Below are 72089 nucleotides of genomic sequence, written 5' to 3' on the forward strand. Positions count from 1 at the left end.
AGAACCAGGGACGGAGGTGCACAGTTGAAAGAATGTACATCTGCAAAGCACAAAAAAAACTGCAGGAGGAACTCAGCTTACTGCACATGTGGTTGTTGTGAAGCCTGAAAGATGAAAGGAGGAATCTTGAAAGTCTGTTCTCTGGAAAATAGTGAGTTCCCAGAGCTGGACCAAGAGAAAAAGAGAGGGCATGAAATGTGGATTTCTAAACAAAGTGGAGTTTCTCAAAAGAAAAGTTTGGAGAGTAGCAGAGTAAAGCTAAAGAAGTGAAGTCAAGAAGACATAATCCAAGGGTAAGGAATGGAAGAAGTGAAAGGAGTCATGGCAGATTGAATCCTTACAATGATTCTACAACTCATGTTCTCAGTTTTATATATGTATTATCTTTTTTGTACTTGCACACTTTGTCTTTTTTGTATGCAGTCTTTCATTGATTCTATGGTATTTCTTTGTTCTACTGTGAATGCCTGCAAGAAAATGAATCTCATTGTAGTACATGGTGACATATATGTGCTTTGATAACAAATTTACTTTGAACTTTGAATGATGTGACTGAAACAGCTTGGTCAATGAATGAGATTTTACCTATTAGAATGGGGTCCCCCACCTTAACTTGACAGAAGCAGGGAATTAGGAATCATTTTGTGAAATCTGGAATAGTGATCACACCTATTATGCTCACCCATTAGTAGATTCTGAGTTCAGCTCACATTCCAGATGCAAAGCTCCAGGATACCATTGTAGGGCAACGCAGAAGGAGCACTGATGCAATAAAGGGTAGATGAGCATGAAAGAGTCTCTGGCACTATTTCAAAGAAGTACAATAGTGTTATCATTAGTTCTTTAAGCTAATGAAAATCCTCAATCAATATTACTAAAGCTGATAATTTGACTAGCCAGCTGGTGGCGTAGTGGCATCAGTGCTGGACTTTGGAGCAAAGGCTCCTGAGTTCAAATCCAGCCGGCTCCCATGCACGCTTTCCATCCATGCTGGGTTGAGTGTTGAGCTAGCAACTTGGTCTCGTAAAAATAAGAAAACCTGCTAAAAATTACTCCACTTGGAGTTAAGGGTTTTCTTCTTCTTCTTCTTCTTCTTCTTCTTCTTCTTCTTCTTCTTCTTCTTCTTCTTCTTCTTCTTCTTCTTCTTCAGAACACTACAACAAAGACTGCACTTGAAGATTGCCAACAGAATGTTTTGAGATTTTGCAAAAGGGACAGAGAGGCCATTTCAATCATGAGACAATCTAGGACCGGAGGGCACAGCCTCAGAATAAAAGAATATCTCTTTAGAAAAGAGGTACGGGGGAATTTTTTTAGCCGGGGGTGATAAATCTGTGGAATTCATTACCAAAGACTGCTGTGAAGGCCAATTCATTGGGTATATTTATAGCAGAGGTTGATAGTTTTCTGATTAGTAAAAGTATCAATGGTTACAGAGCCGAAACTAAATTTTACAGGAACACCATTGAGAGCATCCTGACAAGTTGAATCTCCATCTGGTATGGGAACAGTCAAGCAATGGACCTGAATTCCCTACAAAGGACCGTGAGAATGGCTGAGAGGATCATAGAAGTCTCCCTACCACCCAATGGAGATATTTATCAGAAGCATTCTGTATGCAGGGTCTTTTGTATTATTAAGGGTTCCACCCAACCATCCAACATCCTCTTTGACTCCCTGCCATCAGGTATAAAAACAAGAAGTCATGATGGGAAACAGTTTCTTCCCTCAGGCCAATAGGCTTCTGAACTCCCTGCCACATTGTACTCGAAGTGTCACTAGTTAATCTGTTCTGTACCTTACAAAATTTAATTTAGGTACTTTAGTTTTTTATATGTGTAATTCAACTGTTGATTTTATCCTTACTTTCCTGAATTATAGAGTGTTATATGTGTGTTATGTGTACTATGTGCTTCATACCCTGGTCCAGGGAAATGTATCATTTGACAGTATGCATGTATATAGTTAAATAACAATAAACTTGACTTGATTCGAATGTGGTTGAGAGGGTGTTGCAATGTCTAATTTACCTGCTCATTGAAAGCGGCTTCTCTCTGGGAGACGTAGACTGGCCTGTGTATTATACCTTCAGTTTGGCTGGTGACATCATGGTGCCGGCAGTGTTTAAACCTGGAGCGCGGTAACCACGCGACCCTTTTTGGCTTTCTGGATCGCCATGGAACAGGTAGTCAAGGGTGCCATAGGAACAGTAAACAGTGGAGGAGTGCCGCAGAATAGAGGGCCCAGGTGAACACTTCAGATAAGTATTTGCCACTCTAGGCATGCTCCGTGTTTGTTTTGTCTTTTCAAATCTTTTTATTATTAGTGTTTGTTTTGTATTGCCACTTGGGGTGGTCAATTTTGATAAACATTTGTTAAAGAGCTTACTGAATGTTAGTGTCTGCCTTGTCTTGTAAATAAATACTCAACCTACTTATTGGTTGTGAATCACTTCTGTTCTCACTCACCAAATGCACAAACCTGATTTCTCACAACAGGAGGATATAAATCAGCAGTGATGGAATGGCGGAGCAGACTCGATTGCCCTAATTTTGCTCTTATCTATCAATCTCTTATGGTCTTATGGACATGAGATACACTCTAGAAACACTTTTAATGCATAGCACTGTTGATAGAGGATCAGTGAAATTTGCTACTGACTCATAAAATCCATTGCAGTTTCTGTATTGAGCATGAAGGTTTTAATCTGATGTTTGTTATTTAAATCTATGCACAGCTTGTCAGTAGTTTCAAGACAAAGTAGATCGTGATTAAAAAGTTTCTTCCTACAACTGAATACAGTACTCTTTCAAAACCATTCTCCAAAGTTCAAAGTAAATTTTTTATCAAAGTTCATATATGTCAGCATGCGGGCATAGAATAATAACCATAATGGAATCAGTGAAAGACTGCACCAACCGGACGTTCAATCAGTGTGCAAAATACAACAAAAATAAATTAATAATAATAATAATAAGAAGAAGTAAATAAGAAATAAATATTGAGAACATGAGATAAAACGTTCTTGAAAGTGAGTCCATAGGTTGTGGGAACAATTCAGTGATGAGGCCAGTGAAGCTATCCCCTCTATTTCAAGAGCCTGATTGTCAAGGGTAATAATAGTTCCTGAACCTGGTGCTGTGAGTCCTGAGGCTCCTGTACTTTCTTTCTGATGGCAGCAGTGAGAAGAGAGCATGTCCTGGGTGGTGGCATTCCTTGCTGATGAATGCTGCTTTTCTTTGACAACATTTTGTGTAGATGTGCTCAATGGTGGGGAAATGCTTTACCCGTGATGGACTGGGCTGTATCCATTACTTTTTGTAAGATTTTCTGTTCAAGGGCATTCTGAAGTGTGGTTCTGAAACATCTACTTCAAAAGGAGATTTAATTTTCATACAGATATCTCCTTTGGTTATTGTTTGCATGTAACTCTTGGGAAGGTGAAGAATCGAGGTCTCTATACACTCAGTGAAGCAAGGGAAGCACACAGGAAAAGAGTTTTACAAAGACCTGGTGAGTGTGATATTGAGTTAACTACTGAATAGTTTTATTATACAGCTCACAGTATTATTTTTTTGTAAAGCCATCTTTGGGAAAATATTCTGAAGGTAGTTTATGTAGTTACACCGCAATTTTGAGTGTACCGCGATGTTTGTTTAAGTACTTGCTGTTATTAAGGGAGTATTGAAATCTCTTCAAACATGGGATTCTGATGTGTTAAACCATTCAATCTCAATCAGGTCAATTCGTTAGATTTTTTTCTATTGCACTGGGAAGGTAACACATTGTAACAGGTAGTTGCAGACAAAAATTTCCTGCTATGGTTAGTTTCTGTATTGGGAAAGTCAAGTGAAACTGGGCAGGAAGTCCTTGCCTATTGTTCCTTTGTGACATTTGAGATAAAAAGTGAAACCGTGAATGATGGGAATCTGAAATATAAACATTAAATGCTGGAAAAGCACAGCAGGTCAACCATTGTCTGACAGAGAATGGCATTTGCATGGGACTTTGGATTGTGAAGGAAAGTAGATCCTTATTTATATTTTACCGATCTGTGTATTCAACTTCTATAGCCCTGGTTTATTTTGCAAAACATAGCAATTTCAAGCTTATTCCTTTTAAGTCAAACCCTATTGTATTTGGGTCATAGGGTGGAGATATGTCTCTACCAAAGGAGGCATAAGGCACTCTTTCCATCTGCTAGCCTGCAGGTCACCCTTGGACAAGGTGTAGCACTTGCTTAACCACCCCTCCCCCAACCTTTTCAGGGTAACATGAAGCCATGGGAGCAGGTGGTGGATGGTCGTATGAGCAGCTGGTGCACATCACAAGTTCCAATTTTGCAATGACTGACACCAGGCAGACAATCTCTGAAGAGTATTCATAATAGCTGGGGTAACCTGTCTTGTAAAGACACTAACACGAAGAAATCTGCAGATGCTGGAAATTCAAGCAACACATACAAAATGTGTGTGTTGGGTCTCGGCCCGAAACGTCCACAGTACTTCTCCCTATAGATGCTGCCTGGCCTGCTGTATTCCACCAGCATTTTGTGTGCGTTGCTTGTAAAGACACTGCCTGGAAGAAGGCAATGGCAAATCACTTCTGCAGAAAAACTTGCCAAGAACAATCATGGTCACAGAAAGACCATGATTAGCTATGTCATATGACATGGACATAACAAACAAACAAACCTCACCTCCCATTTCATCCATAACATCCTCCTCTGGCATATTAGATGTGTCCTCCACCATGGAGACTGACACAAAATAGTGGTTCAATGCCTCAGCCATTTCCTTATCACCCGGTCAATTTCCCCTTCTCGTCTTCCAAGGGACCTACATTGACTTTCGCCATCCTCTTCCGCTTTATATATTTATAAAAACTTTTGCTATCCGTTTTTATATTTTGTGCTAATTTACATTCATAATCTATCTTCCCTTTCCTTATTTCTTGTTTAGTTGCTCTCTGTTGCTTTTTAAAGCTTTCCCTATCCCCCAGTCTCCCACTACTCATAATGACTTTTAATTTGATACTATCTTTTATTTCCTTAGTTATCCAAGGCTGGCTCTCCCCACACTTACTGTCTTTACTTTGGACTGGAATATACTTCTTTTGAAAAATCTCTTTGGAAGTATTTCACTGTCCTACCAAATAGCCTGTGCTCCCAGTCCACATTAGCCAACTCCTCCCTCATCCTGTTGTAGTCTCCCTTGTTCAAGCATAATACGCTAGTTTTAGATCTAACTATTTCATCCTCCATCTGTATGCAAAATTCAATCAGACTATTATCACTCTATCCAAGAGGATCCCTGACTACAAGATTGTTAATCTTACCTGTCTCATTGCACAGGACTAGATCTAAGATCGTATTTTCCTTGTAGGTTCACTAACATGCTGCTCAAGAAAGCCATCACGGATGCATTCTATGAAGTCCTCCTCAAGACTCCATTGACCAACCTGATTCACCCAATTTATGTGGAAGTTAAAATCCCCCATGACAATTGCCGTTCTGTTCTTACAAGCCTCAGTTTTTTCTTGGTTAATTGCCTCTGCCACTGTAATATTTTTATTAGGTGGCCTATAGACAACATCCACCAGTGATTTTTTCCCTTTATTATTCTTAATCTCTACCCAGATGGATTCAACATTCTGCTCTGTAGATCTTATATCGTCTCTCACAATTGCCCTGATCTCATCTCTAATCAAGAGCACTACCCCACCTCCTCTGCTTTCCTGCCTGTCTTTCCATATTACCTGATACCCTTGGATATTTAATCCCCAGTATTTCCACCTTGCAACCAGGTTTCTGTAATGGCCACTAAACCATATACCTTGGTACTGATCTGTGCCACAAGCTCACTAACTTTGTTTCTAATACTACAAGCATTTAGGTAAAGTGCCCATATACTCATTGTCCTTTTAGAATCTAGGGACCTATGCGATTTTTGCTTTTTACTTTTATGCACTCTACTGTTAATTTTTTCTTCACTAACTCTAGCTTTGGTCTCTGCATCACTTCCCTCTTCTGTGCAGGTTCCCATCCCCTGCCATAATACAACAGCACTAGCAAACAGTCTCCCAAGGACATTGATCCCGGCCCTGCTCAGATGTAGACCATCCAGACGGTACTGGTCCCACCTCTCCCAGAAGCAGTTCCAATGCCCTATATCTAGTCCAGTATCTAAAACACTATACATTATTGATGGGAAAGACCTCAGGAGTACTCTGCACAGGCTGCCTTTTCCATTTTCCTGTTTTGACATTCAAATAGCTACCTGCCTCCTGCAACTTAGGGATGTCTACCTCACTGTAGTTCCTATCTATCACCTCCTCATTTTCCCATGTGAACCGGAGGTCATCAAGCTGCGGCTCCAATTCCTTAACATGGTCACTAAGGAGCTAGAGCTCAGTGCACAATGTGCAGATGTTGTTATCAGGAAGACTGGATGTCTCCCAGAATTCCACATCTCACACAAGGAACATATCACTAAATCTGGACCCATTCTCAGTCCACTCGCTATGTACTAACAGAAGTAAAAATACTAGAAGCTTACTTAGAGCATGCATCTGTGTTTGCCCAAGCCTGTTTAGCCTACGCTGGACCACTCTAGCGCTGCCCCTCTCCAAGAATGGTGGCTCCACTTTCACCTTCTTTTTATAGGCTCAAATAAAATTCAACCCTCATGAGATTTGTAGTTTCAAACAGCTCCTGCCCTGCAGGATGTTGCTCTCTCACTCATTATTTCAAACAGTGACACACTCCCAATGAGATCCGCGGCTTAAAGCACCTCCCACCTCCAAGATGTCGCTCTCCCACTCATTATTTTAAATGACCACTCACTCTTGATGGGACTTGCAGTTCCAAATGGCTCCCAGTCTGCAAGATATCGCACACTCACTTGCTACTTCAAAAAATGACTCACTCCCGATGAGGTATGCAGTTTCAAATGAATCCCACCGGGCAAGATGTTTCTCCTTCACTGGCTACTTGGCTTTGAATTGTAGCAGCTACCCCATTTTGCTGGCATTCCTAACCCTCTGCGAACAATGAGTTCCCTCACTGATTTAAGGGGCATTGTAAAACAGTGGTTCATCTCTGAAGTGTTAAGAACTGGACTCAGTGGCATTTGTATTGTTTAAGCAAAAAACTCTGAACATAACTGGTATTCTTCTGCTTTGGTCATTTAATTCATCTTCCCATTTGCTTTGGTGATTGATTCTTTCAAGTGATTGGACTTGTCATACGTCGAATCTACTAAAACTCCTAGATCTCATTCAGCTTCACCCTTGGCTATTTTAACACCATACATGTTGTATGCGATAATGAGGTGCCAGCCTAGTACACTCCAAACAATCAAAGAGAAAAATGAAAGCTTGTTAAATTTTGGCTGCAGTGCAAAAATTATACAATAGACTCCTGAGGATAAATTGATACTTTCAGACTGGTGTGTAAGCTGCCTGAGATGCAGGTAAATTCATGACTTTTATAAAGTAATTAGATTTATTGACTCACAATAAGGTCCTGAAAGGATATTAAATGGGATGCCATTTATTCTGAGCTCTGATATTGTGAAGTGAGTATATTAATCTGAGTCAATATAGAATGGATCAAATCAAAGGTTACACTTACAAAGAAAAGGGATGAAAAGGAAAGATTATCAAATATGGGAGGATGAACTGTCGTAATCCCCAGACCTCAAGTGCCTTATCTTTCTTACCTATCATAGAAGTTCTTATGGCCATGCAATGGATCACTGTGAACAATCATCAGTTGCCTGTGATTATAAGGATTGAACATATACTGTACATTCACTGGCTCTGTTGCTATAATAAATCTTCTTGGGCTTGTTATTAAATAATGTCACTGTCATTGAATGCAGCCCTGAATCTTTTTTGTTGCTGGCTCTGCCACCAAAGATCATGTTTGCTGCCACAAGAGATTGTAGATGCTGGAAGCTGCAGTTAAAATTAGCTGCTGAAGGAACTCAATGGGTTATTCAGCATCTGCGGAAGGAAATGGACAGCGAAATTGTGCCCAGTGATCTCCCTCATGGCACTTACCCTTGCAAGTGGAACAAATGCTACTCCTGTCCCTACACCTCCTCCCTCAATACATTTCAGGGCCTTAAGCAGTCCTTCCAGGTTAGGCAGCACTTCATCTGTGAGCCTGTTGGGATCATATACTGTGCTTGGTGCTCCCGGTGCAGCCTCCTGTATATCGGTGAGACCTGACGTAAATTGGGAGACCACTTTGCTGAAAACCCACGCTTCATCCGCTAGAAGAAGTGGGATCTCCCAGTGGCCACCCATTTTAATTCCACTTCCTGTTCCCATTCCAATATGTCCATCCATGGCCTCCTCCACTGTTGTGATGAGGCCACACTTACGTTGGAGAGATAACACTTTATATTCCATTTGAGTAGCCTCCAGTCTGATGGCATGAGCTTCGATTTCTCAGACTTCCTGTAATGCCCCCCATCCCCTCCTTCACCATTTCCCATCCCCTTTTCCCTCTCTCACCTTATCTCCTTGCCTGCTCATTGACTCCCTCTAGTGCTCTTGCACCCTTTCCTTTCCTGCATGGCCGCCTTCTGTCTATTTCATCAATCAACTTCCTAGCTCTTCACTTCATCCTTCCCACTCCAGGTTTTACCTATCTCCTTGTACTTCTCTCTCTCCTCCACCACACCTTTTAAATCTACTCCTCCACTTTTTTCTCCAGTCCTGCCGAAGGGTTTCAGCCTGAAACGTTGGCTATACTCTTTTTTCTAGATGTTGCCTGGGCTGCTGAGTTCCTTCAGCATTTTGTGTGTGTTGCTAGGACATTTGCCAAATAGATCAAGCAAAAACCTTGGCGAGACTATAGAACGGTATGTCTGTATTTCTTAATGCCTGGATCAGCAGCAAACTCTGGTGTTGCCCTTTGGCCTACTGCTGTAGACATAACAGTATGTGATATTGCCCTATGACCTACTGCTGTAGACATAACAGTATGTGATATTGCCCTCTGTCCTACTGCTGTACACCATGAGTCTACATGACTCAGGTGTTTCTTACTCCAGCTTGCTTCGAACAATACCAAATACGGAAATGTTGAACAAACCATACCTGTTAGAACCAGCTATGAAGAGAATTGTGTACTGATTGTAAGCAGAGTCATTGCCCTCTGGAGGGACTGCTCTCCGTGTCCTGCAAGTGAAGAGTCTCCGAAAGAATATCTGGGTCTGAGACTTGAGTGAAAAAGGAGATTTCCTAACAAAAACTATCAGGTCAAGACCTTTTATTGGTGCTGTGATGGTGACCAAAGTCAGTGGGAGACACTGAAGCTAGTGATACAGAATTCTTTATTCAGCACTCATGTAGGCATCATAACGGAAGAGGCTCCCTGACCTCATATTACATGACATTTTTAGATGCTAAAAATCAAAGGTAACAACAGAACAATTCAATAATTACAGTGTGTTCATACAGCTTCTTTTGACTCAGACACCTAGATCTTCACACCGACGCTCAAGACACTTTAAACTGAATGTTAAACACTGCTGTCTCTGACATCTCAGGGCTGGGAGGAGTGAATCTAGCGCAGAAATAAATGTGCGAGGTGTAGCCTTTGTAAGCATCATTGTTCCTTGCCCTTGGTGTGTTAAGCATTGTACTGCCTGCAAATTTGCAGGTTGCCTGTGAAGTAACAATTTGTTCATGCAATCTCCAGCTAGAATTCCTAAACCAGGAACCAGTACAAGAGATAGAGAGGTATAATAGGAAAAGTACTTGTGCACATAAGATATTGGGCACCCTCATTTCCTAACATCCAGCGGGATCCAGAATGGTCATGGACCATCACTTCAAATCCTCAGTAGATCAGATTCGGTAGCACAGTTTGTAGAGCTGCTGTCTCACAGCTGCAGTGTCCCAGGTTCAATCCTCACCTCCGGTGCTGTCTGTGTGTTCTCCCTGTGACGCCCTGTATATCCGCAGGGCTTTAAGGCTTTGCTCACGAATCACAAAAATGATTTGTAAGTTAATTGACCAGTACAGATTTGGTAAGAGGTAGAATCTGGAGGGAATTTGGCGGGAATGCGGATGGAATCAGAGTCAGGTTTAATATTGCTGGCATATGTTGTCATGGGGAGAAAAGGTTTGGTATAGGATTGGAGTTAAATGAGTGATTGGTGGTCAGCAAGGGATCAGAAGTTTGAAGGGCTTGCTTCTGTGCTGTATGACTTTGTGAATCACAGACTTCATGATTCTATGATTATCACCACCACCTTCTCCCTCATTTTCAAAGACCTTGAATGATTATTGGTTTATTAGAGGAGAAAGTATCAGAACCTTCCAGTGCTACTTTAAATCATTCAACAGAAGTTCCTTCCATTAAGCTTTGCTTTCCTGGTCAAGGTTACAGAGATTCATTGTCACTTATTCATGCTCTAGTGCTACAGAGCAAAGTGGTATATGCATTGGGTGATAATGGGTATTTCAGATTTGCATGCAGGAAGTAGCCTGTTGGTTTGTCACACAGGCAAAGTGCAGAATCAGTCCGTTTGTTTAAAAGTACTGATTTTTGTATACAAGTTAATTGCATTATGCATAACAAATCCATGAATGATTCCCTGCTGTCATTCAGACATAAGTGGAAATCTGTAAAAAAAAACACAAGTTACTGGAGGAATTCAGCAGATCAGGCTGCATCTATGGAGGGAAATGAATAGTTGACGTTTGAGCTGAGAAATGATAGTATTAACAACGTCTAGTAACCATTTCACTCTGCCTCTCTATTTTGCTTTTCCCTTTTCTTTTCTCCAATTCCCCCTTCTCATTCCGCTCCCTCACACATCAGTTACATCTTTCACCCACTGGTTCCCACCTTTTTCTGCTTATGCTATGGTCCACTGTCCTCTCCTGTCATATTTCTTCTTCTTCAACCCTTTGTCTCTTCCACTCATCACCTCCCAGCTTCTCACGTCATTCCTTTCTCAACTCTCACTCACCTTCCGACCCTTCCCCTTCACCTGAATTCACCTGTCACCCACCAGATTATGCTCCTCCTCTTTCTTAATCTCCTCCTTCTTCCAGGTCGCGACGAAGGCTTCTGCCCCAAAGATCTCCTCAGTAGATGCTGCCTGACCTGCAGTATTCCTCCAGCATTTCGTGAGTGCTGACCTTTGCTGTTACTTCCTACTTTTCTCTGCCAAAGGAAAAGAAGAGATTTATTTGTTTAGACATAGAGCGTGGAATAGGCTCTTCTAGTCCAACAAGTTACATCGCCCTAGCCTATTTAACTCTAGCGTAACCATAGGACAATTTATAATGACAAATTAACTTATTAATCAGTACACCTTTGGACTGTGGGAGCGCCTGGGGGGAAACCCAAATACTCTTACAGAGGACACCAGAATTGAACTCCGAACTCTCACTATATTAGTGTTGTGCTAATTGCGATGCTATTGTGGCATCCTATACTGCACTTCTCTGGGGAAATGCACCTCTATAACCTTCTGAATACTGGAGTTGCCCTTCCATAAACTTTCAGACCTTGATAGTCTCTGTAATTTTTACATTGTCTTTTTTAAATTTTTACAGCACCTGGCCCTGCTCTGTGACTGTAGTTGTAGTTCCACCATGTGGCAGCTCTACACCTGCACCTCTTTGGTAAAGAAAGGTTTCCTGAAATACCATATTAGAATCCCACTCTGGAGAAATGCTCTCCAAATACCCTGGCTGGATAAGGTCTGTTGCTGAAACCCTCTCTCCCTCCTCATCTTTTTGCATTTGTGGACAGATTGTCCTGCTCTGCAATCAAGTCCTGTGCTTCACTGCTGGAGGGTCAGTCAGTAGAGCACTCACATCTGGGAGCAATATCCCTTTTGCTGATGCGTGACATTAAATGAACGCACATTGTATCCTTCTGTGGAGTAGTCAATAGGTTTGTAGAACTTCCACCTGGTCTGGAGAAAGACTCAACTCATAACTTGCTGCAGTCAGCACCACCTAAATCAATCATCAACTAGCCTGTAAGAAATTAATTCTCCGAGCGAGTACAGCAGCTGGGAGGCCCAACCACTGCCAAATGCTAGATTCCTTTATGCACTTTTTTAAACAAAAGGCAATGCTTGTTGAATTCAGTATAGCATCAATGGCACTGATTCAGCACTGAGCACTGGTTGACATCAAGATCTGCCAGGGGTAATTGGTAATTGGTTTATTATTGACACATGTATCGAAATACACATTTGCAGCCCATCTATACAGATCATTCCAAATGAAAGTACATTGAGCTAGTGCCAAAGGAAAACAAAAGACTGACAAATATAACATTACAGATACAAAGAAAGGCCAGTGCTGGTAGCCAGATAAGATAAAAGGGGCAGGATGAGATAGACTGAGAGAACAAGAATTTATCTTTATCATCCGAGAGATTTATCAAGAGTATAATAACATAAGACCATAAGACAAAGGAGCAGAATTAAGCAATCTGGCCTATTGAGTCAGCTCCGCCATTCCAACACAGCTGATTTATCATCTTTCTCAATCCCACTCTCACGCCTTCTCCCCATAACCTTTGACACCCTTACTGGAGTGCTGTCAGAGGTTACAGCAGGACATTGATAGGATGCAAAACTGGGCTGAAAAGTGGCAGATGGAGTTCAACCCAGATAAGTGTGAAGTGGTTCATTTTGGTAGGTCAAATATGATGGCAGAATGTAGTATTAATGGTAAGACTTGGCAGCATGGAGATCAGAGGGATCTTGGGGTCCGAGTCCATAGGACGCTCAAAGCAGCTGCGCAAGTTGACTCTGTGGTTAAGAAGGCGTACGGTGTATTGGTCTTCATCAGTCGTGGAATTGAATTTAGGATCCGAGAGGTAATGTTGCAGCTATATAAGACCCTGGTCAGATCCCACTTGGAGTACTGTGCTCAGTTCTGATCGCCTCACTACAGGAAGGAAGTGGAAGCTATAGAAAGGGTGCAGAGGAGATTTACAAGGATGTTGCCTGGATTGGGGAGCATGCCTTATGAGAATAGGTTGAGTGAACTCAGGCTTTTCTCCTTGGAGCGAAGGAGGATGAGAGGTGAAATGATAGAGGTGTACAAGATAATGAGAGGCATTGATCGTGTGGATAGTCAGAGGCTTTTTCTCAGGGCTGAAATAGTTGCCGCAAGAGGACACAGGTTTAAGGTGCTGGGGAGTAGCTACAGAGGAGATGTCAGAGGTAAGTTTTTTACTCAGAGAGTGGTGAGTGTGTGGAATGGGCTGCCAGTAACAGTGGTGGATGCGGAAACAATAGGGTCTTTTAACATGCTTTTAGATAGGTACATGGAGCTTAGTAAAATAAAGAGTTATAGGTAAGCCTAGTAATTTCTAAGGTAGGGATGTGTTTGGCAAAACTTTGTGGACTGAAGGGCCTGCATTGTGCTGTAGGGTTTCTATGTTTCTATGTTTTTCTATGTAATCAAGAACCTATCAACCTCTGCTTTAAATACTCCCAGTGTCTTGACCTCCACAACCATCTTTAGCAGAGAATTCTACTGATTCACAACCCTCTGGTTAAAGAAATTCCTCCTCATCTTGGTTCTAAAGGGACGTATTCTGATCCTGAGCACCCCCACTACAGGAACCATCCTTTACATGTCCACTCTATGTAGACCTTTCAATATACAATAGGTTTTAATGAGACCCCCACTCATTTTTCTAAACTCCAATGAATATAGGCCCAAAGTCATCAAACATTAACCCCTTCATTCCTGGGCTCATTCTTGCAAACCTCCTCGGGACCCTTTCCAATTTCAACACATCCTTTTTTAAATAAATTTTTAAATTGAATTTTCAAATAGTTACAAAGGGGGGAAAAAATTACCAACCCTTCCCCACTCCCCTTAACCCCTCCCCCTAACCCCTCCCCCCTATCATACCCCTGTACAGAGAGAGAAAAAAGAGAGAAGATAAAAGAAAGAGAGAGTGCCTGGATATCGGAAGATCCCCACATGCTCCATGGTGTTCGTAATAACTTTAGTATATATATTTATTTCTTTCCCCAAATAACCAATAATTTTATCTTCGGAGCACCTATATATTTAATCCTATCTTTTGTAAATAAGGGCGCCAAATTTTCAGAAATATTTCATATTTATCTCTTAAATTATAAGTAATTTTTTCAAGTGGAATGCAGCTGAAAATTTCAACACATCCTTGCTTAGGTAAGGGCCACAAAAGTACTCACAGCAAACCAAATGTGGTTTGACCAATGCTTTTTAAAGCCTCAGTAGAAGGACAGTGGGATTGAAGTGGGATAGCAGCTCTCTTTAAGACGAGTTGTACAACTTCTCAAGTGTTTGTGGTTTCTCCCTGATGGAAGTGTGGAGAAGAGAGAATGACCAGAGTGGGTGGGGTCCTTGGTTATGCTGGGTGCTTTCCTGAAGCAGTGGGTAGTGTAGACAATGTCAGTGGAAGGGAGGCTGGTCTTCAGGATAGACAGGACTGCGTTTCCAACACTCTCCAGGTCTTCTAAGGTTGCTGACTGACAAAACCCAACATGATACATGATATAAACTGTGTAGTAGATCAATGTATTTGGCCCTCAAATAATGAGTACCAAAGAGATACATTTTGTGATCAGCTCTGTTACCAAATTAATGTTCATTTTGTCAACTGCTGCAAAGAAATTGGAAAAGAATGCTCAGTACTTTGACCCAGGACCAAATTGGTAACGTTCGTAACTAAAGGAGAATATATTCAATTTTTATAGAGATTGGTCCCTTAGCAATTTGCACTGGACACAGAGAGGCTGAGGGATTAAGGGTTCAATTCCAAACTAATCTGGAACTACAAAACAGTACCTTGCAATTCTAACTTCGGTGCTGCCAGTAAGATGTCATTTTTATCCACAACTCATCATGTTACATCAGAACCAACAAAATAAGAGCCAGACAGGAACTTTGCTTTTTATAAACGATTACTCCAATCACATCATTCACAGCCAAAAATAACTCTACATTTTAAGAAAATCTTCTAATTTCAAGATTGTGTTTCTGAAAATCAGAGCCATCCAACAATAATATTCACAGACATAAGGACAGATATCATCAGTTTCTTGTTTTACTCTAGCTTTTCTTGAAAGAGCTAAGTAAGATTTACAATGCTGAGAAAATAAATTTTATGGAACTGTTTCCATGCTACTGATTTTACTTTCTGGGAATATTGTATGATATTTGTCCCTGTGTCGGGGAATATTATTCTTGGATAGCTCTGACTTTCAGAAAGGTGGTCTTGAAATAAGAAGACTTTCTTAAATCAGAATCCTTGTCTCTGAATATTAAATATTTTTAATGATTTGCTGGAGTTTACAAAATACCCAAATGCCTTTGAAATTTTAGTATCATTTCTGAATGTTGACTTCTGATCTTTCATTTACACTGATCACTATGACAAATTTACAATAGCTAGCTGTAATATTCTAGTAAATTTATAAAAAATTTACCAATATATGAAATCCACAACCTATTGACTTATTTTCAAGGACCCTTCATCTCATGTTCTCAATCTTTATTGCTTATCTGTTTATTATTATTATTATTTCTGTCTTTTTGTATTTGTACAGTTTGTTGTCTTTTGCACACTGGTTGAACACCCAAGTTGGTGAGTACTTGAATTGATTTTACTATGGTTATTATTCTACTATGGAGTTATCGGGTATGCCCACAAGAGAATGAATCTCAGTGTAGTTTATGGTGACATCTACGTACTTTGATAATAAACTCACTTTTAACTTTGAACTTTAAATGTTAGGGTGAATAACTTCATACAACTGTACTGCACAAAAATTATAAATGTAAATTTATATAACATCTTGTACATCCCTTTGAGGGCATCATTTATGTTTGTCAGGCAATGAAGTATTGTTGTGATGGAGGAAAGGAACATTGTTTTTTTCCAAATCACAGTTGCTGTACTCAAATACTGAGTCTATCTCTTTCCACCAATTACACACACACAGTCAATATCAATGGTTACAGCAATGGTTAATGTGAAATGCAAGAGATTCAACAGATGCTGGAAATCCAGAATGACACACAAAAATTGCTGGAGGAACTCAACAGGTCAGGTAGCATCTGTGAAGAGGAATAAAAAGTCAATGTTTTGTGTTGAGATCCTATTAGCAATGTTTCCCTGCAGGTAGGCAACCATATTTGCAAGGTTCTGTGTGCCTTTGCTGCCCCGACTATAAACATGGATAATACCTACATCTAAATTCATCTAACAAGAGAATAGCAAAACTTATTCATTTTAAAATATTAGTTTAGACCCGTGTCTTTCCTTGATTAATCTCTCAGTATATTGGATATTTTTGCAAAGGATATACATCATGTAAAGTACCAGTTCATGATAATAAGTATGAAAAAACTTGGTATGCATTTTCAAACATAAGACCTGTACTATTTGAGATGATCTAAAATCTTCAAACTCCTTGTCTAAAGAATGTTAATGACCCACATTTAACTCAAGTCACTTTTTATTGTCATTTCGACCATAACTGCTGGTACAGTACATAGTAAGAACAAGACAATGTTTTTCAGGGCCATGGTGCTACATGAACAATACAAAAACTACACTGAACTATATAAACCAACACAAAAACTACACTAGACTACAGATCTACCCAGGACTGCATAAAGTACACAGAACAGTGCAGGCATTACAATAAATAATAAACAAGACAATAGGCACAGCAGAGATCAGGAGGTTGGTAGTCCAATGGCTTGGGGGAAAAATCTGTTAGGTAAACAAACAGCTGAATGGCAGCGTCTGGGATTCTGTCCGTTTCTGTACTCCTGCCGAGTATTTTGTTGCCTCAGATGGGGTCCAATTTACTGTCCATTGGAGAGTTGATTGGACGGGAGAGCCAACCGGCTAGGGTTTGCTTTTCCTGGCACAGACTCCTGCCTGCTCACTGCTTACAACGGCAATAATCCGTGGCAATAACTAATATTGAATGAGGACAATTATTTCTCCAGGAATAACATCTCTGTGGGTCTAAAGATGACCAAACAGTTTCTACTGTTCACATTCTCTCAGTTCTTGCAACTAATGTCTCAGGTCACTGCTTCAGGTTCTCTGCAAACATAGCAAGTGGAGTTGATTGCCCTGAGCAAGTGTTTGAAGTGCTTGGCACTAATTTGGAAAGCAAGCCAATGTTGAGCTTAGAGAAAAACATGATTCAATTTGTCCTCAGAAGAATGTTTATATCTGGCAACGTGGTCCTGGGCACTTTGGAAATATACAGCACTGTGCAAAAGTCTTAGGCACACATGCATAGCTAGGGTGCCTAAGAGTTTTGCACTGCACTGTATCTGTTAAACTGGAGTGGAGAGCGAGTTTGTAAATCTGGTGGGAGCAAAGGCGGGAATGGTGAGTGTGGAGAACTGCGGGAGGAGCATGGGACAGGTGGCAGAGAAGGAGAGCTGGAGGTGGGGTTTGGCGTGGTTGGAGACATGCCCAAGCTGGAGAGAGCAGGAAGGTCATTTGATTCCAACAGATTTATTGATCATTGCAGAATGTCCCTCCGGTGTTTCCCGCTTCCTCTCCTCTCCCTTCACCTTTTCCCAACCATGATTCCCTCTCCCTGCCCCTTTCCCACTCTCAGTTCACTGTAGAGACCCATATAAGAATCAGGTTTATCGTCATTCGCACATGTCATGAAATTTTGTTTTCTGACAGCGGTACAGTACAATATATAAAGTTACTATAGTACTGTGCAAAAGCCCTAGGCACCCTAGCTATATATATATATATGTTCCTAAGATTCTGAACAGTTCTGTACAATATATTGAAGTTTTGTTTACATGTGAGGGAACCTTTGAGACATCTGCAAAGAAATAATTGAATCGGATCCTTTCCACTGATTGTTGAATACTTATTCTTGTATTTATTTTTATTATGTGCACTGTTTAATCGGCAAGCTAGGAAATTCATTCCACACTGTTGTATATGTCAACACATTTGATCTGATCCGAGGGAGCCAATGAAGCTTAAAGCTGGCATTAATGAAGAAAATAGAAACAGAAGATGCAAGGAGAACTCAGTGGGTGTCAGCACCTGTGGATAGAGAAAAAAGAGTTAATATTTCAAATGAGTAACGTTTCATGAGACCTTGAAATGTTAACTGTGATTCTTTATCTTATTGCTAATGCAAATGCATTTCACTGTGAGATGTATGTGTGATAAATCCAGGCTTCAAGAGACCAGAGCTTATGAGAGTTTCAGGACTCTTACCCCAAAAACAACACAGAAAAACACACACAAAATGCTGGAGGAACTCAGCAGGTTAGGCAGCATCCACGGAAATGAACTAGCAGTCAAACTCTTGGGCCGAGACCCTTCTTTAGTGTGCAGAGTATTTTACCGCTGACTGATGTCCCCATTGTTATGTTTGTAACTTCAAAACTTTAAAGGAAAGCACAGGAGTCTGAAAGAAGGGTCCTTTGCACATCGTTTCCAGGTGGATATCTGGAGTGATGAATATATGGCAGAATAACTACTCGTGTTGCAGAGTATTTTATTGTTGACTGATATTCCCATTGTTTGTTTTTGTAACTTCAAAGCTTTAAACTAATTCACAGGAAGATACAGGAAATGTGAGCTTAACTTTGTGTTTACTTTAAGCGAAGTGCACATGTAACACGTGGCAACATGATGATGTATGCAACTCACGTACGTTTGCATGTAACCGTAATGCATGATATAAACAAAGGATGCTTAATCAAATAATATATTTACAAGATTACTCAAATATTTCTGAAATGTTAAATACACAACATCCATTGCTGCCTTCTCCTTCACCATAGTTTTGATAAGATTCATTAGCTGGATTAAAGTTAGATTTATCCTTTCACTTGCTAGTTGGACATACCTGGAATTTCTCCTAGGTTACCGTATAAGTAGCAATACTGGAACAGTTGGGCTAAGAAGGCAGTTGGTTGTATTGTAAAGAGCATCACCTCTACCTCTTTGATATCATAATAATCCTGATAAATATCCTGACAAACAAGCTCATCCCTGTCATGAATGGACTGAGCACATTTTATGTACCTGAGTAATCTACATTCAGGAACGATCACTCTTCCTCAGAAGGCGAGATAAGCCTTTTGCTCCATTTGTTTCTATTATGGAATGAAGCTGAATCTGACATCACATAGTTTAACAATGGATTATTTATGTTATGCATATTATATTATACATATTATGTTTTCTGATTTACTATGATATTTTTTTGTTTAGCAATTTATTCAACCATTCTAAGCTGGGTGACCATTACCAATACAAGTCATCTCAAAGTTCAAAGTAAATTTATTATCAAAATGCATAAATGTCCTCATATACTACCCTGAGATTCATTTTCTTATGGGCATTCATAGTAGATACAAAGAAACACAATGGAATCAGTGAAAAAAATACACATGAACAAAAATAGACAAACAACCAATGTACAAAAGACAACAAATTGTGAAAATACAAAAAGAACAACAAAATAATAATAATAGATAAATAACTAATAAATAATATTGAAACATGAACTTTAGAGTCCCTGAAAGTGAGTCTATAGGTTGTGGGATTCAGCTCAGTATTGGTGTAGGTGAGGTCATCTGTCTGTTCTTTTCCCACCAGGTATCAGTCTTCCCTTGGTCTTCTCACGAACCAATGCCACTGACCAAGTTTTGGCCTTACATAAGGAGCTGTCTCCACCTAAGACTTACTCCACCATCTTACAAGAGTACTTATCTTCAGCCATTACTGCCTGGGGGCTGTTTTTTCCCATTACTTAAATAACAGCTGTGATAAGGTGAGCATCAACATAATCATTTAAAAATATAGCACGAAGTATTTCCCTTTCTGTACTGCAGGTGGTTATCGTTTAGAAGTTTCGTTATAGAATAACGGGCGATTGGTGGCACACCACACTATAAATTCCATAAGTGACTACGGAAAGGCCAAACGGTTGAGTGGGTTCACAGCTTCCCGAATTCCTGAACTGAATTAGCTTGCGGTGTACTACCCTTACAAGTCAGTTATTCTATTTATACCCTCCTTTGGTTAAGTAAGGTCATGTTTTTCTCCATTGGCTTTTTATATTTGTGACTCCGCATAAGGTCAGTGTAACTTCTCAGTTTGCAGATCCAACCAATTTAATCTCATTACTATTTGGCAAAGTAGGAGCATAAAACTATTGCAGAAACAATGGGATTTTTAAACTCTTAAATTCATTGAGGAATCCATTATACATATCTTTCATTCATATAAATGTCTCAATCTTTTGAATTACTGACTCTGTCCCGCAACTAATCTCACCTTCAACATCTGAATCTCATCATTACAAGCCCTTCGCATCTGACCATCCTTCTCCCTTTTTCCTACTCAATACTGTGGAACTTCTTATCTTTCCCATCAGTTTATGAGTCAGAGTTTTTATTTGGATAAAGCAGGCATGATTTCAGCCAAATTGAACTAATTACAGAAGCTGAAATAATTTTGACTGAACTGCCTTTTTCTCCAGGCACTTTCTGGCAAAAGGTCCCTAACTGTGGAGCATTGATGTTGTTGAGATTTAGAAAAAGGGTCACCTGCACCCTACTGCCTTTACGTCCCTACACCCTTAAGTGCAAATAATTTACAATCTAGGAATAAGCATAATTACAACTTGCATATTGTCCAAAAAGTTATCATTATAGCTTGGAATGTTGAACTGTTAAGTATAAAGCTTTCACTCTGATTCTACATTGGAAGCCATCCCACTTTCCACATTAGTGAATAAAAAATCAGTACTGTATGTATTAATATTTAAGTAGAAAATGCAGGTTATAATTATACTGAAAAAAAACCCACTCGTTTGTTATGTGCTGTGTCGTATAATGTGGGTGATAATGGTCTTTCCACGATCACGATTGTTCTGGGCAAATTTTTCTGAAGAAGTAGTTTGCCATTGCCTTCTTCTGGGCAGTGTCTTTACCAGACGGGTGACCCCAGCCACTGTCAATACTCTTCAGAGATTGTCTGCCTGATGTCAGTGGTTGCATAACCAGGACTTCTGAAATGCACCAGCTGCTCATACAACCATATCTTGCAGTTTAGCGGAGGGAAGGACTGCCTTACGTTGCCTTTGATAGAATTTTTTATTACTAATGCAAATTTTAAGAGCATTAATTTATATTTAACATGACCAAGCTACAGTATTTATCTTCCTGGATAATCTGCACTTGGCAAATTCACCTGTGAATATTGTGTTTTCTATGAACAATGTGATATATTCAGAAACCTGAGCCAAATAATTTTCTAGTCACTATCTCAATAAAACCTGTATCAGGTTAAAGACCATTGACAATCATATTATCACAAGTCTTTTGATTGCCTATAGTGAGTTCAGTTATCCAAAATGAGGGTTCTAATGCAACTCTCAGCTACCTCCTCTCACTTACCCCCTGAATAGCACTCCACTAAGGACCGCTAAGCTATTGTCTCACACATCATCACCAACCTCATCGATTCCTGGAATTTTGCACCCACTGCCACCAATCTCAGTTTCCTTACACCGCACTTCCGTTTCTACCTCCTACCCAAGATCTACATACCTGACTGTCCAGCTAGGCCTATTGTTTCTGCATGCTTCTGTTCCACTGAACCTGTGTCTGCATACCTCAACTTTGTTTTATCCCCCGTGGTTCAGTCTGTTCATACCTACTTCCATGACTCTTCATATGCTCTTGATCTTTTCAATGACTTTAAGTTGCCCGGCCCAATCATCTCATTTTCACTATGGATGTCTAGTCCCTATACACTTATAACCCCCATCAGGAGGGCCTGAAAGCTTTCTGCTTCATTCTGGACAACAGACCCAACCATTTTCCTCTGTCTGGCGAAATGGTCTTTACCTTCAACAATTTCTCCTTCTGCTCCTCACACTTCCTTCAAACTAAAGGTGCAGCCATGGGTACTTGAATGGGTCCCAGCTATGCCTGCCTTTTCGTTGGCGATGTGGAACCACCCATGTCCCAACCCTACACTGGCATTGCTCCCCAATTCTTTCTAAGCTACACCGACAATTGCATTAGCTTCCTGCACCCATGCTGACCTCATCAATTTCATCAACTTTGCTTCTAACTTCCACTTTGCCCTCAAATTTACTTGGTCCATTTCTGACACCTCCCTCCCCTTTCTTGATCTCTCTCTCCATCTCCAGAGGTAGTCTATGTACTGATCTATTTTATAAACCCACTGACTCTCACAGCTATCTGGAGTATCACTCTTCTCAGCCCATCAATTGTAAAAATGCCATTCCCTTCTCTCAGTTCCTCTGTCTCTGCTGCATCTGCTCTCAGAATGATGCTTTTCATTCCAGAACAATGAGGTGTCCTCCTTCTTCAAAAAACAGGGCTTCCCTTCCTCTGCTATCAATGCTGCCCTCACCCACATCTCTTCCACTTCATGTACATCTGTCCTCACCCCATGCTCCTGCCACCACACAAGGGATAGAGACCCTCTTGTCTTCACCTACCACCCCACTAGCTTCTGTGTCCAGCATATAATTCTTAACTTGTGCCATCTTCAAAGGGATCTGCCTCCCCCCACTTCCACTTTCCTCAGGGATTGCTCCCTTGTCTACTTAGCCCTCCCCACCGATCTCCCTCCTGGTACTGATCCTTTCAAGCGGAGCAAGTGCCGCACCTGCCTTTACACCTCCTCGCTCATTAGCACTCACAGCCCAAAGCAGAACTTTCAGGTGAGGTGACACTTCATCAGTAAGGGTCTGTAAGGGTCACCTCCTGTATCCAGTGCTCCCATTATAGCCTCGTGTATATTGGCAGGACCTGACTTAGGGTGGGAGACCACTTTGTTGAGCACTTTCCCTCCATCTGCCACAAAATGCAGGATTTCCTGTTGTCACCCATTTCAATTCTACTTCTCATTCTAACATGTCAGTCCATGACCTCTTCCACAGCCGCGGTGAGGCCACACTCACGATGGAGGAGCAAGTGTGGAATCTGGGTAGCCTCAAACCTGATGTCATGATCATCTTTTTCTCAAACATCTGATAATTGCCTCATCTCCTTTCTTTCGCCATTCCCATCCTTGTTTCCCTCTCTCACCTTATCTCCTTAGCTGCCCATCACCTCCCTCTGGTGCTCCTCCTCCTTCCCTTTCTTCCAAGGTCTTCTATCCTCTCCTATCAGATTCCCCCTTCTCCAGCCCTTTATCTCTTTCACCAATCAACTTCCCAGCTCTTTACTTCACCCCACCCCCACAACCAGTTTTGCCTATCACCTGCCACCTTGTACTTATTACTCCCATCCTCCACCTTCTTAGTCTGACTGCAACCCTCTCCTTTCCAGTTCTGATGATGGGTCTCGGCTCCAAACCTTGACTGCTTAGTCTGCAACCATCTCACCAACTTGTACACCAACTTGGCTTGTGAGCTGACTCTGCTAACAGCCACATTACTCAATGGTGGGAAGGCCTCCTTTCATAAGCAATACATGTCTAGGGTCAGTATGATTTGGGATTCAATGAAACGGGAACATTGGGAATCTCGACTTGAGCAAATGCTATGTAAATACTGCCCATACGTAGTTATTGGTAGCCCAGAAAGGACAGAATGTATACCAGCATAAAATTATAAAGAAAGTATATTTACCATTTTTCAACTTTATCAAACAGTTAACAGAGAAAGATAAAGAAGAAAGATAAAAGTGCCCATTACAGTTAAACTGGGCTAAATGTACACGTAAACATTGGAACTCATTTCTGTAGTAGCTGGGAGTATCTTTACACACGTTGCTGAATTTTCCTTACCAACCGCAGGTACAAATTCCCTTTTTGGAATCCTGTGCCTCACAAAGTTCTCCTTGCAATAGGGTTCCTCTTCAAATGGGAACCTTCAAGTACCTTTCCTGGTGCTCTCTCTCTGTATTTACCATCAATAAAACCCCAAACCCAACAACTGTCCTTCAGAAAACCCTTCCTTCCCAGCTCTCAAAAATATTTCATGCTATCCCGCTCCTGAATGGCTGACACGCCATTCCTAAGTTGGGCAACATGGCTCCTTATCTTTAGCTGAAGCCAAAACACTTTTACCAACAGGACACACTATTACAGAAAACTGCTAAAATGAAATAACTTATAGCATAGCAGTAGACATCTTAACCAGGGCATTACACTCTCCCCCACCAAAAAATAATCATGTCCTTGTGACTTCAGAATTTATTAAATCATTATTAATAACACAATATTCAAATGAAGGACCTCCAATCCACTTGTGAATGCCAGTAACTCACTATTGGGCTGGATGCAATGCTCTGTTTTCCCAGTGCCAGCCTATCTGGGGGTTTCCTGACTCTCTGAGACCTTCTATCTCATTGTCAGCTTCTTCAGCCTCAGCCTCTTCTTGTGACTGGGCCTGTTTCCTTGGGGATGCCTCCCCGTCTATCACTTGTCCCTTCTGGCAGCTCAGCTGCCCCAACCACCTGGCTGAACTCAGCTTCACTTCCAATTATACTGGAGCCCAGTTTCCCCTCACTATCTATTATCATGTCTGCCTGTCCACCGGTAGTCCTCCCTGTTACATTGGAGTCAGAGCTAGGAGATTCAGAAATCACTTCATTAATTCTTGGGGAGTTTGCACAATTTAAACATACCATACTCCCATTTCCTCTGAGTTTGACAATATTCAGTGGCTGGTCCTCTTCAGGTCTTTCCACTGAAATCACACTATTATCAGCGGGTTGCCTTTCTGTTCTTCACCTTCTGTGCAGAGTTCTTACTCGGTGTAGGTTCCGTGTCAGACTCTGGGTCAACATGTACTTCCTACCCTAGGGGTAGAAGGTGACTCTGATAAAGACTTTGACAGGACCATACTGGCTTCACCCGGAAAACTGGCAAATTTGGCATCTGGCTCTCCACTGCATGAGGCATAGCAATCCAGCAATTGGCCAACTTATTTTTCCCTGGTAGCCCCAAATATTTTATTAAACATTTGTCTCCAGGCATCAGTTGAGAGAACCTAATCTTTTGATCATATCTCCCCTTGTCTTGTTTGTTTGGTTTTGCTTGGTAGCAGAACTTGCTGCTAGCTCAAAAGCTTTTTGCAGTTCTTTCCCTATGCCTGACACATACTTAAGATACATCTGCAGCAAGTCTCACCACCGGTTCCAAAACAGAGACTTACTGGTAATCTCACTTCACATCCAAACATAAAATACAAATAGCCAGTAGCTTCATTCTGCGTACAGCTGCAGCAGTGTATCAAATGCCCAATATGCTGACTCCACTTGTTCTGTTTGTTCCAAGCATGTCCAGCAATGTCTGGTTGAACCTTTCAAGCAGAGGATCACTCTAAGGGTGATATGGAGTGGTCCTTGACTTCTCGAATCCAAGCATGCCCCAGTAACACATGCATGAGTTGACTCTAAAAATCCCTTCCCTGATCACTACGTATCCTTCTTGGGAGGCCGTAATAAACAAAGTAAGTCACCCATAACACTTTGGCAACTGTGGATACTCTCTGATCCTTTGTGGGGAAGGCTTGGTGAGATGATCCTTGGTGACCAAGACATAAGCAACACTACTAGAGCCAGGTTCTATGGAGAGGAAATTCATACAAACTAAATCAAGTGGTCCTACTAAACCTTCAGGAATAGGGTTTTGCTCTTTAGAGATTCCCTTGATACATTGATTGGAATGTGTTCTCTGAGACGAGAAGCATTCCCTTACTGGGTCCCTCCAGTGTTCCCTGACTTCCTTTTCTGTTCAAGCAACTGATGAATTACTTTCCAAACGTTTCCCTGTCCTTCACACTTCCACTTCAAATGTCTATCCTCACCACAGATGCAACAGAAAATACTGGTTGCTTCCCTTGTCAAAAGACCCCTTTCAGCCGCATCCCTCTGCCTAGTACGTCGTCCAGGTATGTCAGGTTTCCTATTGGACTTGTTACACTTGGTGAATACACCTGCAGACGTCAGCCGAGAGACCTCAGCTTGCTGGTCTCTCAATGCATCCTGCAAAACCCCCACCTGTATGGCATCGGGGTCACTTCAGCAATGGAGGCTATTACTGAGGACCTTGCCCAACTGGTGGAGGCTTCTCGCTCCTCCATCATATTTTCCTTCTCTCTTACTTCTCTGATCATTTCCACAAACAAGGAAGAAAGATGCATTCGAATGCTTAAAGCAATCATGTGATGTAACAGCGCGCCCTTCACAACTTGCTCCATCCAGAATTGATTTATCTCAGCAAATGGAATGGCCCCTTTACGGCACAAGCTATGCAGCTCTCTCTCTAGCCTGAAAATGTAGGCAGGAAGTTTCTCCCCTTTCTCCAGGAATGTGTGCCTGAACCTCATCATAAGCTCCGCTGGGCTGTCTGTCATATTGAAAATATTTTCTTATGCTTGCACATAGTCCATGGATGTGACTAATGGGTTCTCTGCCTTTAGGGATCTCACCACCTCAGCAACGTGACCTTTTAAACTCTCTACCAGTCACTGCTTTTTCATATTATCTGGGTACTGCCAATCATCCAGTAACTAGGATGTTTGCTCCACCCAAGCCTCATAGTCCAATTCCCCATCAGGGTGGGCTTGACTCCAGAGAGTAGTCTCAGATTATGATAACTTTGACACTCCACAGGTACACTTTGGCATTTATCAACCAGTGATGTAATTGCTGAAACCAGCTCAGAACTGAAATCAACCACTGAAGGACCCATTAAACCTTTCTCAGTGAATTCCTTTCCCTCACTTCACAGAAACAAGAACAACATGTCTTTAAAGTCTTCATCCTCTGCTACATTCCCCCATGGTGCCACCTCTCCAGGCTCCCCTTTTTTAACAGACAGTGTGACTTCAGTTATGTCACTGGGAGCCTCGACTAACACAACATTCTTACCCACTGATTGGTTAAAATGCACTTCAAACAACATTACTTGCCCCAATACTTTAACAGAACTCAGCACTCTATGTAGCAGGTCACAATTCTAATATTCTAATACCCACCCATTCAGAACACAAGCATGACTTGTGGATAATGCATCGAATTGCACCAAACCTAAAACCATAATGAAGTACCTTAATTACAACACACCTCACTTTCCCCAGTCTCTAGTTTTAACAGTTCTTAAACACACAATAAACTGCTTGATCGATCCTTAAACAGAATTCACATAGCATCTGAAATCCAGGACGAGCCCCTACAAATGCAACGCTCTCACTGAGGCTTGTACACCAACCTGGCTTGTTATCTGACTCTGCCAACAACCATGTGACAGCGGTGAGAAGGCTGCCTATTATAAGCAATAAACGTCTAGATCATGTATGATTTGGGGTTCAATCAAACAGAAACGTCGGGATGTTGCAATTAAAAGAACCTAGATCTGAGCAAATGCTTTGTAAGTATTGCCCATACACAGTTATCAATAGCTCAGAAATTGCAGATCATTCACTAGCATAAAATTATAAAGAGAGTACATTACCAATTTTCAATTTTTTTTGAGCAGTTAACAGAGAAAGAAAAAAAAAGAAAGATGCAAGGGCCCATTACAGTTAAACCAGTTAACTGTGCACACAAATATTGGAGCTCATTTCTGTAGTAGCTGTGAGTGCTTTACTCACGGTGCTGAATTCTCCTCAACAACAAATGGTAGAACTTTCCTTCTTGGAATCCTCCACCTCGTGAAGCACTCTTTGCAATAGGGTCACCCCTTCAGATGGGATCCTCCAGGTGTCTTTCCTGGTGCTCTTTTCTTGACACTTCCTGCCAAAAGACCTCCAAACCTTATTATTGTTCTTCAGAAAACTCTTCCCATCCAGCTCTCAAGAATATTCCATGCCATCCCACTCTTGATTGGCTGGCACAACTTTTCTAAGTTGGACAACATGGTTACTTATCTCTGAACGAAGCAAAAATTCTTACCACTACTTTTACAGAAAACTGCTAAAATGAAATACCTCAAGGAATAGCAGTAGAAATCTTAATCAGGATATTACAACTATTTTCCACAGATGCTGCCTGACCTGATGAGTTCCTCCAGCATTTTGTGTGTGTTGCTTTGGATTTCCTGATTCTAGATATTTTCTCATGTTTGTGTCTGTGAGATTCTATCTCCAATGCTTAAGCATTCCTGTCTCGAAAATTTATTTGGGAAGACATGGGAAGGGGAGTCACAAGACTTCTCTAAGGGTAGAAATCAAAGTAACAGGCTAATGGTCACTAATATATTTTCTGGGGAGCAAACACCATTCCAGTCATTTTGGTTTTCTTTAAATCTTCATTTCATATAGAATTTGTTTCGCAAATGAACAGAACAATCAAAATTCCTTTCCAAAGTCAAAGTAAGAAGCTCTGCATCACACTCATCAGTTGTGAGGTTCTGTGTTGGTTTGAAAATGAGGAAGCAATTGGGTGAGGCCATCACCGAGAAAGCCAACATTGCTGCTTTTATCATCAAAGAATTACATATTCTGCAAGATCATATATTTTATTTCCTCCCGTGAAGATTTTTACACCCGGTATAAAACCACAGAAACTGCAATAATTTCACAGTAATTATTTTCAGAAGCTAGTTCTTGTTCATGAGGTTTTGTAAAAAAAAATTGTCCACCACAATGTCTAACCCATCATCTCAGACAATGATCTCAACTTCTGATCCTAATTAAAATGGACTAGAACTACTCATCGGTAATTCCATAAAACATATGGCACCATTGATTTCATTGTCTCTCTTCTCTATTTTTCTCTGTTTCTCTTTTGTTCTTCCTAATTTTCTTTTCCCTGTGAATAGTGACTTAATGGTTAAGATTCTGAACTGGAATCCATTGAGTTGGAAATATGACAGTTCTGCCATTGCGGTTGGGGGATTTAAATTCAAGTATTCAATGCAGTCCTGGCTCAAAAGTATAATATAAATACTGTATTAATATCAATAACTCTATAATCATCATGAGTCCATTTGATTCATTAAACTCCTTCAGGAAAGGATACCAGCCATTCTTGTCCATTCTGGCTTTAAGATAACTCTGGGTCCAACAATGACTGTTGATTAACTATTTGGAGGTTGTTAAGGATGGATAGTGATGTGTACATCACTGATTCTAATATCAGTGATCCTAACCTGGACTTCTTGCAACAGACAAATAGAAGTGTTATTTACCTTCCTTCAAGCCTTTCCAATATCTGGCCTGTAATCTTTCAAACAAGTAAACAAACAACTTTTTCCTCGGAGTTATATGTGGATATTTAGTAGGAGAATTTAAATCATTGTAGCTTCCGTTGCTTTGTACTAATGTCTAAAAGCCTTCATGGGAGGAAATACAGTATTTGATTTTGCAGAACTTAAGCATGACCTAAATGGTTTTTGATTGAAAATAAAGATTAACAAAGAACAGTTATCCCAAAGGTTTTTAAAAAAATGACAGGCCACAAGGCCCAGATGGATTTCGGAATAGTGTATAGACAGACGGATTGAGCTTACACCCAAGATGTGATGTATTTTCCACTGATTGAGAATACTATTACGAATACAAGTCTGACCTGATGATCCAGAGATACAAGTTCAAACAGCATATACCTGAAATCTGAAATAAACACAGAAAGCCTTGTAAATCTTCAACACAGGTCAGCCAGCAATTGTGGAGAAAGAGAGTTGATGTTTCAGGTCAATGATCTTTCATGTTCATGTTTAATTTCATATGTCCAACAAAGGTGTTTTTTCCAAAAAGTCTGAACGAATGTGTGTTCAAATCTGAACAATGCATCTTTGGAGTTTAAAATAATTTAATTAAATAGTATTTTGTTTTCTAAAAACTAGCTGTATGCTTTGTAACTCCAAAACATAAAAAGCAATTGAAAAGACACATGAGATCTGGGAATGCAAGTCTAACTTTATTTGTTCTTTAAATAAGGTGTGCACATACCATGTGGTGGTGTGATGACGTATGCAATTTACATACTTTTACAACTAACCTGCAATGCATTACGTAAACAAAGAATGCTTAATCAAACAATATATTTACAATGTTACTCAAATAGCACTGAAACATCAAATAAACTCTAGTCTCATGAGATTATTGTTTTGTTTTGAGAGTCAATCTAATTTGATAAGATATCTCAAGACATCTCTGTCTTCTTTGTTCATCCTTGACTTCAAAATGGTTGACTTTTAGTTGCCCTCTGTAATGGCTCAGCCAGACTTTTGTGTTTTTATGCTTGTGATAGGTTTTTTTTTTGTAGTGGCACGTGTACCAGCGCTTGTTATGGAAAAAGCGTGTGTGCACACATAAGTAATCTTATGCTTTATAGCTTTCTCTTGATCTTTAATGGGTTGGGTGTGGTGGTGGGATATGTGGATAAGTGCCCTATGCTTCATCTTGCATATGCACATGATCATAAACACTAGAAAATCTGCAGGTGCTGGAATTCCAGAGCAACACACACCAAATGCTGGAGGAACTCCAGGAGGTCAGGCAGCATCTATGGTGGGGAATAATCTGTCAATGGTGACTATTTATTCCCCTCTATAGATGCTGCCTGACTTGCTTGGTTTCTCCAGCTTTTTTTGTGAGTGGCACATGGTCATGTTTTTAGGGATGCAAAATCCTGGAAGTGACTTCTTTCAAAAAAATATCAACTTGTGATAAAATTTCTGGTCTTAAGTCACCTTTAATTTGAGAGGTCATTTTCCAAGGAATGATACAGCTGGCAGGATTTTTCATCAGACTGTTGGAGTAGTTTCCGCATTAACTCTGGCTGATTGCCTCCACTGGGTTGACTTGACGGCAAAATATCACCAGTAGATCACTGAATAAACCTTCAGATTTTCCTTGATTTCCATGGGAAACAAAGCAGTCAAAAATATTCTGTCAGACATTTTAACAAGAATTTTTTTGGCTAAGTGAATTTTTTTAAATTTCCTCTGAAAACAGAAAAGAGAACTCCACATTCAAAAACAAACATTGTTCCTCATTGGAGAACACACACAAAGTGCCAGAGAAAAAAATTATAAATATCTTAAGTTTATAATATTTTGTTGTTACCTCACTTGCTAATGAAAACAATTTGTTTTTTTTAATTGAAAACAAAAGATTCTGCAAATGCTGAAAATCCAGAGATGGAAATCTTGATGAAAGGTCTCAGCCTGAAAAGTCAACTGTTTATTCCTTTCCATAGATGCTGCTTGACCTGCTAAATTCCTCCAGCATTTGGTGTGTGTTGTAATCAAGTCTTCATTAAGATCTCCGAAAAAAATTTGAACCAGTTAAGTCTTTCTACATTATTGTACTCCATCATCCCTAATGCTATGCTTGTGTATATAAAGTACTCATCTGTTTAATTGCTTTTATTTCCTTTCTAAAAAGAGTTGTTCAAAACTGTACACACATAGTCAGAGTTACCCTGCCTTATTTTTTTTTTATCATTTTCCAGATATACTGTACAATACAAAGAACCGTTTTGAAATTTTATTTATCTAGGCAGAGTAGTATCTCAGCATGGACTAGATGGGCCAAGGGGCTTGTTACTGTGCTTTAGTGTACTATGACTTTAATAAATCATATTTATATTTCTCTCAGTTAAGAATTTTCTTCATGCTTGCTGCTAAAGTACAGTACCTTCTCAAAAGGGAGTCGATCTGTTCAATGCAAAGAACTGAGTATTCTTTATTAAGTAGCTTGAAATTTTGCTAACTCTTTACCTAAGTTTGACATTTTTCAAACTACTGAATCATCAAACAAATAACTTAGAGCAGAGGTTCCCAACCTTTTTTGATACCGTGGACCATGGACCTTAAGTGAAAGGTCTGTCGATCCTAGGTTGGGAACCCCTGACACAGAGGGTGGAAGCCAACATTAGTGTGAATGAAGATTTAAAACTACTAATCAAGAGAATGGAGAATATAATGTGTTGTTGCCAGAACCAAAATGGATTTAGTTTTTAATGTTGAACTTCATGTTGCAAATTGATTATCTGCACTTGGCAAAATAACTAGAAATGTAATGAGAATTGTTATAATTAACTAGCCTTTGACCAACTGAGGCACGTTGGTCTGAATTTTCGGCACAGTTTGCTCTGTTCATTTCAAACCTATTTAATTTCATGAACAGAGTGCATTTTTTGCAGAAAAGGTATTGAACTGCTGTAGTGCTCTAATTTCTTGAGAACCAAGCTGATGAAAATGGTTCAGGATGTAATGCAGGTGAGCAGTCATCAAATTTACATCAAGGTATTCAGGGTGGTGGGGAGGAGATATGTCTCTACCAAAGGAGGTGTAAGGCACTCCTTCCCTCCACTAGCCTGCAGGTCACCCTTGGGCAAGGTGTGGCACCTGCTTAGCCCCCTCTGATCAAGGTCACATGAAGCCATGGAACAGGTGGTGAATGGTTGTATGAGGAGCTGGTGTAGATCACAAGTCCTGGTTATGGAACCACTGACGCCAGGCAGACAAACTCTGAAGAGTATTGATAATGGCTGGGGTCACCCACCTTGTAAACACACTGCCCAGAAGTAGACAATGGTAAACCACTTCTGTAGAAGAATTTTCCTTGAACAGTCATGGTCATGGAAAGACCATTATCACCCACGTCATAAAACACGGCACATAACAAACAAACAATTCCTGAGGTTGCAGGTAAAGTGACTGTCCTATTTTAATCAAATATCTCTCCCTAGATTTAGATTCTTAGAAGCCCAAAGATCATGAAACACTGTCTTCTTTCATCAGCAGCCTGTTATCTTTTATTTAAAATGTAAAATCTCCTCATAGATCATCCCCTAGTGACACATAACACAGATTTAGCATGATCCCTTTAAGAACTACAATGGGTGACTGACTGTGAGCTGCAGAAGCTAGATACTTTAAAAGAGTTATATCAAATGAAAATTTTTTTGACTTTTGCATACCATTATTGTAGTTGTAGAGTCTATTCCACTTAAGTGAATATCTGATGAGTGACTATTTCTGTCAGGTAAATGTAACCTATTTCTGTCAATATCTGTCATCTTTATTGTTGTTGCTTTATGCAGTTCATCAGCATGAAAGTAAATCCAGCGAGTGCATTGCACGAAAGCTGGCTGAAGCTTACACATCGAAAACGGCTTTTAGTTGAGGTAGCAGCTGTCATTCATATGACTTCTGAAACTAATCAAAATCAAAACTAATTAACACCAATTCTTCCGAATAACCCAGCCTCTAATACCTTCCCTTCCTGATGGGAAAAAGTCCTAAATCTAGTCTGAAAAAAAACATGCAGAAGCTGCTGTTAAAGCACTGGCTTACGTGGGACCAGATGTTAGTAAGTTCTGAGGCAGAAAAAGAGCACATTTTTAGTTTATATTACACATTTCAGCTTGAATGTCATGTCTGAAGGAACAGAAATATTTAAACAGCAGAAAAAAATAAACCCATCTAGGTTAAATAATAGCTGCAAATGGTAAAAATATTTAGCCGGTCTAGCAGCATATGTGGAGAGAAAAGCAGAGGCAATATTTCAGGTCGCTGAGCATTGATGAAAATGCAGTTGTGTTATATAAACAATATTAATATGAAATGTTGGCTTGAACTTTGAAGAAGTGTGGGGAAGGGAGGAATTGGAAGTTTTGTTTTTTTAAGGATACGGAATGGTAGAAGGTCCTTCTGGCCCAATGAGCTCACTCTGCTCAATTACACCTGTGCCTCGATGAAGGGCCTAAAAAATTGACTTTTTATTAATAAGAACAAATGCTGCCTGGCCTGCTGAGTTCCTCCAGCATTTTGTGTGCATTGCTCTGGATATCGAGCGTCAGCAGAATCTCTTGTGTTTATAACCTACTAATCCGTAAGTCTTTGGAAAGCAGGAGGAAACCAGAGCACTTGGAGTAAACTCACATGGTCAGGGGAAGAATGTATAAATTCCTTAGACAGCTCTCCTTCTCTTTATCTTTACCATGTTCCTTCTCCATTTTCAATCCTGCTGCTGGGTTGTAACCCAAAATGCTAACGCAGATGCTGCCTTCACAGATACAGCTCAGCTTACCGAGTTCCTATGGCAGAGTGAATATTGAAAAAAGCTGATATACCTGTGATTCACAATTGGAATGAATGAATAAGGATGGCAATTTTTTTCCATCTAATGGATATTAGTAAATCAGCTTTTTCCTTTGCTATTAACCCTGATCACCTTTACTAACATCAGAACTTTGTTCCAAATTTATTCAGTTGCCTGTGCTTAAATTATGTATGTAATAGCCACAGCAAGATTTTACTTGCATCTCAGAATTTATAATCCAGACTTCTGGATTATTCATCCAGTATGGTAACCACTACACCACTGTTACAGCTCATAAATATTATTGTAAATTAATTGCAACTCATTTATGTCAGAGGATAACCCAGGGAATTCTCAGTTATGTGGTAAATTCTATTACTTGACTGTACAATATTTTGATCCCTGAATTTCTGTTAACTATGTTCTCACGCTAAAGCATCAGGACATAGTGAACAACAGTGTGAGTGACAACAGTATAACTCACAAGTGTGAGGTATTGCACTTTGGAAGGACAAACCAAGGTAGAACATACAAAGTAAATGGTAGGAAACTGAGGAGTGCAGCAGAACAAAGGGATCTGGGAATACAGATACATCATTCCCTAAAAGTGGCATCACAGGTAGATAGGGACGTAAAGACAGCTTTTGATACATTGGCCTTTATAAATCAAAGTATTGTATAAGATTTGGAATGTTATGGTGAGGTTGTATAAGGCATTCGTGAGGCCGAATTTGGAGCATTGCGTGCAGTCTTGGTCACTGAATTACTGGAAGGATATTAATAAGGTTGAAAGATTGCAGAAAAGGTTTACAAGGATGTTGCCGGGACTTGAAAAAATGAGTTACAGAGAAAGTATAGGTTACGACTTTATTCCCTGGAGCATAGAAGAATGAGGGGAGATTTGATAGAGGTATATAAAATTATGATGGGTATAGATCAGGGGTTCCCAACCTGGGGTGCCCACACCCCCAGGGGGTGCGAGATGGAATTTCAGGGGTTGTGACAAAGAGTGGTTTGTGTCCTTGAGTGATGAGTCACAAGTCATCACTCAGCCAGCTGCCAGCGTGCCTTGAGAAATAGTAGTAATGTTTGTCCCAAGCACACTCCAACTCATCACATTAGTGAGGTATGTCAATGATGGTGCTGTGAAGGAAGATTTCCTGTTTTGAAGAAAGTCCTTGATACTTGTGTGAAGATCATCAACTGGATCGGGGGCGTGCTTTGAACCATTGCATCTTCAACTCATTTTGAGGGGATCTGGGAAGTGAGCATTCAGTTTTGCTTTTCCACACAGAAGTCCGTTGGTTGTCACAAGTACAAGCTTTAACCTGCTCCTTTGAGCTGCGGGAAGAAATCAAAGTTTTTCTGGAGGAACATGAATGTGATCTGGTTGAGGCAATGGAATCACAGGAATTCGCCCAAATGCTGGCTTATTTAGCTAATATTTTCACTCGTATGAATGACCTGAGTGTTTCTCTTCAAGGAAAATGGATAAACATATTGAAGGCTTGTGAAAAGTTGAATGCTTTCAAAGAAAAGTTATGTCTTTGGCATCGAAGGACGGAAAGAGGCAGTCTCTCAAATTTTCTTCCTTCACTAAAAGAGATGGTTGATGATCCTGGATCCATAAGTCCTACTGTGTGTGAGTAAATTGTGGCTCATTTGGAAATACTGTCAGAATCGTTTGATGGATATTTTGCTGCTGGAGACCTGAAGATTTCAGAAGAATAGATCATGAATCCATATTCTTACAATTTGGAGAAAATGTCAGATGAGGAAGAGCTGAAGGAAGATCTTATTGATTTGCAGACAAATCGAGCTCTTGAAATGCAATTTGAAAGCAAGACTTTGGAGGAGTTTTGGTGTGCAGCACTGGATATGTTCCCAAGACTTGGTGGAAAAGCACTCCGTGTCCTCATTCCATTTGCAACAACATACTTGTGTGAATCTGGATTCAGTTCTCTTTTGTCAATCAAGACAAAATCTAGGAATCGCCTAAATCCACAGGCAGACCTGCAGATCGCAGTCAGCAAGAAAGTTCCACGTTTTGACCAAATCATGAATGAGAAGCAGGAGCAAAGAAGTCATTGAATTTTATGTTCACAATTGGGATTGATTTTACTGTTTACGATTTTTTTTCTGAATAAATTAGAATCTAATTGCTCAATTTATATTTGCATTTTATGCACCAAGTTAAAAGCTTATTTTTTTAGGTTCAACTTGTTCACCTGCAGTATCGTATGTGGTTCAATTTGCGGTTCAAAAATTAGAAATTAGACTTCATCTTCAAATGTGATATTACTTTTGTAGGGGGTGCGAACATTAATCAAACATTTTCTAGGGAAAAGGTTGGGAACCACTGGTATAGATAGAGTAACTACAAGCAGGTTTTGTCCTCTGATGCTAGGGGAGAGAAAAAAAACCAGAGGACATGGGTTAAGGGTGAAGGGGGAAAAAGTTTAAAGGGAACATTAGGGGGTGCTTCTTCACAGAGAGAGTGGTGGGGTTGTGGAATGAGCTGCCAGATGAAGTGGTAAATGCGGGCTCACTTTTAACATTTAAGAAAATCCTGGACAGGTATATGTATGAGAGGGGTATGGAGGGACATGTTCCAGGTGCAGGTCAGTGGGACTAGGTAGAAAACGGTTCAGCACAACCAAGAGGGGCCAAAGGGCCTGTTTCTGTGCTGTAATGTTCTATGGTTGTAACAGGAATAATTTCTGAAGATAATTTTGATCTCATCCTGTATTGGAATTAGTTGTTTGTTTCTTTTCTCTCTGTACATCGATAGTGGAATTGAAATCAAGAAAGACTTATTACAAGTTAACTCAATATTGCTTCCAAATCAAAAATACACCCCTCCCGCTCATGCCAATTCTGCGACATAGTTCGACATCCAAAGCCTGCAGTCTCTACTACCAAGGGCAAAGGTTGCAGGATGAGTATGCAGTCAGAATTGGACTTATGATCAGTGACTTATGAGGGGAAATTAGTTGTTCTGTGGTACCAGTACAATGCAAGGACAGACAATTGCTATATATAAATAGGGCTAAAATTATGGAGGTATTATTTTTGGGCTCAGGTTCCATTCCATCATCTGATGGTGGAGGGGAAGAAACTCTTCCTAAAATGTTAGTCTGGGTCTTCAGACTATCTCCTCCCCAGTGGTGGTTAAAAAAAGACAGACATGCCCTGGATGGTGAGGGTCTGTAGTGACAGATGCTACTTTCTTAAGGCAGCACCTCCTGAAGATGTCTGCAAAACATACGGCAGGCTGCTGCTTATCGATTACAACTGCATTCAACGCCATCATTCCCTCAGTTCTAATCAACATTTGTAAACCATCCTGACTGTCAGAGTACTTTGCTGTTCTCTTGCCACTCCCAAGGCCAAATGCTGGAAATCCCTTACCCCAAAGCACTCAGGAAACATGTTCACCAGTGCAAGAAAGCGGCTAGCCAAAGGTTCTCAAAGGCTTATAGGAATGGTCAGTAGTTGCTGACCTACACAGCGATGGTCACATCTTGTAAAGGAACACTATTAAAATATGTACAGCTAGACATCCAGAATTTTTCTTTTGCAATGTTAACCTATTCCTTTTTAGTAGCATTCACACTATTAAGATTTATATGGAAGTCAAGTAATCCTGTCAAGCAATTAATGTTATGCGACAGACGGATAGCAGTATTTTTAGCAACAGTCACTTTATTCAGTTCCATTTCAAATTACCAGCCACACATCTGTCTGTTTGATAAAGCCATACAAAGAAAAATATATTTATAAGACTCTCACCAGCAGTCACTGGAGTTTTAAATGTTTAATTCACTTAAATCCTAATCAGCAGTTAAACGTGTGACTCAATTTCTAATTGAACTGTCACCTTGCCCAACTAATGATTGGATTTTGGTTTTTAAGTAGGAGCCCTGTGCATTTCTGAAGCACCGATCAGCTACTGTGGACGTATTATAAATACATCTGTTAAAGTCCCCCCAGAATTTTACAAAAACTAAAGTTCATTTTGCCAGCACATTATTTTATTTATTATTTCATTTTTTTCTCTTCTATATTATGGATTGCATTGAACTGCTGCTACTGCTAAGTTAACAAATTTCTCGACACATGCCAGTGATAACAAACCTGATTCTGAAATGCCAAAACACTAGTGCCACTATCACATGCAAAAGCCTACGTCAGAAGTTCAAATGTGCATAAAATTAGCAAATGAATAAAACATGATTTAAAAAAATAAAATCATTTGGCATACTTTGAGGGCAGCAGTACCAACTGTTCTGAGGACCTTCTTCAAGCAGCTCTGCTGCCAAATCCTAAATATTATGCCGATTTAAAAAAAAACACTCCTTTAGTTAATTTAATGGCTGCTATACTGCAACCTAAAATCTGCTTAACAATTCTGTACATTCTCCCATGCTCTATTTTTTGATTTAAATTATTAGGGAATGGGTAGAAAATTATACTCAGTGGCCACTTTATTAGGAACCTACTGTACCCAATAAAGTGGCCACTGAGTGTATGGTCATGGCCTTCTGCTGCTGTAGCCCATCCACTTTAAGGTTTGATGTTTTGTGCGTTCAGAGATGGTCTTCTGCTCACTGCTGTTGTAATGCCTGGTTATTTGTGTTACTGTAGCCTTTCTGTCAGTTTGATCTAGTTTGGCCATTCCCCTCTGACTTCTCCCTTTAGCAAGGCATTTTTGCCCACAGAGCAGCCACTCACTGGATGGTTTCTTACCATTGTCTATAAACTCTACAGACTGTTGTGCGTGAAATTCCCAGGTGATCAGCAGTTTCTGAGATACTCTAACCATCCCATCTGCACCAATAATCACCCCATGGTCAAAGTCACTTTGATCTCATTTCTTCCCCATTCTGATTTTTAGTCTGAACAACTGAATTTCTTCTAAGGTTTAATGGCAGCTGGCAGACCAACATCAAGGTGCATTACTGTCACCCGAGTTGGAGTTTGGAGCAAAGTATACCCACAAAGTTACCCCACCCCTCAGAAAAACTCAGATAATATCAAGAAGGCCAATATTTTTTCAGAAAGTCGAATGCGCACTTATATACAATAACAGTGTTAACCTAATAAACTTTCCAAGCTCGGTCTATATCAAAGATCTCAATTTAGCAACCTAATATGGCAATTAGATCTTTACTTTGCACCTCATAGGAAATGAATTCAAGTAATGGGACATGCTGCGCTATTACTGGACAAGAGCACTCCAACAGATGCCCGCATCATACACATCAATTCCGAACAAGGATTTATTCAGTGCAGTATGTCCAATACATAAAATGTGTAAGTATAACTCATCTTCTTTTATACCTACCTCCCAGTTGAGGTCCCATCATCTTCTGATATTTATATAAATACCATTGTTTTTTTCCCCCTATCCCAATTCTGTTGCCACAAGGATTGAATAGACTTCTTAACTTATGGCATTCATCTCCCATTATGCAAAGGCACAGCCATATCTTTAATTTTCAGTAATTCCTCAGCAAAAATGTTTATTGTCTTGGTACCTTCAACCGCAAGATGGAGAGGAATGCGTACGAAATGCGTGTAAGTGGAAGTCCTAGATACTGTAGCCTCAGATACTGTTCAATCTCAAGAATGTCTGGCCTACAACTTGAAGTACCTGTTTTAATAGCTGTCAAGACCAAGATAGAAACACTTGAATGACTTGTCACCAGACCTTTTGAATCATCTATGTAGATATGTAGGAATCCATAATATGTGCTTTGAATATATTGCTGAACTTCCTTTGCCCACTGTTAGACAATCACTCCATATCTTGATCTTTTCCTGGAGGCTCAAAACAACCATAGGGAGAAACCATGGAGGAGTAACAGAAAGGGGTACACTGGGACCATAATCCACATTAAACAAACCAAGATTTTGTGCCCATCTACTGAAGGCTTTAAGAATACAGTACACCCAGCACTTTACTAACATTGCCAATATTGGATGACCTACTGTATGTCCTCTTACATTAGCACAATAAACCATTGCTAAGTGTACCTGTGAAGATATAAAGATACTTCACCTATTTCTACCAGTAATGCTGAAATTGAGGATGATTTAACAACACCACAACATAAATTTTAAGCCCAAGCAATGAGATTATCTTGGGGGTTTAAGACCGCTGGTGAGTCTGACGCATAAGCAACAACCATAATCAAAGATAAATCTAATTAAAGCAACATACATTTAAGTGACTTCCTAGTTGAACCCCAGTTACACCCAATTAATCACATTAAGGCTTTTTTTAAAAACACTTCTTTAGAATTTCATTCACATGCACCTTCCACATTAGCCTTGTGTCCATCTACATACCTAGAACCTTGAGCATTGACTCTTGTTTAAGAGATTAACCATATAACTTGTGGTCAATTGTGAGTGCAATGTTCCTTCAAGAAATCAAATAACTTGAGACATTGCAACAGAAAATTTTAAACCCCACCAACATCCCCATTCCTCTACTTTGTTAGATGTTTTAACTATATAATTTATATTCCTAACTGCAGCATCATCAGCATATAACAATTTGGAAATGTCTGCACCAACATTTAAGAAAATATAATCAATCATAATATTAAAAAGGAGTGGGCTTCACATAGCCTTGCTGTGGAGTCCCAGACTCTCTCCTACTCCTTAGAGAATGTTATTCCTGCTCCAACTTGTATCCTGCTATCACATAAAACAGGTTAAGCTAATTGAGCATTCTATCACTATTCCCATCTTTTTACAGTTTAAGTAATCATTGAGTCCATAACATATCATAAGCCTTCTCTACATCAAAGAAAACCACAACTGTTTCTTTATTAACCTGCACTTTACAGATATCAGATCCCAAACATATCAGCCAGTCCACAGTCATTCTCCCTTTATAAAATTCAGATTGGTATACAGCTGATTTTCCCCTAGTTCCCACAAAATCAAAAGGCCTTGTTATAACCATTTGTTCCATTATCTTATATACACGTGAAGCAAAATAAGTCTATAACTGGAAGGACCTGATTGATCCTCATCAGCTTTTAATATAGGCATAACAACTGCTTATTCCCAGGAAGGAGAACATCAGCCTTCAACCCATATTTTACAAAAGAATTTCCAAACCACCATGTTTTGAATCTGATAACCTTGCAAACATATTGTAACAAATATTATCTTTCCCAGGTAATGTCTACCATCATCATTAATAGTCCTTTTAAGTTCAGACAATGTGAATTCAACATCCTGGAACACTGCTTGTTCATGGCAATCTAAGGATTGTTTGCCAAGACTGTTTCACTGAAAGATCTCTCTACTTATATTGGCTGAACTAAATACACCAACATACATTTTGCTAATAATTCTACTTTTTCAGAGTCAGCTTTCAAACTTCCCCATTTTCTGGATCTCTTTCCCAATGCTGTCACAGCATGCTTTTATGCATTGAGTTGCTGCCACATGATTGGCTGATTAGATATTTGCATTAACAAGCAAGTGTACAGGTGTACCTAATAAAGTGGTTACTGAGTGTATTTTTGCAAATAGTCTGCCCAAAAAAAAGCTATTGCCATATAATCACAAATTATTCTGAAGACTGTGGAGATTAGAGAAAAGTTCTTCATTTATTGTCAACTCCTAACTCTTGTTAAGAAGTTTGTTGTGAAAAAAAGACAACTTGCATTTAGTCTGGTGAAGGTAATCCCACAATGCAATTAAGTAGGGGTTCTAGAATTTTGATCAGGAGATGGTGAAGGAACCATGATGGTTAACCAAGCAATGCAACAGTATTTCCAGTTTAAGTAGATCTGGGGTTAGTTTTAGTGCCTATGAATTAGTATTATAGCCAAGATATTTCTGGAGACTGCAAGGTGGTTGTCCATTGTGCCTGATGATGACAGGAAACCTGTGTGGGAGAGTTTTTAATGTGGAAAAGACATTACATTGGGGTAGTTCCACTCCCTTGACCTCAGAAGTCTGGGTGCAGTGGTACAAACAAGTGTCACAAACTGGGATCTTCCTTGGTTGTAGTGGATTTATCATGATGTTGCCGGTGCTTTATCATGCCATTTGCTCTCCACAGAGCATTGCAGAACTGCCTTTCTAGCTGTTGGATCGCACTGTAGATCTCAGCCACCCAGTCCACTAGAGCTGAGTTCACATGCTAGGACAGGCATGTCCCTATCCCACTGGGGTATGAGCCCGCCAGCTACCCTCACCTGGTTTAGCTCGCCCGACGATGTGGTGTGGCTGCTGTCACATGCAAACAGCTACTTGGAGCCACCGATGAGAGCTGAGTGTCCAGTGGGGACCAAAGGTGAGTGAGATGCCCCAGAATGGTCATGACAAGTCCCTTCACCAGAGGTATTACCCCTCCCTGGACACCCAATTCTCCCCATTCTGGAGAATGTAAACACAGTTAGTAAAACACAGCCAATTTTTGGTATTTTGCATATAGATGTGCTGTGGCTTTACCTGAATACTACTTTCCAGGAGCACTCAACAGTGCTCTCAATTAGTTCCTACTCATCATCTGGCTTGATGATAATGGTATTGAAAGTGAACGTTTAACCAGGAGGCCATAAACTGTTATTTTCTTCCAACAGCTGTTAGCTCACAGTATTTCATGGTGTACAGTTTTTGAGTTGTGTTTGTTTATAATCTGTTTAATTTTGCACGTTGATAATTCACTCAACACAATGAAAGGCATCCTTAATATGAAGAGATTGAAGGCATGATGAAGTGACTTACTCTCTGTGAGCTGGCATGGATGGGTGCTTTTGCATTCGGTAGTGAATGGAGTATGTTATGTTTTGTAATTTCAAAAGATTAAACTAATTCAAAGGGAGACAGTAGGAGTCCGAAATGTGGGGCTCACTTCGAGTTTACTTTAGGTGGGGCATTCACTTTATCACTTGATAGCGTGATGACGTATGCAATTCACATATTTATACATAAAACCTTTAATGAATTACTTAAACGTCCAAAAATGCTGTGTCAACCAATATATAAAGTATACGCAAGATTACTCGAACATTACTGAAATATTAAAAACACAACAGGGTAAGTGGGTGTAAGTGAGTTAATCTGTTAGAGTTATACTTCTTTTGTATTCACTATAAGCAGAAAGGTGGTTGGCAAGAGTGCTTTCATTCTGAATCGCCTTTTTAATTTACTTCGTCGTAGGATGTGGGCAGTTCTGGCAAGCCAGTATTTATTGACCATCCCAAATTACCACTGATTGAAGAAACAGGCGAAAATCAACTGCACTGATGGATCAACGGTCACCTGTCGGTCAAAGTGGGTAAGGATAGGTTTCCTTCCTTGAAAGACATTCTTGAGCCGAGAGGTTTTCATGATAATTCATGGTTTTACGCAGTCAGTTTTTTATTCCAGAAATAGATTTACTTGTACTTAAATTTCCAAGCCACCTTGGTAGGTTTTGAACTATACAACAAGAACAATGGTCTAAACCTTGGAATACAAGTCTGACAACTGTTACACTGTTGTGCATTCAGGAATGTCACCTCCTGAGATGATTTTGAAATAAATTATAATTATAATGACACTGGTAAGTAAGCTGCTGCATTAAACTTTCCACTGCTGAATTTCCCTTCTATGCGTCATGGGTTGGGTCACTGAGGAGATGCTGTCCATTTGGAGTGAATGTTGGCTTGAGCCATTAGAAAAGGTGTATGCATTTTTAAAGATGAAATTGCGGAGAGGGTTAATTACAAGAAAGCCACAGGAATCCAGAACAGAGTATGCTAACTAAAAGTCAGCCCAACGGGCAAAGAGAGTGGATAAGGGAAGTTGTGTTCCTTGAAGAATGATTGATTTGTATTGACATATCGGAGAGTGTGATTGCTTTATGCATGCATTGATTTCTGTGATGTGATTTCTGCCTAAGATTAATCAGGCTCTCAAGGGTTGAATTCCCTTTATAAATCAGAGAAGGGAGCCAACCAGCTCTATCAAAAGTGGCCTTCAAAGAAGAACTTCAGTGCTGTCAGATGAAAAAACTATTGCAAATGAACAGCATCTTTTTTTTTCTGTTGCGACAAACACAAATACCACCATTGGCAAAAACACAAAAAAGATCCCAGAGAGAGAAAACTTTTTGTACAATTCGTTTGATTGTAAATTTCAAAGCTAATTTTACTGGGCCACTGGTGGGTTTTCAAATGGTAGAGTGTTTGTGTTAACCACTTCTTGCCCAGATAGTCACAAGGGCTGCTGAATGGATTACTGGCAACCTGAAAATTTTTGTGGAATTGAAATGAGGCAAAATTGTTGTGTGTAATATTATGTTTCTGTAACATATTAGCTGGTTGTAGTGATACTCATGATTTTCAGAGATAAGGGCACATGGTAGTGTAGCGGTTATCGTGACACTATTACAACTTGGGCCGTCGGAGTTCAGAGATCATTTGCAAGGTTGTCTGTAAGGAGTTGTATGCTCCTCTCAGTGAATGTGTGGGTTTCCTCCAAGTGCTCCTGTTTCCTCTCGCAGCCTAAAGATGTACTGGTTAGTAGGTTAATTGGCCATTGTAACATTAGCTAGAGTTAAGTAGGTGTGTTGCCGGGTGGTGTGGCTCTCAGGGCAAGAAGGGCCTGTCCTGCTGGCATCTCTAAATAAATAAATAAATATTGCAGTTAATCCTAATCATTAAATGGCAAGGTATGCAACAATGCTGTGTGGAATTATTATATTCAAAAATTCTTCTGTATCTCAGCAAATAACTTCATGTGACTGATAAACAATGTTTTAACAAAATTATAAATCAGAGAAATTTAGCCTCCGGCTGATTTTACATTACATTTGTGTAACGCCTAGTTGGTTAATTGGTCTTTGTAAATTGTCCTGTGATTAAACTGGGGTTAAATAGGTGGGTTGCTGGCTCGTTGGGCCAGAACAGCCTATTCTGCACTGTATCTCCAAATAAAATAAAACAAAATTGAACAAATTGCATCAATTCAGTCCTACATCATAAAAACAGAATTTGTTTTCATCAGTAATTCAGTCCAATAGCCCTAGTTATAAATGTGCATAATCACAGGATGTGATTCATAATTGCAACTCTAAAATAGTAAACATTACAAATACCTTGAAGGAGAATTTCATTGGTTCTGGGCAACAACTAGGAACTTCAGGGGGAAAGAAGAGTATGTAGATTCTGAGATCTGTTGAGGGATGATCTGGTTCTGCTCTCTGCTCGACGATGTTTACTCAGCTCCGCGGTGAACTAAGGCTGCGACTTGGTCAGGCTGCAGTGGTGCCTGGCTTTGTGTCCGTGGATGCACTTTCATAAACTTCGGTTCATTTTTTTTTTGCCCATTGGGTGTTTGATGATCTTTATTTTACTGGATTTCTTTTGGGTTTCTTTGTTTTGTGGCTGCCTATAAGGAGATGAATCTCAAGGTTGTATAATATATTTGTACGTACTTTGATAATAAATGTACCTTGAACTTTGGTGCAAAAGACAAATTGTTGAAGGAACTCAGGGCTCAAGCAGCATTGTAGAGACAAAGATGTGGTTGATGTCTTGGGTCGAGACCATGTATTAGGACCAAGAATATGGAGAGAAGATAGCCAGTATATAGAAGAGAGGAAGATTTCCATCTATCACATAGTAACTACTGTATTACCCCCTTCTTGCTTCTATATAGTGACTATCTACCATCTCACTCAATGTGTTAAAACATCAGCCACCTCTTTGCCTCCTCAGATGCTGCTTGACCTTGAATCCAGCAATTCATTGTTTGCTTTCAAATAGCAATTGGATATGGATGTTATTTTAGGAAACATAGTGTCAGAGCTACTGGGAAGAAGCCCTGGAATGGGACTGACTGGACTGCTTGGCAGAAGGCTTGATGGGCTGAATGGCCTACTTCTTAGCAGTGATAATTCTATAATTCTGTGCTCACTAGCTATAAATACATACAAAGATGTGCGCCAAAAGGATTTATAAATGCAAGATTGAATTCAGATGGCTGTTCATTCTCTTGCAAATACTTAGCAGCAGGGATTAAAAGTTGAATTTCTCCACTTCTTGCTTCGGTTTGATTTCTCCTTTGCCATAGACCCATGATCCAGGCTCTGGACATGCCTTGACAGGAGAAAGAGATGATATTTGTTTCAATACATTATTTTATTACATCTTTGCAAAGTCTCAAATACCTCTGTTGGTGCTGATGTAAAGACAAAGGCCTGAAACATGACCGCTGCGGTGGGCCTCCATCGCTGCCGCCTGATCTGAGAATTTCTAAGTTCAAAGTTTAAAGTCCATTTATTATTAAAGTATATACATGCAACTATATACCTCCTTGAGATTCATTATTTGCAAGTATTTATAATAAAATTAAAAAATGCAATAGAATTTATGAAAAACTATACATAACACGTACATAACAATACATATATTATAGTTTGCAGAAAAGGACAAGTTCTGCAAATAGAAACATAGAAAATAGGTGCAGGATAGGCCATTCGGCCCTTCAAGCCTGCACCGCCATTCAGTATGATCATGGCTGATCATCCAGCTCAGAACCCTGTACCTGCTTTCTCTCCATACCCCCTGATCCCATTAGCCACAAGGCCCATATCTAACTCCCTCTTAAATATAGCCAATGAACTGGCCTCAACTGTTTCCTGTGGCAGAGATATAAATAAATATAAATTAAAAATACATATATAAATCCATAAATTAAAATATATATAAATAAATAATACTGATAATGTGAGTGGTGAAGTCATTGAAAGTGAATCTGTGGAGTTAGTTCAATGTTGAGGTGAGTGAAGTTATCCACACTGGTTCAAGACCTGATGGTTGCTGGGTCATAACTGTTCCTGAACCTCGTGTTGTAGGAATTAAGGCTTCTGTACCTTCCACCTGATGACAGTAGTGGCAAGACAGCATAGCCTGGATGATGGGAGTCCTTGATGATGGACACTGCTTTTCTGAGGGAGCGCTCCATGCAAATGTACTCCATGATGGGGAGGGCTTTACCTTTGACGGACTGGGCTGTATTCACCACTTTTGTAGAGCGTTCTGTCCCTGGGCATTGGTGTTTCCATACCAAGGTGCGATGTAGCCAACCAGGGTACTTGACTGGTGAATCCTGTCATAACTTTCAGACTTTTTACTTCTTAATTGGACCCTTAGCTCCCAATGGACCAGAGGCCAATGATAACCTCCCATCTCCATCGTCCAAAGTTGATGGTATGGTTGGAATTCATCAATGTTTCTGTAATCCACTGTATCCACTCTGCAGGGGATTGGCCTAAACAGCTTCACCAGAGTCCTGTTGACCGGCCTTATCTGTTTCCACCTCTCACAACTGGGATGTAGGGTTGGACCTTGAGAGGTTCAGACTTATTACTTGGGCCATTATTTCTTCAATGTTTTAGAATGTCCAATGAATAACATATGCACTTTCATATCCTAAATCTCCATGTGTAGTGTTTTTGATTCCATGAATCTCCCCTCATTGCACAAATTGAATAGAAACAATTTTGCCTGTAAGTTAGTTTCCAGTAAGAAGTATTAATAATGCTCTATAATTGCATCAGTGCATTGTATTCTGTCTCCAAAATTCATTCCATTCAAATCAGTGAAGTGGGTCTCAGAGGAGCTGCCAATAAACTATTACTAAAGTGCTTTTTAGCATTACCAGCTAGTTATGAATTTGCTTTCGGTCAAGAAGAACAACTTAGGTTAAAGTTAATACCAAGTACCACTTTTTTGAGGGTGTCACTAAACACATGATGAATGTAGAGCAGTAGATGTAGTGTATATCGATTTCAGCAAGGCATTTCATAAGATACCCCATGCAAGGCTTATTGAGAAAGTAAGGAGGCATGGGATCCAAGGGGACATTGCTTTGTGGATCCAGAACTGGCTTGCCCACAGAAGGCAAAGAGTGGTTGTAGACAGGTCATATTCTGCATGGAAGTCGGTGACCAGTGGTGTGCCTCAGGGATCTGTTCTGGGACCCTTACTCTTCGTGATTTTTATAAATGACCTGGATGAGGAAGTGGAGGGATGGGTTAGTAAGTTTGCTGATGACACAAAGGTTCGGGGGTGTTGCGGATAGTGTGGAGGGTTGTCAGAGGTTACGGCGGGACATTGATAGGATGCAAAACTGGGCTGGGAAGTGACAGGTTGAGTTCAATACAGGTAAGTGTGAGGTGGTTCAATTTTATAGGTCAAATATGATGGCAGAATATAGTATTAATGGTAAGACTCTTGGCAGTGTGGAGGATCAGAGGGATCTTGGGGTCGGAGTCCATAGGACACTCAAAGCAGCTGCACAGGTTGACTCTATAGTTAAGGAGGCATACGGTGCATTGGCATTCATCAATCATGAGATAGAATTTAAGAGCTGAGAGGTAATGTTGAGCTATATAGGACCCTGGTCACACCCCACTTGGAGTACTGTGCTCAGATCTGGTTGCCTCGCTACAGGAAGAATGTGGAAACCATAGAAAGGGTACACAGGAGATTTACAAGGATGTTGCCTGGATTGGGGAACATGCCTTATGAGAATAGTTTGAGTGAACTCGGCTTTTTCTCCTTGGAGCGATGGAGGATGAGAGGTGTCCTGATAGTGGTGTATAAGGTGATGAGAGACATTGATTGTATGGATAGCCAGAGGCTTTTTCCCAGGGCTGAAATGGTTGCCACAGGAGGATACAGGTTTAAGGTGCTGGGGAGTAGGTACAGAGGAGATGCCAGGGGTAAGTTTTTTTACACAGAGATTGGTGATTACGTGGAATGGGCTGCCGGCAACAGTGGTGGAGGCGGATACGATAGGGTCTTTTAAAAGACTTTTGGATAGGTACATACAGCTTAGAAAAATAGAGGGGTATGGGTAAGCCTAGTAATTTCTAAGGTAGGGACATGTCCTGCACAACTTTATGGGCTGAAGGGCCAGTATTGTGCTGTAGGTTTTCAATATTTCTAAGTACTAGCTATTGAACAGTAAACTTACACAATGAGAATTATGAAGTTGTTCACTAGCTCACATGTAGTATGATTTTTGCACAGTTTTTCTCACACATCTGCCCCACATTCTGAAGAATCCTTTACCTATACATCATATGGATTGGTGATTAGCACTGGCTGGTTCTGGTGGTGAAGTAGAGCGAATTGGAATTCTGCCTGAGGGGCAGACCAAGAGATGTTGAGCACTGCTACCTGCTGTGAGTTGGTGGCCAGCTAGCCTTGGCATTGTTTGGAGCCTGCCTTTTAACTTTACCACAGAATATCATAAATGATACAGTGCAGGAGGCCATGGACTCTGTCAGCTCTACTAAGGGAGCAATCTTGTTATTCCTATTCCCTGCTAGTGCGTAGGTGGTGGGAGTGGATTCCTCTTTTTCCTAGCTTGCAGGCACACTTCACTCACCATTTTGAGATCTTTGGATGATACGGTGCCACGGTCGATAAAGGTGCTGCTTCATTTCCAGACACCATCCCCTGTAAATGCTATTAACATTTTATGAATCTCCCTTTTTTCAGTATCTCTGCAGACATATGAGTAGCTCTCTGTTACGATTTATGTTTAAATTTTGTCCTTCTACCCCAACAACAATGTATCAATGTAATTGTTACCTCAATAAATTTGATCTGTACTCCATCAGGTTTTCCCCTGTTCTGTTCTCTTCTCGCTTTCTCTGCAACTTAGAACAAACCTGACCCGTTGAGTTCCTCTGGCATTTTGTGTGTGTCTCTTAGAATAAGCCTATTTTCTCACTTTTCTGCTGCAGGTCGGGCGTCCTCGATTATGTTCCTTTCAACATGTATGCTGCTTGACCTGCTGAGGGCTTCCAGACTTTTCTGCTTCCAGCACTGCTAATTGGATACAACAGCATATTCTGCTGGAGAAACCACAGCCATTCTCTTAAAGACCTTGACATTTTCATTGCTTCTATCATATTTCTTTGTTCTACTGTGAATGCCAACAAGAAAATGAATGTCAGGGTAGTAAATGGTGACATATATGTACTTCAATAATAAATTTACTTTGGACTTTGAAACAGAGTCGAGAGGTGGAAAGGATGATGAAGTACGCTTATGAGATAAATGTTTGGACTTGGATTATGTTGTCAGTAAAGGTATTTATTATTTTCAATGTAGGTCGAGAGATTTCATTGTGGATTTACATGTAATTGAGAATTAATAGTTTGAAGTTCAGTGCTTATTATTAACTGCTGATATGAAATTTCTCTATCTGCCATTTTAATGAAGCCATTAACCAGTGTAAAATAGCTTAAGGCCTTTGCTGGATCAAAGGAATTTCATGTGCAGCTATTAAAATGTTATTGAATGGGAATCAGAATCACAATCCGATTTAATGTCTCTGGAATAGGTCATCAGATTTGTTGCTTTATGGTAGAAGTATGTTGAGATACATAATAATGTTAACTATAAATTACAATAAGAACATGGCTCCAATGAACAACGTGACCAAGGGTGACATCTTTCAGATGGTTCACAGAACGACTTTTTCCACTTTTTTTTGTGTCTTTTTCTTTCAAATGTGGTTCTGCTACTGTTGGAGCTTGTGATCTTCATTTTGGTGGTGTGTCTTCAGGCCGATTGAGCGATCTGGAGCTTTGCTGTCTCTGAGGGTGTTCTTGAGGTTTCCGGCGAAGTGTGCAGCCTGGAAGCCAAGAAGCCCGGAGATGGGTTTAGAGCCCATGATCAACTCCTTTTCTCACTCATCTCACTATCTAAAGTGTCGAGGAAGATGAAGATCATTGAGTTGTGAGCAGGGGGCAAGTGGGTCTTCAGTGTTGTCTCTTGCCTGGACCTACCGTTTGAATGGTATCTCTCACCCTGTCCCTCTCGCTCGATGTTGCTGAAGGATGGTGCCGGAGTCCTGGGTCTTGGGCAAGGTTCAATCGTTTGTGGATTGGACTCTGTAGTTCACATTACGATGTGCTTCTGCTTGCTCCTTTTTTCCTGTTGCTGCTTTTGGTGATTTTGATCAGGGCTGCCTGCAGGTAACAAACAACACAGAGCTAGATTGAGACGACCTGAACTAAACTGAATGTACCTGGACTTGTTCAATTTTGTTTTATATTCTGTGCATTTTTATTCGTTTTTCAAATTCTTTTTTTGCCATTTGTGCGATTTTTTCTGTGTGTTGGGGGGGTTTGTTGATGTTTTTCAATAAGCTTCAACAGGTACACTTAATGGCAGAGGAATGTATTCCTTGTTTCATGGCTGTCTGTGGGAAAATGAACCTCAGCGTTAAACACTGTATGCATACTTCGAATATCTGAATATAAAATTTAAATTAAATACGTAGTGCAAAAACAGCACAAAAATGAAAAAGAAATTTTTAAAAAAGTTAGGTGGTGTACATGGGTAGCAGTTTGTGCAATGTTTTACAGCACTGGTTGTCGGATCAGGGTTCAATGACTGCCAATGTCTGTAAGGAGCTTGTACACTCTTCCCATGACTATGGGTTTCCTCTCACGTTGAGATCATTTCGGTGCTGGAAGCATGTCGACACTTGCAGTCTTTCCAGCACAATCCTTACTGATGTGATATGATGCAAATGATTCACTACGCTGCATATTTCTGTGAGCATGTGACAAATAAAGCTAACCTTTTAATCTTTAATCGTTTGCTATTTTAAATGTCTGCTGAAATGCTTCTCAAACGCGGTGATGTATCTAAATACGTTGTCTCCTCTGGAAGCATTTTTCCAGCTATCCTAACTTGGGCGTTCCAGAATTCCGAGTTCAATTCCGGTGCCAGCTATAAGGTGTCTGTACATCCTTTGCATTCAATGTGTGGGTGTTCCTCCAGTTTCTTCTCACAGTTCAAAGACGTACTCAGCAGTAGATTACTTGGTCATTGTGAATTGTGCCATGATTAGGTTAGGGTTAAATCGGATTTGTTGGGGGTTGCTGGGCAGTGTGGCTCAAACGTCCTGAAGGGCCGACTCCACACTGTAGCACTAAGTAAATAAAATACCTATCAATCTGGGTAAAATTGGTTTCACCCCAAACTACTTCTCTCACCTTAAACCTATGTTCTCCTGTTTTTCATACCACTCCATGGGGGAGAAAAAGGATTCTGACTATCCGCCCTGTCTATGACTCTCATAGTTTAGTGGTTCTGTAAGATCGTTAAGCTGGGGGAGGTAGTGGGGATAAGCTCTCTCTACCTGCTAAATACTTCCAATAACTGCTGACAATCAAGTCCAGTTCTTGGCCCTAATGTGTGGCTTAGCTACTCAACCCAATGGAACCGTTTCTACTGACAGGAGAAGGGGCGAAGACAGGTTGCTGCCACCTGAAGACCAGTCGATTCAGGAAGATGAGGCTCGTCAGCTCGTATAGAGAAGGAAAACTCTGATCTCAAACCTCTGCTGCCTTGCAGCTATTCCTACTCATGGGGAAGACTTTGGGAGTAAAACCCAAGGAAAAATCCAGAGCTGGCCTCCCTAAGGCAGTACTACATTGAGTTCAATGCTGATCGGCAACTCCTGCGATGCTGCTGGTGCCAAACCCTCCCATTACTTTGGACTCATCAGCTTCCTGGAGAGGGGGAGCTTGCTGCATGAGTGACAGCTTGCTCTCCATGTCGTACTGCCCTGGCTTGTGTATCGCATAAACAGCTAGGACGCAATATCCATGATCAACTCCATTCAACAGAGGACTTCATGGTTTTCTATGCCTCCATCTGGTCATCCCTTAGCCTTCTCCGATCCTTTGAAGTCAGATTGCACAAAAATGGCTCTTGTACACACAATATTACATCCTGTCCTTACTGCTGAAATTTCTTAGAGTTTGTAAACTTATGTAAATGCCTTCATAAGTGTTCTCTCCTGAGGTTGACCAACAGAACTTATGAGGGAACAGAAAAAAAAACAGAAAGAAAGTTTAAGCTAGGCATTGCAAATTCATGATAATTGATTTCATATTTAGTAAGATCTACACTGGGTTAATAGAGTGATGATACTGCAATGGTTAGCAGACTACACAGTAAGCTCATCCTCTCTTCTTATGTACTGAGTGATTATAGCCTTTCTGTGCCGCACCCCTTGTCCATGTTAATTCTAATTCCATCCAAATAGATTCACTTGAAATGATTAATTCACATGTTGCTTCCCCCTGAGTTTCTTTCCCAGCTCTCCATTGTCTGGAATTTAGCCGGGACGTTAAACCTACACATTCAGAATATGAATCTCCATTTTATGATGCTATATAATGGTGAACTTATCATTATTTTAATCATCAGGTGCACCGTAGATCCAATTTCAGCATACAGACTGGCTCTAGGATAGGTCCCTGGTCACCCGTCACCCGGTCTCCCTTGTCCTGTCCCTAGTCTCCAGACTTTGGCCATCAGGTTTGACTTCAAGACATCTGATTGAACTTTGGGTTTCAATCTTTGGTATCTGTTGACTGGAGTCTGAACTCCAGGCTCTCCGACTGACTGGCCTCATGCCCCCTGCTCTTACGGACGTCAGATCCCGGGGCCTGCTGACTTGGAACATCCCAACATCCACGGTATCCTTCATCACCCGTCGTCACCGCTACATCTCTGGCAAATCTTCTCAAATAGAACTAATCAACAGGATTATGTAGTCTACATTGAGTTACCATTCATTCCACATTGCCTCCAATGCAGAATCAAGGGGTCCCCAGTTTCAGCAAATGAACAGCAATGTGAAAATGACATTTGTGGACGTCTGTTTAGAGTCTTATCTGAAAGTCATCCCTAAGGCTTCTTCCCTGAGGCAAATGAGAGAATGTACCTTACCGTCAACATTAGCAAAATAAGATCTGTCAATCTGCCTTCTTTGCAAAACATTGCCAGGGCTCCTTCATTGTCTTGGAAAGATAGGTCCATAACATGAACTGGACCATTTGCCATGCACTCCACCTTAATAGGGACACCTGTACACCTGCTCCTTAATGCAAATATCTAATCAGATTATTATGGGGCAGCAACTCAATGCATAAAAGCATGCAGACATAAGTTCCCATATGACTATAAGATATAGGAGCAGAATTAGGCCTTTTGGCCTAACAGGTCTTTTCCTGTTGTTCCAAAATATCTGATTTAGTTTTTCTCTCAAACGCATTCTCCTGACTTCTGCCTGTAACCTTTGCTGCCTCTACTAATCAAGAACCTAGCAATCTCTACTTTAAGTATACCCAGTGACAGTGCGGACCCAGTATCCACAGCCATCTGTGGCAATGAATTCCATAGATTCATCACCCTGGACCAAAGGTTCAGATGTTGTTCAGACCAAACATCAGAATGGGGAAGTGACTTTGACCGTGGAATAATTGTTGATGCCAGATGGGGTGTTTTGAGTATCTCAAAAACTGCAGTTCTCCTGGGATTTTCACACACACCAGTGTCTAGAGTTTACAGAGAATAGTGTGAGTAAGAGAAAACATCCAGTGAGTGGCAGTTCTGTGGGCGAAAACACTTAGCTAATGAGAGAGGTCAGCGAAGAATGGCCAGACTGGTTCAAGCTGACACAAAGGTGACTAACGCAAATAACTATGTGTTACAACAGCGGTGTGCAGTAGAGCATCTGTGAATGCACAACCCATTGAAGCTTGAAGTGGATGGGCTAAAGCAGCAGAAAACCATGAACATACACTTACTAGAGGTCCCTAGTAAATTGGTCACTGAGAGTATCTTGGCAGTCACCTCAGGGCACAGGAAGATCTCAGTGATGATGACAGTAGAGATCTCTAACCTTTTGAACAGTATGGACTACATTAAGGGTTTCTATCCTTTATTATGCCATGGACCCTGGACTACATAGAGAAAGCACGATAAGGAATTGGAAAATTTAACGTTGGCACAGACTTGTTAGGGATCATTCTGGGGCTATGAAATTATGGAGACCATAATTCTGGATTGACTAAGATCAGAAGTAGTCTTCAGGAAATAAAAACTGTACACAATTTAGCTTCCAACTGATACGGTGACCAGTAAAACCAATCATTCTACATATGGAATGACAATAGATGAATTTTCATAGTATTATCATATCATTAAAGATGTATCCCAGCCATTTAATACACAGTTCAGGACAGATCTGTCTTGTCATGTAACCTTCTGGTTAGTTGTATACTCATGAAGAGATCATTCAACACTGTAGCAAAAGGGGTGTCTAGAGTTCATACTAAGGCTTTTGGAGCAGATGCCACTATTGGATATTCAAAGAGGTTCTGCTGTTGGGGAAGTGCTACCATTGTAAGTATACATCCTTGTTGCCCATTATGCCACTGGTATTTAGGTCAGCAGTGAGGGCCCTCCATCTCTGGTGGTGTTCAGGACTTCCTTCATCCTGTCAGTTGCTTCCACTTGGTTTTCACTGCCATCAGTCATGGAAGACCCCAGGTGGATCTGCAGGAATACTATCGCACTCAGATGCTGAAGGATTCTTCATTGCTGTTTCCGCAACAGTTTTGTTTTACCAGCTATTTTTCATAGCAAAAGGATTGCAAATGGTATGTTAGCATTCATAGCAAAAGGATTTGAGTACAGGAGCAGGGAGGTTCTACTGCAGTTGTACAAGGCCTTGGTGAGACTGCACCTAGAATATTGTGTGCAGTTTTGGTCCCCTAATCTGAGGAAAGACATTCTTGCTATAGAGGGAGTACAGAGAAGGTTCACCAAATTGATTCCTGGGATGGCAGGACTTTCATATGAAGAAAGGCTGGATTGACTAGGCTTATACTCACTGGAATTTAGAAGATTGAGGGGGGATTTTATTAAAACGTATAAAATTCTAAAGGGATTGGACAGGCTAGATGCAGGAAGTTTGTTTCCGATGTTGGGGAAATCCAGAACGAGGGGTCACAGTTTAAGGATAAAGGGGAAGCCTTTTAGGACCGAGATGAGGAAAAACTTCTTCACACAGAGAGTGGTGAATCTGTGGAATTCTCTGCCACAGGAAACAGTTGAGGCCGGTTCATTGGCTATACTTAAGAGGAAGTTAGATATGGCCCTTGTGGCTAAAGGGATCAAGGGGTATGGAGAGAAAGCAGGTACAGGGTTCTGAGTTGGATGATCAGCCGTGATCAGACTGAATGGCGTTGCAGCCTCGAAGGGCCAAATGGCCTACTCTTGCACCTATTTTCTATGTTTCTATGTGAGGGTTGCTAGCCCTGAGCTGAACCCCTGAGCCTGGAGGACCGGTAGACCACTCATAGTCTGTCTTATACCCTTTGACCTATTTCTCATGGGTGACCCTACTAAGAACCAAAGCATAAAGCCCTGACTCTAGGCAAAATATCTCTCCGGGTCATTTGGACACTCAGGCCTCCAAACCCAACAACAAGGTTGTGGTCCTCTTGGAGACATTGTAAATATGTAATTCTGTAAATTTACCTGACTATATTCCAAATGTTAAATTGGTGTTTATTGCAAATGAAACTATAGATAATTGCTTATTGTTATCTTTGTGTTGAAGAAGTATAAAACATTGTGTCAGTGTAGAAAGATTCTCTTGGATTTTTCTGTCCTCTCTATCCCCTGGATGCTTGCTGTGTGAATAAAAACTTTAATATTTCCCAGTGCAACACACACTGATACACACACACAGACACAAAATGCTGGAGAAACTAGGCAGGTCATGCAACGTCTATGCAGAGAAATAAACAGTCGATGTTTTCAGCTGGGATCTTTACTGGTACTTATGAAGGGTCTCAGCCTGAAATGGCGACTTCTTATTTATTTTCATTGAAGCTGCATGAACTACTGAGTTCCTCCAACATTGTGTGTGTGTGTGTGTGTGTGTGTGTGTGTGTGTGTGTGTGTGTGTGTGTGTGTGTGTGTGTGTGTGTGTAACTCTGGATATCTAACATCTGCAAAATCTCTTATGTTTATATTTCCCAGTTCCAGCTTCCATGTGGCTCAGGTTCAGTTAGTCACAATAAACACTGCAGAAATATTCCAGTGATCTCGATGCCAACTTCTCCAACTCTACTGACAAGAGAAATGTAACAATGTAACATCCTCTCCCAGTCCTACACGCTGAGCATTGAGACCCTTGTTTATTGGCTCCAAAGGGAGTGACCAGCACAATAGGATTCTATTCCAAACTCTGCCATCACAAGCAATTATAAGGTGGACAAAGAGATCAATTTGAAGAAGTTCTCATGGTCTCCTTGAAAAATGGTATCATCCTTACCGACTTATGGGAATCCTTGTCTACATCAATCACAATGGTTCATGGGTGTACATGTCATGAGCTTGCAGGAATTCAATGTAAATAGTGCAAGAATCATGCACCACATCCTATAGTTGTAGTTCACTCATCCTCCCCATCCTGCTGCAGCAGCACCTCTATAATACATTGGTTGTATCAACTACAACCCACAGAACCTGAATGGGTTCAAGTCATCCTAAGCCTTAAGGAATTGCTTAAAAGGATAAAACTAAAGTTGGTGGCTTAGTCAAGCTCAAGGGTTTTACCAAAGTTTTGTTAGCTTAGTCTTAAGTAAAATTTCCCATCTTTTGATGAACTTGAAATCATAATGTCCATGAACTATTGTTAGTCAATGGGCCCAACTTGCATTACAGCATGTATCATAATAATAAGAGAACCAAGTATTGTTGAAAACCACCATGGTCCACAGAAAGACCAATAAAATCAAATCCTCTATCCATGACACCTTAGACCTATAACCTCGATTAGTTTCAGTCCATAATGGCCATCTTCGGTTTCCAGTTGCATGACATTTTAACTCTCTTTCCTATTTCCACATTGACCTCTCTCTCCTCAGTCTTCTCTGTTGCTGCAGAGAGGTCAAATGCAAATTAAAACATTTTTTAGTCCACTTGGGTACCTTGGAACCCAATGATATGAAGGGAACATTTAATTTTCAAGAAACTTGCAGTCCTTGTGTTCTCCTTCTAACACACTTGCCTGTCACCTAGTTTTCTTCTTCCCATGTTCACCACTCTCATTCCCCCTAAAATCAACTGCTTCCATCTATCTTTAGGGTTCCCAGTACTTTTTTATTCCATGGACCCCTACCATTAACTGAATGTGTCCGTGGACCCCAGTTTGGGAACCCCTTGATCTAGCTACTATCCATTTCTCTTCTGATTTCACCTATCACCCATTGTCCTCTATCCCACGCCATCTTGCACTGCTACCTGCAGGCAACCTTTCCTCTTTCCAGTAACTCCTGATGAAGTTGCACAATCCAAGACATTGACTCTCACCTTTTTCTCTCCATAATACCATAAGACCACAAGTCCATAAGCTGCAGGAGTGGATTTAGCACTTTGAGTCTGCTTTGCCATTCAATCATGGCTGATTTATTTTTCAACAACATTCTCCTGCCTTCTCCCTGTAATTCTTAAGCCCCCCTCCCTTAAGAATCAGGAACCAATCAACCTTGGCCTTCACAACCCTCTGTGGCAACGAGTTCCACAGATTCAACACTCTCTGGCTGAAGAAGTTCCTCCTCATCTTGGTTTTAAGGCTGTGGCCTCAGGTCCTGGACTCTGCTACAAATGGAAACACCCTCTGTTCATTCACTTTCTCCAGGCCTTTCAGTATGCAGTGGGTTTCAATTATGTGCTCCCTTCATCTTTCTGAACTCCATTGGGTACAGGGCTTAGAAATCAAACTCCTCTCACATGCTAATCCTTCACAAAAGAAAACATTCCAAAAATCCCTACAGGTCAGAAGAAAAGCCTTAAACTACTAGCAAAGTTATCATCATAACAGATGTTAATAACTTTAATTTGGTCTAACATCAGTGGATGCCTTTACTTCTGTGTGGAAAACTTGGGCAGAATATGAAGGACTGGTGTGTGGTGTGCATGGTGCGACGTGATAGCATTTTACAGCGTTAGCAGTAGCATTCAGCTTCGATTCCTGTAGCTGTCTGTAAGGAGTCTGTACATTCTCTCCATGACCACAAGGATTTTCTCCAGGTGCCCTGGTTTCCTTCCACATTCAAAAGACATATAGTGGGCATACTTTACTGACACCGGAAGTGTGGATACACTTGTAGGCTGCCCAGCACAATCCTTGCTGATTTGATTTGGCAAAAATGACACATTTCGCTGTATGTTTTGATGTAGATATGATAAATAAAGCTTATCTTTAAAGGATATTTAAACATGTGTTTGTGGGCCTGTGAGTGGTGAGTGTATGTGTTTACGTGTTTGAGAACGTATGTCTGTGTTTGTGTGTAAGAGTGTATCATCTGCATCCTTAGGAGTCTGTGTATGGTGCCTCTCCCTGTGTGATTGTGTGCATGTGTCAGTTTGAGTGTATTTATCTTTCTGTGCTGAGAATTCTATGATCTGATGAAACCCACTGAGGTTACAGTTGAAGTTCCTTTATCAGGATGTCAAAGGGATTGACAGGAATTTGAACAAAACCAGAAGCTCAATAAAATTTAAAACTACATGTGTTTTGCAGAATCTGTATGGAGCTGGCAAAACATTATATACATCTATTCTTGTTCTAAATGAATCTATAAAACCCATCTTTTATTGGTGGTGACCACGCTGCTCCCATAGATCAAAGGTTTATAAAAAACGTTTAAATAGGGAACTGGCAGCAACTAACAGTGTAGTGGGGCAAGCCCTCAGATTTCATTTTATTCCTATTATAGCCTGTTACTGATCGGACTTTTTATTACTTTTACCAACTTTTACTTGTTCCTTTTGTTCGATGTAATGCAGGTGTAGTGTGAAATAAATTTCTTCTGAGGTTTGGATTTGCTTCAACTTTGAACTCCACCTGTTCAGCCCTCTGTTCCAATGAGCAGCTCTCGATTGTACCCTTTGATAAAATCAATGGATCTCGGCCAATTCAATCCTTTAACCAACAATCTAAATCTAAATTTAGCTGCAGTTCACAGATAGACTTTTCATTCTCATTTAGAAATTGCTCTTCAAAATAATCCATCAGTTCCAATTCAAACAATCTCAAGGTGTGTGTACATATTGATACCCCAGCCCTACCCATCCATTCATGCTTATTATGTTGCTTATTTACTAGAAGACTAGCTTTATGTTCTCAGGGGACCTGGATGCCACAGGCAAGGTCAGCATTTCATGCCCAGCTGTAATTATCCTTGAGAAGGTCATGGTGAGCGAGTTCCTGCAGCCCTTCTGATTAAAGTGTTCCCACTGTGCTGTTGGGTGAGAACTGCTAGAATTTAGAGACAGCAGTTTTGAAGTTCATGGACTGATTCATTCCACTTCCATCAGGGAGGAGGCCACGTAGCATTCACACCAGGACCACCAAACTCAAAGATATTTACTTTTTCCAAACGGAAAAGCTGATCAACCCCTCCAGCCACTGACCTACCCCGCCACACCTTATATACTCCTTATGTCAGAGTCACCTTATATACAGACACTCCTGTACCTCACCACCATTTCTCCATCATGCAATGATGAGAGCCACTCTAGTCATTTGTGATCTTTGGGTATGCAAACCGACGGAGAGGCCAATCCACGCTCTAAAAATTCTTTGACAGTACGGACAAAAGATGGCAGCCATGTTTTTTTTTTGGGGGGGTCGCTGACTAGGGATTTCCTAGCCAGCCTACATCCCTCTGCTGCAATTGTCCTTTCTGCCTCATGTGTTGTTGCTTCCTAATGGAGGGAGGAATGCCAATCAACCTTGATCTGTATCTGGGACTGCATCAGGAAGATACTGGGCAGGCCTGCCTTGGTAAGTACCTCAGTGTCAGGGATTCCATCTTCCCACTTAATGTTGAGGAACTTTCTGAGGCAGACTGTGTGGAAGTAGTTCCGTTTATTGGCATGCCATTGGTGCACTGTCCATGTTTTGCAAGTGTAGAGTGGGAAGCATTATGGCCCTCTATTCCCTCAGCTTTGTCTGTAGACACCTGGCTCTTCTGTTCCATACATTGGCATACAGCCTACGCATGCTGTGGCGATCCTGGCATTTACTTCATCATCTATGGCAACGTTCTGGGATAGTGTGCTACTAGGATATGTTAACCTGTTCACTGGGTTGAGTCTTTGCCCATTGATTATTATATTTGTCTCAAAGTATGAATTTGCTGGAACTGGCTGAAGTACTACTTCAGTCGTCTTGGTGTTGATCGAAAGCCCAAAGTTGCTACACGCATCACAAAACGTCGATAGAGTGCTACATAGCATCTTTTGAATCAGCATTGAAGGCACAGTCGCCAGCAGAAAAAGAAGTCTCTGATGATGTCTATCATAACCATAGTTTTTGCTTGAAGCCTCTTGAGGTTGAACAGTTTCCATCAGTGTGGAATCTGATGCTGATGCCTATGTTGCCTTCTCTGAAGGCATCAGTCAACATAACGGAAAACACCAGACTGAATAGCATTTGCACCAAGCTGCAGCCCTGCTACACCCTGCTTGAGACAGTGAAAAGCTCAAGTGACTCACAATTGTCTTGAACACTAGCTTGCATGCTTTTGTGGAATTGCTGCACCATGGTAGGGAGCTTCCTTGGGCATCTAATCTTCTACAGAGCCTCTCTGCTAACAGTGTTACAAAAGTGGTGTGGACTTCTATAAGTATGGTTTTCTGCAAACAATTGTATAAACAGACATGCAGACCTTCATTTCATTTATAAACCAATGTGGGCAAAAAATTTCAAACAATGCACAGAATCGCCACGCAACCAATCAGCTGACGATACCCCTCCCGACATCACAATGGAGTTTCCATAATGATAACCAATCAAGTAATTGATAAGCATACAAAGGCCAAGCATTCAGAGGACAATCCATAAGTGAACAGCACTCTGATGATGTCTCCTCCTATGGTGATGAAACGTTAGCAAATGGGTTGCCAAGATCAGAGAACAACACAACCCAACCCGTGTCAAAGGCCTTGGTCAGATCGACATAGCAGGAGAACAAGTCAGTATTTTTCTTCTAACATTTCCCTTGCAGCTGCCTTGCAGCAAACACCATATCAATAGTCCTACACTCTTTCTGGAATTCACATTAGCTCTTGGATAGGAGTCCCTGGTCAAGGTGTGATATGAGACAATTGAGAAGAAGCCTGGTGAAGATCTGCCGGTGATATTCCCCATGAGTTGTGTCAGAGCTGTTAGTTTCCTTTTCACTCATACGGGTGGATGATGTTTGCTTCTCTAAATCCCTGTGGAATCATCTCTTGCTGCGACATAAGTTGGAAGAGCTGACGAAGCTTTTCCGTTTGTACTGCGCCAGCCTCCTTGTAGGCCTCAGAGTGACCTTATGTACAGAGACTCCTGCATCTAGTGTCACTTTATAGACATAAAATTAATCTATGTACTGTATATCTTATGCATTTATAGTATTTATTGTGTTTTTTGTGCTGCATTGGATCTGGAGTAAAAATTATTTTGTTCTCCTTTACTGGAAATGACATTAAACAATCTTGACACTTGAATCTTGAATTATATTCTTCCAAGTCAAGATATTGCATGATCTCGAGGGGAACAGCAGATGATGCTGTCTCATTCATCGGCTGCCCTCATCTTTCCAGACAGCAGAGATTGTGGATCTGAAAGATAGTAGCAAAGGACTTGGGGAATTGTTGCAGATCATACTAATTGTAGAAAACTCCACTCAGTGGCCATTATATCAGGTACCTCCTGTACCTCATGAAGTGGATATTGAGTGTATGTCTATGGTCTTCTGCTACTTTAGTCCATCCACTTCAAAGTTCGATGTGCTGAGCATTCAGAGATGGTCTTGTGCACACCACTGTTGTGATTATCTGAGTTACTATCAGCTTGAACCAGTCTGGCCACTCTCCTCTGACTTCTCTCATTAACAAGGTGTCTTTGCTCACAGAACTGCTGCTCACTGGATGTTTCTTGTGTGGTTTTTGCACCATTCTCTGTATACACTAAAGACCATTGTGTGTTGAATGCCCAGGAGATCAGCAGTTTCTGAGATACTCAAGCTACCCTGTGTGGCACCAAGAATCATTCCATGGTCAAAATCATTTAGATCATATTTCCTCCCCATTCTGTTTGGTCTGAACAACAACTGAACCTCTTGACCAGGGTGATGTATCTGTGGAGTTCCTGGCCACAGATGGCCGTGGATACACTGTCATTGGGTATACTGAAAGTGGAAATTGATAGGTTCTTGATGAGTAAGGGCTTCAAAGGTTATAGGAGAATGGGATTGAGAGAAAAACTAAATCAACCATGTACTGTACATCAGCCATCACTCTAAAATGAAATCCTTTAAACCTACCAAAGTCATAAAAGATGCTAAACGGAAAACTCTAATTTTCTATCTTCTAATCTTTTAACTTCTCCCCTTCTCTGTAACTCTAACAACATGTCTTCCAACTTTTTCTCTCCTCATGTAAGTCCTTCAGCTGAGACATTCCTTTCTTTAACCGTTGATTAGTAGCAAGTCTTGATGAACGTTTATAAAACACTGTTCTGGTCTCAAATTTGGGTCACACCTTCATATTTGGAAGGATGTGAAGGCCTTCAAAGGGTTGTGAAAATATATGTTCGAATAAGGTTTTAGTTTCCCGCTAGTTAACTGGCCATCATGTATGGGATGTTGATGGGCATACAGGGAGAATAGGCTGCAGGGAAAATTAGAGGGGCAATTTTATTTTGTTTAGAGGTTTTTTCAGCTGTTGCACTGCCTAGCAACTCATCTAATTAACACTGGACAATTTACAATGACCAATCACAGGATACTTACAACGACTAATTAAATCCAATAAATTGGCACATTTTTAGACTGTGGGAGGAAAGAAGAGCACCTGGAGGATGCCCATATGGTCAAGAGGAGAATGCACAGGCTCTTTACAGGCAGCACCAGAAGTGAATGCCAAACTCTGGAACACACTGAGCTGTAATAGTGTCACACTAAACACTAGACTACTGTGGCACCCAACTGAATTGATCCATGGGCCAACAAAAACTAAATAAGTCGAACGATCCCCTCTTACATTGTAAGGAAATTAAAAGCAACATGGTAAAGGAGAAGTGTCACCAAGAGTTTTCAACCTACTGAAAGCCATTCACCACCCACCCACTGAACTGGGATCCAAGACGTAGAGTTTACAATGTGCCACTCACTTGGAGGACTGAAAGGGAAAAGCTGCAAGTTAATGATCCAGGCAGTAAGAATCCGAAAAGAAATATTGTTCTTCGTGTTTTTTAAAAAAAAAACAACTGCAGAAAATGAATGTTTAAAGCTGGACTCAGCTTTGAGCCAAACACTAATCACTGAACCTCTCAATGATGTGAAATAAAATCACGCTTTGCTGGCCTGAAGTTATTATTACAAGGCAGAGACATGGTGTGCATCCAAAAGAAACCAGGGCGGTTTGTTAAAGTGCTCAGTGGAGCAGGGGAGAGGTTCATCACCCTGAACATCACGACATGTGAACAGCAGTTAAACATGCCTCTCCTTCACTAGTGACTTGGCTGCGCTGTGTAATGTGCTGCCTAAGATAATAAAGCCAGCACTCACTCTGACCTGTTTTCTTTTCTTCCTCGGGGCTGGAGTTTTGCTTTGTACTGTTCCTAAGCCAACATCATAGGATTCGGGTTTTTTTTCAAAGACTTTGGCTAGGCTTTTTTCTTTGGTGTCCCCAAATATTTTTGATCTACTTCTATTTCAAAAGAGTGATTGACTTCTACAAGGCTAGTATTCAAGTGGCACAACTTAACTTTAAATGACCTGTTCCTTTGATTAAGGAACCTTCCTTGCACACAGGTTGATCAGCAGGTTAAGAACAGGCTACTGATAGGTGGTACTTCTCAATGTTTACAAGCCTGGAGGATGCCATTGCAAGATTCAAAAGGCTGTCTGCGTTTTCTCTCGCCTATCTGATCTACAATAGAATATATCCTTACTGTAAGCTACCACGATGCATATTTTCTCTCCGTAGAAATTTAAGGAAAACAATAAGCACTGGAAATTTAATTCTGGCAGGCTTACTGTTCAGTTTTGGTTTAAGAAACAACCAAGTTATTTAGTAATTTATATTTTGGATAAATCAGATGAGCTTTGGAAAATAATTAAGCCTGGTGATGTTAGCCAGGTGAGGGGGAAACACATATACAAAATGCTGGAGGATCTCAGCAGGTCAGGCAGCATCAATGGAAATTAATAAGCAGTCGGCTTTTCTGGCCGAGACCCTTCTTCAGGACTGAGAAGGAAAGGGAGAGACGCTTGAATAAGAAGGTGGGGGAAGGGGAAGGAGGCTAGCTGGAAGATGATTGGTGAAGCCAGATGGGTGGGAAAGGTCAAGAGGCGGAATAGAAAGAATCAAGAGGAGAGTGGACCACAGGAGAAAGGGAAGGAGGAAGGGACCTGGGGGATGTGAAAGGCAGGTGAGAAGGGGTAAAAGGTCAGAGTAGGGAATAGAAGAAGAGAGGATGGAGGGGTGGGAAGATTTTTTTAATGAATGGAGAAATCAATATTCAAGTCATCAGGTTGGAGGCCACCCACAAGGTGTTGCTCCTCCATCCTGAGAAGCACTTAATATAATGTGTTTATATTAAACGTGTTTACACTTTTACAGTAATCTGTTAGGTAAAGAGAACATTGTTAAAAGGGTAAAGAATTTTGGCATATGCACCTAAGATGATCGCTTATGTAGTTTTCTGGGACTCCCCCCTTCTCAATGCTGTGGATGACTGAGGGTTCTGAAGCGGTTGATGAAGTCAGTATGGGGCTGCGGACTGTCACAGATGGGCTGGATGAGTAAAGGAAGTTATATGCTCCCTCCAGTCTTTGTGAATGACTGCTATTTGTTCCTGTTGAAGAGACTCAAGGTACACAATGTTTTCCTGAGTGAAACACAGAAAATGCTGCATGAGCTCAGCAGGTCAGACAGCATTTATGGAGAGGAATAAACGGTCAACGTTTTGGGCTGAGATCCATCATTAGTATTCGACTCGTTTCAGGTCCTGGCCCAAAACATCAACTCCTGATTCATGGATACTGTTTGACCTGCTGAGTTCCTCCAGTATTTTGTGTGCCTTTCTCTAGATTTCCAGCATCTGCAGAACCCCTTGTGTTTACAGCGTCTTCTTGGATGCTCCTCTGCAATTTGAGCTGTCTTGGACCGGGTGGTGCCTTTGATTCGAGAAGACATTACAATGTTACAAGGAGACTTTGTGAACATCCTGCGAGCAAAGCCTGTGCCCTGGAAACCTCTTGTTACAGCAGAGTTGGGGAAGACGGCCTGTTTCAGGAGCCATCATTACATATGCTTTTAAAATGCCTCCAATCCTCTTATGATTGGGGCACATGCATTTTTTATTTATTTGGGGATATAGCACTGTAACAGCCCCAACAATCCTATGCTGCTCATGTACGTCATATTTTTATTAAGGTACAGCACGGAGGAGGCCAAACAATTCCACCAATCATGGGCCGATTTACAATGACTAATTATCATACCGACCATCTTTGTGGGAGGAAACCGGAGCACCGGGAGGAAACCCACACTGTCACAGGGAGAACATACAAACTCCTTACAGACAATGACGGGAATTGAAGCTGGATTGCTGGTGCTGTAACAGCTTTACTCTATCTGCCTTACCACCTGATGTTTTGCTGATACTAATTGACTCCTTTCTGAGATGAGGATGAAAACGAGGTAGAGTGTGGTAGGTTCAGGGTTGACCAAGGATACAACGTGGCAAGTTTATCTTCCTCTATTGCATTACCTTTCCCGAACATCACAGTGGTAAGGGGTAGTTCCGGCTGAGCAAAACCTGCAGAAACACTAAAGAGAGATACTGCCTCACCACAGCGAACTGACAAGAAAAATCACCTCTGGAACAGATCTCCTGTAAACTCAGTGACCATCCCTTCAGCTCCAGAGTGCAGTTTAAGTTTGGCCTCAGTAACAGCCACTCTGCATTCAAACGCAATGGAATGGAAAATTTTGGGGGAAAAAAAGCACTCATTTCAGGACCTGATGTAAAATCCATATGCGGACAGTTAGGTAAAAGCTTTAACATGTGATTGTTTTACAATGCACTGCACAGAGGGCCAAAGGAAAAAAAGTAAGAGTTTTCTTTTGCATTTGGTTGTTAACATTTGCATCTATTTTAAGAAGCAATAACTAATCACTTATTAAATTAAATGTGACTCTTAGCAGAACTCCCCATGGTGCCCTTGACATGATGTCCAAACATGCAGTAGTCTCATTTATACTCTGCATGAAATTTCTGGGAATAATTCCAAACCTGCTGAAGGAGATTAAATGCACTGAATAACAGGTTCATAGAAATACTTTCCTTAACTGAGGGAATCAAGCTGCTTTTCTGTCTTAGCTGGTGCTTTGTGCTTTACTATCGCAGAATCACTAAGGCTTTACATTGTACTGACTACAAATGGCATTTGAAATGCCTGCTGGTATCTCCATAAATGAGGCATTAATAAGTTTGGTGTTTTTGCTTTGATGTTAGTATTGTGGTAGTTTTCATACTAATGACTGTGCCTTGTTATATCCAGCTGTGTGGTTAGTTACACAGATCCCCCAGCCAGGGGCAGTAGTTTACTTTTGTTGCTGTGTTCTCTGAAGACAAACTTTTCCTTTCTATTCAAAAGTTATACTTTCACTTATATTTCCCTCTTCCCCATTTCATGGGAACTAGCATTACTATCTCCACACCTGTAGCTAAACTGTCTTGGAAAAGGTCCGCAAGGTCTGTGTGGCTGATGTCAGGGTAAAATCAGCTTCTGCTTTGCATTCTCTGTACATGTGATCAAGAATGGAGAGCACACACACAAAATGCAGGAGGAATTCAGTGGGTCCATAAGACCATTAGATATAGGAGCATAATTAGGCCATTCTGTCCATCAAGTCTGCTCTGCCATTCCACTAAGGCTGATTTATTATCTTTCTCAACCCCATTTGCCTGTTTTCTCCACATAATCTTTGGTGCGCTTACTGGACAAAAAGCTACCAACCTTCGCTTTAAAGATACTCAATGACTTTGTCTCCTCAGCTGTCTGGGACAATGAATTCCACAGATTTACCATCCTCTAGCTAAAGAAATTCATCCTCATTTCTGTCCTGACGGGATATCCTTCTATTCTGAGGCTGTGTGCCCTTGTCTTAGATTGTTCTAAAATGCACGGAGCAGAAAGCCAAAGAAAAAGTAAGAGTTTTTTTTCCCGTTTGGTTGTTAACATTTGCATCAATTTTAAGAAGCAGTAAGTAATCACTTACTAAATTAAATGTGACTCTTAGCAGAACTCCCCACGGAGCCTCCACTATGGGAAACATTCTCTCCACATCCCATCTATCTAGGCCTTTTAATACTCGATAGGTTTCAATGAGACCCCCGCCCCCCCACTCATTCTTCTAAATACTAGTGAGTACTGGCCCAGAGCCAGCAAACAGTCCTCATACATTATGCCCTTCATTCCTGGGATTATTCTCGTGAACTTCCTCTGGTCCCTCTGCATCCTTCCTTAGATAAGGAGCCCAGTAGTCTGACCAATGCTTTATAAAGCCTCAGCGTCTATGGAGAAGTATAAACAGTCGATATTTCAGGCCTAGACCTTTATCAATGGATATCCAGCATCTGCACTATCTCTTGTTTATGACAAGTCTGCAGATTTAACCTTCCAGTTGTAAGCACTCACTACATTCCGCTCGGTCTTTATTCCAATAATGTGGACTGCATATATTATTTTGCAGTTTTCACTTAACTCTGACATATCATTGACAATAGTACAAATGTTGTTTTGATTCAGTTTCAGATTTATTTGTACATCAGTACAGTGAAATGTATTATTTGTGTTAAGATGGATTGGCGCAGTCCACAGGCGTTGCCTCGCATTCCAGTGCTAATGTAGCATGCCCACAGTGTTCAGCAGAACAAGCCTCTTTCCTCCCTCCCATCCACTCACACACATGGACAATCCTCCAATCTGTGGAGAGGCCCTGACCAGGCCCCTAGCCTCCATTGGACTTGGTGACTCGCAGACATTGGGCCTCCAGCTTCTCACAGACTTACAGGCCCAGGAGCTCAGCCACTGTGCCTCAACTTCTGGACTTCCTTCTGCATCAACCTCGGGGCTGTATCAATCTCAGGACTCGCTGTTGACGAGTCTCCAAACTCCAGGCCTTGAACTTCAGTCTCACCAATGGCAGGACCCTGAACTCCAGGCCTCAAACTCAGGGCATCACCAGCCCTCGTACCTCCTGCCCACTGACCCCGTGGGCACTCACTGACCAGGAGGGGGAGGGTTGGGAAGGCACCAGCCATTGTCCTTGTTGGGCTTTGTCCTCCGTGTTTATTAGCCATCCAACTTCCATCCAGAATGTCCTTCAGCCACCTCATCATTGGCTTTCGAACACACAGTGCAAAGTGGGGGAGACTCCAGCCTGACCCACATCCCTAAATCCTAAACTGACTCCTTAACCTCCCTCTCTGTCCCCAAAATCATCCCTGCAAATGTAAAAATAACAACAAAGTCTGATGGTGCTGAGTTTAACACAGTCTGGGCCTCAGCGCCATCTTGACACAGGTTTTCAATTTACCACACAGGAGATCATTCAGCCCATCAAATCTAGAGCAGAGCAATACTATAAGTCTTATCCTTTGTTTACTTATTTCCCTGCAGTGCTACAACTTATTCTCAAAATATTAAGGCTTAAGAAAGATACCTGAGAAGTGTGAGTCCTTTATTTCATTCTGTTAGTTCCTTTTCCAAGGAAACAACTTGCCTTCAGCAACATTCTGCTGGGGGATCTCAGTGGGCCTAGCAGCATTTGTGAGAGGAAAGGAATAGTCAATGCGTCATATCAAAACCCTGCCTCATTTGGAGTACAAAGTAAACTGATTGCCATATACAACCCTGAGATTCTTTTTTTCTGTGGGCATTCACCACTAATACAAAGAAACACAATAGAATAAATGAAAGATTGCACCCAACAGGATGATGTGTAAAAGGCAACAAACTGTGCAAATACGAAAAGAAAATAGAACGCTTGCAGGGTTGTTCACAGAGCCTGGAGGTCAGGTAGCAAGCGTTTCATCACCAGTCAGGGTGACATCATCAGGGCGCGACTGAGTGTTGTTCCTACCGAGTGCTCATGTTTATATTGGTCTGACTTGTTATTTTGATCGGCTGACTATTGCGCTAGGGCTCGGCGAACAACCCTACCAACAAGCAGCCAACTCAAGCACCCAACCCAACCCAACCCACTCTCAACTAATAATAATGAATTAGCATGTGTACTATCAGGACCTGATGGAGGGTTTGTACCCGCAATGCTGACAATTCCTTTCCTCTCACAGATGCTGCTCAACCTGCCGAGTCCCTCAAACAGATTGTTTGTTGCTCCAGATTCCAGCACCTGCTGTCTCTCCAAGCAGCTTGGTCTCCTAGGCAGCTCAACAGAAAGGCTACACAGAGACCAGGAGATCACAAGCAATCAATGGTAAATCAGGGAAACATACTTTGGGGATCTTGTCCATTTATGTGGGATATTGATAAAAAATGACCCCTATTACATAATAAAATCATTAAGTTTGGTAAAACGTAGAAACATAGAAGCTACAGACCCCCAAGAAAGTAAAGGTTAACTCCATATAGCAAAATATTAAACAGTCTCTTCAGTTCTGGCACACCTGGTGTACATTTGATACTTTCACTTCAAGTTCAAGTTTATTATCATTTCAACCACATACATGCCAAACAAAACAAGGTTCCTCAGGACCTAAATGCATAACACAGTCCATATAACTCACACACTACACATCAGATACTATTATCACAAAAATAGGATGAATTTATGGTACAAGTTCAAAGCTAAACAGTATACCGTTACTGGTGCTTCATATGTGATGAGACCCGGGCTGTAGCAGGGAGTTCAGTGGTCTCACAGCCTGAAGGAAGAAGCTATTTCCCATCCAAACAGTCCTTGTCATAATGTTACGGTACCTCCCACCTGATGGTAGGAGGTCACCATTTAGTCACTTTCCACAGATCTAATTTTCCATGATTTCTATTGATTGTAAAATAGCTTTAAAAATCCGAGAAAGTCTGCATATACTGGAAATCTAAAGCTACACACACAAATTGCTTGAGGAAGTCGGGCAGCATCTATGGAAATGAATAAACAGTCGACGTTCGGGCTTTGGTGGGAGAGGAAGAAGGATAGCGAGAAGGTGATAGGTGAAACCAAGTAAGTCAGAAAGGCAAAAGACTGGAGCAGAAGTAATCTGAGGGAAGTGAATACGTAGGTGAGGAGAGCTAAAATGCCAATGTGGGGAATAGAAGAAGGGTGGGGGGGGAGGGAAAAAACTTTTTACCAGAAGCTAAAAAATGCACATATCATTTTAGAAAATTTAGAGTTAGGGGTAAGTCCTGTCAAGTTCTATTGATTGGTTTGTAAAGCTGAGGTGTTTTTCATTTGAGCAGATTAACAAATTTGATTGAGATTCCTAGCACATAATAAAGTAAATAAGTGAAGTACTATATCCAGAGAGCTGCTAGTTAAAGTTTGTTATTAAAATAGTGAGGAATTGTAGTACTATAGTTCTAGGGATAAAGACAAGCAGATTAGATTAGATAAAATGGGGCTGATTTCTTTAAGAGGAAGAGGCTGAGATGAGTTTTGATAGCAGACCATTATGGATTTAGATAGAGTAAACACAGAGAGCTTGTTCTTATTTTCCAGTGTTCAAGTGATGGCAGATTTAAACACAAAAATACTTTTTTTTGTGCAGAGTACTCAGGGCTTTAAGACAGAAAATTGGAAGTACATTTGGGAGAAGATAGTTTGCAGGGCTATGGGGAAGTTTGGGAGAAAGAACTAGACACTGAACTTTAATGGAGTTGAAAGGCTTCCTCTTCACCAGTCCTGTGATGATAAGACCATAAGAGCAGAATTAGACCATTCAACCCATCGAATCTGCTCCACAATTCCATCATGGCTGATTTATTATCCCTCTTGATCTCATTTTCCTTCCTCAAATGTTTCAAAGGTTTTAAATCTTAAGAAGGTTTAAGAGATTCCTTTTTTTACAAAG

The 72089-nt window shown here is 40.8% G+C and overlaps 1 long non-coding RNA gene across 1 annotated transcript; it reads left to right on the forward strand.

Annotated features, from left to right (window-relative positions):
- Positions 1–2778: 2778 nt before the first annotated feature.
- LOC132398944 (uncharacterized) lies at positions 2779–43335 on the forward strand. The gene is made up of 5 exons (XR_009513851.1): positions 2779–3513; positions 19667–19841; positions 31210–31296; positions 39249–39377; positions 43257–43335. It is a non-coding gene; the product is annotated as an uncharacterized LOC132398944 (long non-coding RNA).
- The last annotated feature ends 28754 nt before the right edge of the window (positions 43336–72089 follow it).

Source organism: Hypanus sabinus, chromosome 9 (genome assembly GCF_030144855.1).
Source record: "Hypanus sabinus isolate sHypSab1 chromosome 9, sHypSab1.hap1, whole genome shotgun sequence".
Classification (NCBI taxonomy): Eukaryota; Metazoa; Chordata; class Chondrichthyes; order Myliobatiformes; family Dasyatidae; genus Hypanus; species Hypanus sabinus.